Consider the following 72,089-nt stretch of genomic DNA (forward strand, 5'->3'; position numbering starts at 1 on the left):
ACACGATCTTGCCAGCGCTCCCCATGTAATCTGGGCATCCTTCCGGCTCTACCTGACTATCTTTGCCCTCATAAACCCTAAAGCTCCATGTGTAGCCTGTTGCCCTGTCACAGAGCTTATAGAGCTTGACCCTGTATCTGGCACGCTTGCTGGGAAGGAACTGTTTGAAAGACAAGCGGCCAGAAAATTTAATGAGGAACTCATCAACGCATACAACTTGCTGGAGATTAAACAAGGCTGCATAACGTTCGTTGAAATGGTTTATGAGGGGCCGAATTTTGTACAGCCGGTCAAATTCAGGGTCTCCACGTGGACAACAAAGTGCATTGTCACTGAAATGCAGGAACCGCAGGATAGCCTCATATCGATTCCTGGCCATGTGAGCAGAGAATATGGGCATATTGTGAATTGGATGTATGGACCAATACATCCGCAACTTCGGAAATTTGTGTATGCCCATGTTGAGGGTAAGGCCCAGAAAGGTCTTAAATTTGGAAACCGTAATTGGTTTCCATTCTTTGGCAAGGAAAGACTGGGGATTAGCGGCGATGTAGGTACCAGCATATAAATTACTCTGGTCCACAATAGATCCATAGAGATCTTCCGTGAAATACAGCGAATAGAAATCAAGTGACGTAAAATCAACTGTATCCACCTGAATACCGGGTTGGCCAGTGAATGGGGGAAGTACGGGTGCTGCAGAAGTGGTGGGGACCCAATCAGGATAGGCGAATTCTACAGGAAGGGCACTATGGGCACGACGGGCCTGTCTTTGTCTTCTTCTTGGTGGCAGCGGGACACTACTTGTGCTTGCCACCTCGCCAGCTTGAACTGCACTTATGGGACTCGCCACGTCACCACGTGATACTGCGGTGCTGGATGAACGACCAGGGTGTACTAGGCCACTGGTGCTTGCCAGTTCACCAGAAGGAATAGCGGCGCTAGTACTTCTCTGCTCCATACAAGGGTACTGCAGCTTTTTGCTGCTCAACAACATCAGAACGGGGTTGGGTACGCCTGGCCTTAGCAGGGACCACAACTTAGTCGTCAGAGCTATCTGGCATGGAGCCGCTGTCGTAAACGGGTTTGTATTCTGAGCCAGAATCAGATGCGTGACCTCCTCCTCTTCACTATCTGTCATGCTCATGAACTCGTAGGCCTGCTTACTATTGTACATTCGCTTTGCCATTTTGGGCTCTAAATTTAGTGGAACAATAGTAAGGATTCACAGGTAAAAAAAGCACCTGATCTGTAGAAAAGCAAACATGTCCGCGGACCAGTTTCCGCGGACATGTCCGACCGTGTGTTGGGCCGAACGGACAGTTTTCCGGCCTAATGGACAGGTTTCCAGCGAACAAAAGTTTCATGAAACATGTCCGCTGGAAGCCTGTCCGTCGGACATGTCCGATGGTTAGTACGACTCATCGGACATGTCCGCTGGGCCGAAATCCCACGGATGCGTCGAAGTGATTCGACGCATGTGTGGAAGCATTGAACTTCCTGGGTCGCGCACGTCGCCGTGTCATCATCGCTGCCACGTCGCCGTGTTTTCTGTCCGCAGGGATTTTGGTCTGATGGTGTGTACACACATCAGACCAAAATCTGCCAGCAGACATGTCCGATGAAAACGGTCCGCGGATCGTTTTCATTGGACATGTCTGATCGTGTGTACAAGGCCTAAGGGGGGTCTATGCTTTGCGCGTGGGTGTAAGCGTTACTGGCACTAACCTAACACTGCCTGGGGCGACGCAGACTCTGACTGATGCTAAAATTTAATTTATATCACCCGCCGGGCGATCGGGGGGTTAAACCTTTATTGGGTTATATACGGCGGGTGCCCTGATGCTATAAACAGCAAACTAACCAACCAGCGTCAACCGTAAAACTTATATGGTGATCACTGGTGAAAGGGTTAACTAGGGGGCAATCAGGGGGTTAAAACCTTTATTAGGTAATATATGGGGGTACCTGACGCTTTCTAAAAACCTGGCGGCGAACCTAAAAGAACTAACTGGCCAACCAGCTTCACCAGTGACTCTTATATGGTGATCACTGGTGAAAGGGTTAACTCTAGGGGCAATCAGGGGTTAAAACCTTTATTTATGGGGGTACCTAACGCTATAAAAACCTGGTGGTGAACCTCAAAAAAACTAGCTACCTAGCGGCAACAGTGACACTAATACAGCGATCAGAAAACCGATCGCTTAGTGACACTGGCAATAGGGGGTGAAAGGGTTAACTAGGGCGGTGATCAAGGGGTTAAACCTGTATTAGGGGGGCATAGGGGGCTACCCTGGACCTAAAGGGGCCTAAAGCTAACTGCCCTAACACTTTTTTCTGTCACAAATGACACTAAAAGCAGTGATTAGAAAATAAATGATCACTGCAATCAGTGACACTGTGACAGGCAGTGTTGTAAGTAACGGCGTTTAAATAAACGCCGTTACCTAACGCAGCCCCTTTTGAGGGTAACGAGTAATCTACCAGAATACTCTTCCCCTCATGGCAACGCCGTTCCCATTACTTGGGCGGCGTTACCGTAATTACACCTACCTGTCACACAGCCGCCCGTCGCTGTCGGCCATCCATTATTTAAAAAGCACGCCTCCCCCTCTGATTGTTCCGTCCGTGATAGGCGGAACACAAATTTTCCCAGCAGAGCCTCTGTTTAGTGTTCAGCCTATCACGGATGCCTTCTCATCTGAGGCCGAGGCTGAGGAGGAGAAGGCACCCGTGATAGGCTGAACACTAAACAGAGGTTCTGCTGGGAAAATGACTGTTCCGCCTATCACGGAACAGCCTGAGAAGGAGGCGTGGCTTTTGAATCCAATGGATGGCCATATAAATAATTCTCACGCCCCTGTGTATATATAATTTAAAAAAAAGATATATATATATATATATATATATATATATATATATATATATATATATATATATATATCTTTTTTTTAAATTATATATACACAGGGGCGTGAGAATTATTTATATATATATATATATATATATATATATATATATATACATACATACATACATACATACACACACACACATTTTTTTTTCTGTGTAAATTATGTATATATATATATATATATATATATATATATATATATATATATATATATATATATATATATAATGTGTGTGTGTAATGAATAGTGACATTGTACCAGGAACGTGCACGGAGGCGGAGCGTAAGCAGAGGGCTGGAGAGCAGAGGGCTAATGGGCATTCGTGGATATAGTAGAAGGGAGCGTCACAGGGGAGTGGCAATGAAGAGGCGGAGTTCCGAATGGAGCCGAAAGCTAGGGGAAACCGATTCCCACAGGGAACCATTCTCGGTACAACACCGGGTCAAAGCCAGAGAAAAAGCAGGCCAAGGCCAGTAGGAGAAGAAGAAGGTCAGGTTTAAGGCCAGGAAAGAATCCAGGCAAGGTCTGCAGTTGGTGGTCAAGGCAGTGCAAGGACAGGGTCAAGGTCAGGGGAAGAAGCCAGCCAAGACCAGGGGGAGGAGCAGGTCAAGACCCGCAGGAAGGTTGGGTAAATGTCAGAGGAAGAACTGGGTAAAAGTTGTGTATGTATAAATTTTGCCCATCATACATGCCTCACTGTTCTATCATACATGCCTCACTGTGCCATCATACATGCCTCACTGTGCCATCATACATGCCTCACTGTCAGTGAGGCATGTTACAGGCACATTGAGGCATGTTACAGATGGCACAGTGAGGCATGTTACAGATGGCACAGTGAGGCGTGTATGATGGCACAGTGAGGCGTGTATGATGGCACAGTGAGGGGTCGTCTTATACAGTGAGTATATCCCAAAAGCAAAATTTAAGCTGGGAAATTAGGGGGTCGTCATACGCCGGCAAAAAAATCAGTTACTTTGCTGAGTAACTAGTTACTTTGCCAATGAAGTAACTGAGTCACTAACTCAATTACTTCTTCGGACAAGTAACTTGTAACTGTAACTAATTACTTTTTTAAAGGAAGATGAGCAACACTGGTGACAGGGGGGTGATCGGGGGGTTATGTTGTTAGATGCCGGGGGGCAGGGGGAAGAGGTGTGAGAGATACAGAAGACAGAGGACATAGTGGACATATGCCTCTAACACGTGTCATGCGATGTGTCAAAACCTCTCCCTTCTCCAGGCGTTCTCTTGGTTCCAAAATATTCAGACATAGGTTTATTTCATTATACAATGTTTTATTCTTCCAACGATATGACAGCAAACAGACAGTTTATGCTTACATTGATTACAGCTGGTAAGAACATCAATGGCAGAGGCATCTCAGAAAAGTTACAGAAGGAGGAAATAGATGTTAAGATGATTTGATCTTTCTTGGGAGAGGGTCCTCCCTCCCCCCATCTCTACCGCAGAGTCCGATGACCCTGAGGCTTCCGTCGGGCCTGGGTGACCCTGGATTTTTTTAACTCACTATGCTTACCACGTGTACATTTATACAGGTTTAACAGCTAACTAAGCACAAATCTCGTTTCCAAAGAAGGTTGCGATGAGCTTTAACGCCCAGTTATGTATATTTAACTAACATCTCCACCCACCTTCTTGACGTATGACTTTCAAGAATAGATGTGGCCTATGCTATAACAGCTGTTCTGTCGTCATAACTAACCTTGTTTGCCCTCAAAGCTACCATGTCTAAACCAAATGATTCAGAGACCTTTATAACATAATATCAATACATTTAAAATCTAACATATGTGCCTATGTGTACTGTGTCAGTGTGGTGCTTGGTGCAACTCACTGTACTGATGTCTTCTCTCCACTGGATCCGGACGAAAAAGACCGCCAGAGGAGAGATGACATCACTTTCTCCCTGCCTGTGTTTACACTTACACAGGCAGGGCGGGCAGAGGAGGAAGCGGATTCGCTGGGAGCGACCGCGAGGGGGTGGCTAGAAACAAATAGCCGCCCCCTCATCCTGGATCGCCGACTCCGGGAAATGCAGGGACGTACATGTACGCCCATATGCCTGTACATGCCATTCTGTGGAAGTACATATACATGCGGCGGTCGTTAACCGGTTAAAGGAAGCCACAAACTCTGGGTAACTCAAGACGGCAGGGTTTTGCGTCTGCCATAGAGGGTTTGCCCAGGCCAAGGCTCTCTCAGAAAGCAAAGAAATCATGAAGCCTACTCTGCTTCTATCCGTGGGAAATGCCTAGGGCAGCATCTCAATGTATATCCCAACCTGGTTAAAGCGGAAAGTTCCGCTGATTATTTTTTTTTTTTAAAGCCAGCAGCTACAAATACGGAAGCTGCTGACTTTAAAAAAAATGGACACTTACCTGTCCAGCACGCCCGCGATGTGCTTCCGCCGCCATCCTCAGTGAGGGAATCAGGAAGTGAAGCCTTTCGGCTTCACTGCCCGATTCCCTACTGCGCGCCGTCACAGGTCCCCGCTCTCAGGGCCGGATTAACAAGGGGGCTGATGGAGCTGCAGCTCCAGGCCCCTTTCTCAAGATAGGCCCATTTGCCCCCCCAAAAAAAAAAAATCAGAAAAAAAAAAAAAAAGGATCGACTTCGGGGGTTGTAGCTCGACGACCAGAGGTCACAGAAACCCCACATTTGGGGGGTAGGCAGTTGAATACCTAACCCACAACTGGTGAAAATATGGGACAGCTATCATTTATGGTTCCGGAGATACGGGCCTGCTTGCACAGCCTGTCAGAAGCTACATTCAAAGCGGCCAATATAAATACAAACTGACACACTGCAGCAAACTGATAGGATCACAGGGCTTATAATAATTATTTGTATATTACTCATGGTAATTGACCCCTCGCCACCCAGGCCAATTCTGACACTTCACTACTACATGTAAAAATCATCATTTGTTTTTTGCTAGAAAATTACTCTATGGTGGTCTTTGCACTTTTTATGTTGCACGGTGTAGAGCTGCACGATTCTGGCTAAAATGAGAATTGCAATTTTTTTGCTTAGAAGATAGATCACGATTCTCTCACAATTCTTGCGGCGTAACATCATCTTTCACATTAAAACAAAAAAAAAAATGGGCTAACTTTACTGTTTTGTTTTTATGGTTTTTATTATTCATTGAAGTGGGAAAATGCAGTGTGACATAAAATATTGCAGCAATTGCCATTGTATTCCCTAGAGTCTCTGCTAAAATATATATAATGTTTGGCGGTTCCAAGTAATTTTCTAGCAAATAATATTGCTTTTAAACTTAAGAAACAAGTGTTGGACTTTAAGGCCCCGTACTCACGACCAAACATGTCTCCTGAAACTGGTCCGCGGACCAGTTTCAGCAGACATGTTTGGCCGTGTGTAGGCCCGAGCGGACCATTTTCGGGCGGATCGGACAGGTTTCCAGCGGACAACTGTTTCCTGGACTTGCTTTAAAACAGTCCGCTGGAAACCTGTCTGCCCGGACATGTACGGTCGTCTGTACAGACATACCGTACATGTCCTGCCGCCTGCCATCCCTCGCATGCGTCGAATGACTTTGACGCATGCGTGGAAGCATTTTAAAGGCAGGCCGCCCACGTCGCCGCGTCATTGTCGCGTCGACACCGCGTCATCGACGCGGCGACACCGCGGACACTCCCCGCGTATTGTTTACGCGCGGACCTCTGTTCGATGGTGTGTACGGCCATCGAACAGAAGTCCCCGGGCAGTCCCCGGGCAGACATGTCCGATGAAAACGGTCCGCGGACCGGTTTCATCGGACATGTCAGCTCGTGAGTACTCGGCCTAAGTGGTTAAATTTCTCGCATTTACACACAGAAGTTTGATCTAAGAAGGAAGTTAGTTACAATGTTTCATTTTGTTTACAAACTTGGCAGACTGCCCAGATTTTTTCTTTACACACAGAAGTGTATCCCTTTATCTAAGAAGGAAGCGTTAGTTACAATGTTTCCTGTTAAAAACTTGGCAGACTGCCCAGATATTTTCTTTTGACAGCTGAAAGTCTCTCCACTTGTTATATGAAAGAATCGTCAAACTCTGCATTGGAGATCTTCAGGGGGGTTGAATCGAGATCACGATTTTTTTAATGATTAATTGTGCAGCTCTAGCACGGTATTTGCGCAGCAATTTTTCAAACATGTTTTTTTTTTGGAAAAAAAACTGTTTCATTCATTAAAAAAAACACTAGTTAGTTAAGTTAGCACGATTTTTTTTGGTATTCTGGGCGGTGCTTTAATTTTTTTTTTTGGTTACATGTTTAAAGTTACAGAGGAGGTCTAGTACTAGAATTATTGTTCTCGCTCTAACGATCGTGGCGTATGTAACCTGTGTGTATCTGGCTCTGATACTACCAGTGCCTACCCAGCCACTGACTAGTATCTCTCCCCAGCAGTGGCGGCTGGTGCTCAACATTTTTGGGGGGCGCAAAGGAAAAAAAATTGCAGTCTCACTGTGCCCAAACGCAGCCACTGTTACATGCCATCAAATGCAGCCACTGTGCCATCAATTCGCACCACTGTGCCATGCCATTAAACGCAGTCACTGTGCCATGCCATCAAATGCAGTCACTGTGCCATTAATTCGCACCACTGTGCCATCAATTCGCACCACTGTGCCATGCCATTAAACGCAGTCACTGTGCCATGCCATCAAATGCAGTCACTGTGCCATCAATTCGCACCACTGTGCCATCAATTCGCACCACTGTGCCATGCCATTAAACGCAGTCACTGTGCCATCCATTGTCACCACTGTGCCATGCCATTAAACGCAGCCACTGTGCCATACATTGTCACCACTGTGCCATGCCATTAAACGCAGCCACTGTGCCATCCATTGTCACCACTGTGCCATTCATTGTCACCACTGTGCCATGCCATTAAACGCAGCCACTGTGCCATGCCATTGTCACCACTGTGCCATGCCATTAAACGCAGTCACTGTGCCATCCATTGTCACCACTGTGCCATACATTGTCACCACTGTGCCATGCCATTAAACGCAGCCACTGTGCCATCCATTGTCACCACTGTGCCATGCCATTAAACGCAGCCCCTGTGCCGTACATTGTCACCACTGTGCCATGCCATTAAACGCAGCCACTGTGCCATCCATTGTCACCACTGTGCCATCCATTGTCACCACTGTGCCATGCCATTAAACGCAGCCACTGTGCCATACATTGTCACCACTGTGCCATGCCATTAAACGCAGCCACTGTGCCATCCATTGTCACCACTGTGCCATCCATTGTCACCACTGTGCCATGCCATTAAACGCAGCCACTGTGCCATACATTGTCACCACTGTGCCATGCCATTAAACGCAGCCACTGTGCCATCCATTGTCACCACTGTGCCATCCATTGTCACCACTGTGCCATGCCATTAAACGCAGCCACTGTGCCCTTTAATGGTCTCCGCTGTGCCAATTGTCCCCACTGTGCCCTGTAAATTGCGTTCTTCCCCCCCCCGCCCGGCACTTACCTTTACTGGAGTCAGGCATCCACGTCCCACGATGTCTTCTCCCGCCCTCGATGACTGACAGGTGTCTCAGCCAATCAGGTTACAGGTAGCCAGAACCGGCCAACGTGATTGGCTGAGACGCCTGTCATCTTATTCAAGGGGCGTACAGTCTGTGCGCTCCGAGAATAAGCTTCCGGGACCCGAGGGCTGCATTGGGAAAGCCTATCAGAGCTGTTGGCTTTGATAGACATTTCCCTACAGCCAACCAGCTGTCGTTATTCAGATGGCCGGACATTGAGCGCCGACCATCTGAATAACAGCGGCAGCGGCGAAAATAACATAGATTCGTGCAATGCATGAATCTATGTTATTTCACTCAGTGGCGGTGAGAGCCAGAGGGGGCGGCGCTCCAGCGCCCTCTATGGACGAACCGCCACTGCTCCCCAGCCTGTCCCCACACACCCTCTCACCTGCTGACCTGTGGATGGGGGAATCACTCCTGCAGTGTTATTGTGTTCTGCCAGTGAGTACAATGATCAGTGTTGCTAACTATAGCTGGCAGCACTGATTGTTTTGGCAAAAACCTAACAGGCTGGTTGTACTCAAGTCGATTAATAGATTGACTTGTGTAAAACCAGCTAGCCCATACATAGATCGACTATGGCTGGTCTCTGCATAATTGGCGTAATTTCAATCCATGTATGACCCGCTTAACCACTACGCAGTCCCTAAATATCCTTCCACTCCTGTACATAGTGCTCACTGTCATACTCTCCACACTCCTCTCCTGTACATAGTGCCCACTGTCATACTCTCCACACTTCTCTCCTATACATAGTACCCACTGTCATACCCTACACACTCCTCTCCTGTACATAGTGCCCACTGTCATACCCTCCACACTCCTCTCCTTTACATAGAGAAAGTTCCTATAACAGGATGGGATGTGGAATTTTGAATGTTGCAGAATAGATATGTATAACAAATATATGTTTCAGCCTGGTCAAACCCCAAACAAATGGAATATACAAGCACAATTGATTAAGTAAAAAAGGTTTATTACAAAGACATAGAAAAAAATATATATAGAAGTTTGGACATATGTTTAAAATGTTCAGACAAAAAGTAGAAAAAGTACTAGTAGTGCAGAAAAACTGCACACAGTCTTCTTCAGACCCCACGTAGAAAGGTTCTACTAGTTTCGCCGTTCCGGCTTCATCGGGAACCCATGGAGGGTGAGAGTCTATAATAATCAAATAACATATTTACAATAGAATTAGGGACAGGAAAAAATATACAATGACAACATCACATACAACTGTTGCAAAAATAGAGTGATCATTAGTAGATATACAAACAGAGTATATATTGATTAAGGTAGTCATATTGGGCTACAATGTATCAAACATTAAAAATCATATGATGAATGTGGACCGGGATGCCGCCCCTACCTGATAAGAATGAGATGAGGTCACAGAAGACAGCAAACGCGATAAACCCATTAACTGGATGCAGACGCCCCCTATTGGTGGAAGGTAACCCTGAATCACAGAGATATACCTGAGAGATAATGCAAATTCATGAATGAACTTATTCAGATGAAATGAAGGGAAGATAGAAAATATCCAGAAACACAATATAGAATAATATAGGAGATTTAACAGTTAAAAAGCATAGCAGCAAATTGCATCGCAAATTGCTGCATAGAAAAGTGTCACATATCAATAGATAATAGCAAAAAACTTACTGCTATAGTCTACTGAATATTTCAAAGGAAAAATAGCCAAATCAATGTCAAGGAGAGGATGTTTAAAGTGATACGTGGTTCCAAGAGGGTAAGCTGAATGGTCATTCAAAACTGCAAAGACCTCTACTGTGAAGCAGAGATTAGCCTAAAAGTAAATTAGATCAGTTAATTCATAACAGTTTAGAGTATAACAAGAAAAGAGATTATTTGAAAAAAGAAAATAAGATAGAAAAAAGAAAAAAGAAATATTAAAGTTAAACCGGTAATACCTAGTCAGTGTATCCTCCTTAATTGCTTGAAGGCACAAAGGACCTCAGCGCTGAGTATATTCAGAACTCACAAGTGTGAAAACACCAGATGAGTCTGCAAGGGCAAAGATGGAAATTAGCAATACAAAAAATGAAAAAAATAAATTGAAAGAAATAAACAAACTTTTTATAGAAAAAAAAAGAGATAAAAATATTTGCTTCATGCAACAAGAAAGAAAAGAAACAAGGAGTGAATGACCAGCAGCATACCTAATGAAACTGGGAGACCACAGAGATATTTTTCATTGCTATCTTCATCAACACAGCAACACAGCAAGCTCACACTGAAGCTGGTAACTGTGTGAGCTGCATATGTAGTATCCTCAATCAGGCTGAAGCAGCACCACCTGCTGCTTCAGCCTGATGTGGGTGGGCGGAGTAAGGCGGCTGACGTCACTAGGGGATTCCCCGGTGATAACGCCCAACCTGGCCACACGGGAGAATCCTGTGACGCTTAAGGGGGCGGCATCAAACGGGGACCAGCAGCGGGCATAATATAGAATATGACCAGCATGCACAAACCTGTGACAGGAGCCTGTATACGGACCCGTGCTGGCATTCATGCCTCCGCATGAATTCAGTGAGATAGGGAATAACGCTGGCGCGGGCCCCCAGCCGCCCACATAGGCAGTCATGTAACAAAATCGTGAGAGGTGCTGCACGCCATATAAAGGGCTATAATGCGAGTGCTGTGTGCGGCGAACAAGTTCCCATCTGGGAGATAAGGAATATCAAAGAGGGAAAGGAAGAGGAGAAAATATATAAATATAAATGCAGATATAGTATAAATATATATAAAGTATGGGAGATAATAATAAAGAATGATAAAAATAAATAAATAAAAAATAAAACTAAACAAAACTGAATAAAAATAATAAAGAAAAAAATAATAATAATAAAAAAATGATGAAATAAGATAAAATAAATAAATAATAAAAGTAATAACAAATAAAAATAATAATAATAATGAAAGAAAATGAAATAGAATAGAATAAAATAAAGAAGAGTGAAAAACAATACTAACTGTAAATGAGAAGGAAGGGAAAGGGAAAGGGAGGAAGAAAAAACAAAGGAAGAAGTAGGGGCGGCTGTCCAAAAGTCCACAGCTTTCAAAGTTCACTACCTGCATAATGGTCTTACCATGCGAGAAGTCGCACAGATGACATGAGAGAAAATATTCAACTATAATGTATCAAAACATAATACTGTCATGCTGAGGGCGTACTGTCCGGGTATTGCAAGAAAATGGTTTGAGTCCAAGTTCTCCCCTAGTGGCAGCATAGCATACAGACACGACAGAAATGATACCTGATCTCTAAGTCAGAGGGTATAGGGCACTGGATTAGCTAGGAATAAATTCCAGCTTATTGAAGCATAGGACGGGTACATGAAAACAGGGTGTGAGGGTGTTGGGAAAAAAAAAGGGGGGGATCAGGGACATTTAGGAACGGGGAAAATGTCAGTTATTAGATATCAATCCAAAAGGTACACGCAATAATTTAACCAAAAAGCGCAGTCTCCATTGGAGTATATAACAGGCCAGTTCAAAAAATCTAAAGTGCTGATAATTCAAACAACACCAAAACCAAAGCGGGATCCGATAGTCAGAGCCTCACAGTCTCTGCGGTATATTCCCTTGCAGTCCCACCCAACATATCGGGCTAGATGGAACAGTGTAAGCATTAAAGAAATGGTTTATAACTGATATTCTCGTTGAGTCCAGGATGCTGGGTGGCCCGCAACGTGTATATCCATCTGGCTTCTGTCTGTAACAGACGCTTGTCAGCATCCCCACCACGTTCATTCAGTGGTATATGTGCTAGAGCGTAAAAACCTAGCATTTCACGGTTATGATTGTGGAATAATCCTATGTGCCGGCTGATGGGTGTTTCCATTCGTTTTTTGGATACTGATAGGACGTGATCTCTAATCCTACAGAAGAAATTGCGTTTCGTCTTTCCCACATAGAAAGACCCACAATTACACTTCATTAGATATATTATCCCCACTGTTTGACAGGTTGCCCGAAATTTTGGTGACCATGTGTCCCCATTCGGAAGGGTAATGCTAGTACCCCTCAGAATGTAGCGACAAAAGTTGCATTTGCCACAGGGGAAAGTACCCAGCTGGGTAGGTTTGGGGATAGTTTGAACCGCATAGTGGCTTGAGACTGCTTTATCTTTGATCGATAACGAGCGCTTGAAGGTAATTTGAGGTGTGGAATTGATATACTTGCTGATTTTCTCATCAGAGGTGAGTAAGTACCAAAATTTGTTATAGATTTTGCGGATTGAGCCATGTTGGCGATTAAAGCGTGTAATCACTCTGGTGGTGTTGGTTTTGGGTATATCTTTGGATTTGTATATAAGGGAGTTTCTCTGTAAGGCACTTGCCTTGTTGTAAGCCCTACGTAGGCAGGGTTTGTAAGCCCTACGTAGGCAGGCAGCTTCCCTTTTGAAGTCGCTCTCTTGAGAGCAGTTTCGTCTCAGTCGTAGGTACTGACTGTAGGGTATACTATTGATAAGGGACTTAGGGTGTGAACTAGTGGCGTGCAGTAAACTATTGCCGGCCGTGGGCTTCCTATATAGCGTGGAACAGAGAAACCCACCCTCATCTATATACAATTCCACGTCCAGGAAGGTGATGTGTTCCTGGCTGAAATTGTGTGTGAATTTTAAATTGTAATGATTGATTTGAAGACCATCCAAGAAAGACACCAACTCCTCTTTAGACCCCACCCACACCATGAAAACATTGTCAATATAGCGGTGCCATGTAAGCACGCTATCTGACGAGTTACAGTTATGTTCCTCACTGAACAGGTCGCGCTCCCACCCCCCCAGGTACAAGTTAGCATAGGAGGGGGCACAGCCCGCCCCCATAGCCACACCTTGCACCTGGAGGTAGTGGGAGCGCTTGAAAAGAAAAATATTGTTAGTGAGTATAAACTCGAGCATCTCGATTATGAAATTGTTGTACTTGGACGTGTTCTTATCACGTTCATTCAAAAAACTCCTCACCACTTGAGTGCCAAAGGCATGGGGAATAGAATTGTAAAGTACCTCAATATCAATGGCTACTAGCCATGCATTTGGGGGAATGTTAAGTCCATCGACAATTTTGAGGAGCTCTATCGTGTCTTTGACATGAGAAAACAGACTTTGCACGTGTGGGTACAGATATTCGTCAATTATGCGGCTTATATTCTCAGTCAGGGAGCCACAGCCTGATACAATCGGACAGCCTGGAGGTGGTAAAGTACCCTTGTGAATTTTAGGTAAGGCGTAAAATGTGGGGGTTGTAGGGCTTAGAACATTTAAGAATTGAAGTGTGTTATCATCAATGACTCCTGCACGATGGGCCCGATTCAGGATTGAGCGATATTTGGCAATACTTTGTGATAGCATAGAGGCTGGTACAGGTCTATACCATTCTCTATTGCTGAGGATCCTATGGCACATTTCCTCATATCCTGCCCCATCCATAACAACGATGTTGCCCCCTTTGTCAGAGGGTTTGATGACCAAGTCATCATTGTTACGGATGGAATTGAGGGCTGTTCTGAGTTTAGGGCTTAGGTTGGGTGCAGTGCCTATTTTCCAGTTGGTAGCCTCTATGGCCTTAGTAACCTGCAGGACAAACGCCCAAATGTTGGGGTTGCCCTGCAGGACAGGAAATGATCTGGACTTTGGTTTGTAAGATTTTGGTGGTACGTAGACAGGTTTGTTATGTCTGGACTGTACCAGACTGCCCGGCTGGATACCAGGGAGCTGGTATGTCCACCCTTCCTCTTCCGGGTTGCTTTCGTCCCATAAGGACATTAAGTCCTGTAGGGCTTGCAACTCTTGGAGAGAGGCGTTGTCTAAGATGGAATTGTCATTACTAGTGATAATTGGTAAAGCATCTGTTTTATCATATAAAACCTTATACATGAGGCGCCGGGCGAAGAGGTGCAAGTCCTTAACAAGTTCGAACTTGTCAGCCTCGCCGTCCGGGCAAAACGATAGCCCTAGTTGTAGAACGGTCTCTTGTTCTGGAGTGAGTGGGTACGAGGAGAGGTTAATGATGTTTTTGTTATCGGTCTCATTCTGGGTTTCTACTTTGTTTTTCATGTCCCGGTCTACATTGTTGTGTGGGCCGGGACCTGCTCTTTTACTGTCTGCTGGATGTTAGATGCAGAGACATTAGACTTTCTCTCTATAGAAAAAATCGGTGCAGGTCTCAGATCTGTTATTGGGTTGGGGGCTGTCTGGTTGTGACCCTGAGGGGTAGGGGTCATGGGGGGTGCAAGGGTTGAGGTTGTCATTACACTTGGAGGAGGCGTTGGGAGCATAAGGGAGGTGTTACTCACTGAGCTGGTATTACTGGTGGATTGCCTAGCCCGTGATCTCTGAGACCGAGAGCGCTTGTCCTGGGAGCGGGAGATCTCTTGTAGACTTCGATCTAAGTCGCTTTTGCGTTTCTTGTTGTCTACAGCATTCCGCCTTTCTATTGGAATATAGGACGTCGAGGATACAGATGATGTATCTGATCCTCTTCTTGGACTAATGGCTTTTGATTGGCCTTTGTTCTCAAAAGTTTTTTGAGAAATATTGTTTTTACGTTGAAAGTTGCTAGGCCATTTATAGGCCTGCGCACTGTTGTAGGCCCTCTTGTCCCTCTGAAACTTGCTCTCTTTCAATTTAATTAGGTTCGTAGCATATTTGGTCAAGTGGGTCTTGAGTTGGTCATCATAGAGAGTGTAACCTGTAAAGGTACGTATATTTTTATTCAAATCTTGCAAATCTTTGATTTCATTATCTATGTTGGCCATATCAAGAGCATATTGTTCACATAGTATAAGCATCATGTTAATGGAGCAATTTTGTAAGTTAGACTCCCAGGCCTCTTTGACTTTATTTTCTACCTTGTTGATATTGGGGAAGATCTGTACCCTAAGACCCCATGGAATAATTTTGTTTGCAATATACTGTTGAAAGAACTCCCTATGCCAAAAGAGACGAGTTTTGCGCTCCACTAATTTCTGTAGTCCCAAGAAGAAATGATTGGCATCATCTTCAGACGCTTCATCCTTAACCCTTGATTTTCTGACATCCGCCACAAACCCCTCCCATTCCTTACCACAATATCCTGCCATACTGTCAGAGTGGTTTACAACATGTAACCGAAAACTCGAATGCTTCTATCCAGTGAGATGGACAAATATACCTAATGACTATAACAAACAATGAGAGAAAAGGTATACAGTATAGATAAAACAACTAGCATCAGAAATGTCTAAGCGTATTGGACCAAATTATTAGTATTGGTCAAAAAATATCTTGTATTGCATTCAAGAAATAACAAATGAATGGGGTTTGAGAAGGCTACAATTTACAAAAAAATATATATAAGTGTGAGCTCTATCTGAAAGTTTGATGGGTGTTTAAAGCCACCCTTAGTATAGAGATAGATTACATTGTAGAGCGCACACTGATTAATAGTGAAAAGCCATCTGCAACATAGTTCCACTTAAGATGTGGTTTAGAGAAAGTTCCTATAACAGGATGGGATGTGGAATTTTGAATGTTGCAGAATAGATATGTATAACAAATATATGTTTCAGCCTGGTCAAACCCCAAACAAATGGAATATACAAGCACAATTGATTAAGTAAAAAAGGTTTATTACAAAGACATAGAAAAAAATATATATAGAAGTTTGGACATATGTTTAAAATGTTCAGACAAAAAGTAGAAAAAGTACTAGTAGTGCAGAAAAACTGCACATAGTCTTCTTCAGACCCCACGTAGAAAGGTTCTACTAGTTTCGCCGTTACGGCTTCATCGGGAACCCGTGGAGGGTGAGAGTCTATAATAATCAAATAACATATTTACAATAGAATTAGGGACAGGAAAAAATATACAATGACAACATCACATACAACTGTTGCAAAAATAGAGTGATCATTAGTAGATATACAAACAGAGTATATATTGCGTACAAATAACTTAAGGTAGTCATATTGGGCTACAATGTATCAAACATTAAAAATCATATGATGAATGTGGACCGGGATGCCGCCCCTACCTGATAAGAATGAGATGAGGTCACAGAAGACAGCAAACGCGATAAACCCATTAACTGGATGCAGACGCCCCCTATTGGTGGAAGGTAACCCTGAATCACAGAGATATACCTGAGAGATAATGCAAATTCATGAATGAACCTATTCAGATGAAATGAAGGGAAGATAGAAAATATCCAGAAACACAATATAGAATAATATAGGAGATTTAACAGTTAAAAAGCATAGCAGCAAATTGCATCGCAAATTGCTGCATAGAAAAGTGTCACATGTAAATAGATAATAGCAAAAAACTTACTGCTATAGTCTACTAAATATTTCAAAGGAAAAATAGCCAAATCAATGTCAAGGAGAGGATGTTTAAAGTGATACGTGGTTCCAAGAGGGTAAGCTGAATGGTCATTCAAAACTGCAAAGACCTCTACTGTGAAGCAGAGATTAGCCTAAAAGTAAATTAGATCAGTTAATTCATAACAGTTTAGAGTATAACAAGAAAAGAGATTATTTGAAAAAAGAAAATAAGATAGAAAAAAGAAAAAAGAAATATTAAAGTTAAACCGGTAATACCTAGTCTGTGTATCCTCCTTAATTGCTTGAAGGCACAAAGGACCTCAGCGCTGAGTATATTCAGAACTCACAAGCGTGAAAACACCAGAAGAGTCTGCAAGGGCAAAGATGGAAATTAGCAATACAAAAAATTAAAAAAAGAAATTGAAAGAAATAAACAACATTTTTATAGAAAAAAAAAGAGATAAAAATATTTGCTTCATGCAACAAGAAAGAAAAGGAACAAGGAGTAAATGACCAGCAGCATTCCTAATGAAACTGGGAGACCACGGAGATATTTTTCATTGCTATCTTCATCAACACAGCAACACAGCAAGCTCACACTGAAGCTGGTAACTGTGTGAGCTGCATATGTAGTATCCTCAATCAGGCTGAAGCAGCACCACCTGAGTGTGGGCTGTCAGCCTGATGTGGGTGGGCGGAGGAAGGCGGCTGACGTCACTAGGGGATTCCCCGGTGATAACGCCCAACCTGGCCACACAGGAGAATCCTGTGACGCTTAAGGGGGCGGCATCAAACGGGGACCAGCAGCGGGCATAATATAGAATATGACCAGCATGCACGTCAGATAGCGTGCTTACATGGCACCGCTATATCGACGATGTTTTCATGGTGTGGGTGGGGTCTAAAGAGGAGTTGGTGTCTTTCTTGGATGGTCTTCAAATCAATCATTACAATTTAAAATTCACACACAATTTCAGCCAGGAACACATCACCTTCCTGGACGTGGAATTGTATATAGATGAGGGTGGGTTTCTCTGTTCCACGCTATATAGGAAGCCCACGGCCGGCAATAGTTTACTGCACGCCACTAGTTCACACCCTAAGTCCCTTATCAATAGTATACCCTACAGTCAGTACCTACGACTGAGACGAAACTGCTCTCAAGAGAGCGACTTCAAAAGGGAAGCTGCGTTATTGTATTCACGCCTTAAGACCAGAGGCTACAGCAAAACCTGCCTACGTAGGGCTTACAACAAGGCAAGTGCCTTACAGAGAAACTCCCTTATATACAAATCCAAAGATATACCCAAAACCAACACCACCAGAGTGATTACACGCTTTAATCGCCAACATGGCTCAATCCGCAAAATCTATAACAAATTTTGGTACTTACTCACCTCTGATGAGAAAATCAGCAAGTATATCAATTCCACACCTCAAATTACCTTCAAGCGCTCGTTATCGATCAAAGATAAAGCAGTCTCAAGCCACTATGCGGTTCAAACTATCCCCAAACCTACCCAGCTGGGTACTTTCCCCTGTGGCAAATGCAACTTTTGTCGCTACATTCTGAGGGGTACTAGCATTACCCTTCCGAATGGGGACACATGGTCACCAAAATTTCGGGCAACCTGTCAAACAGTGGGGATAATATATCTAATGAAGTGTAATTGTGGGTCTTTCTATGTGGGAAAGACGAAACGCAATTTCTTCTGTAGGATTAGAGATCACGTCCTATCAGTATCCAAAAAACGAATGGAAACACCCATCAGCCGGCACATAGGATTATTCCACAATCATAACCGTGAAATGCTAGGTTTTTACGCTCTAGCACATATACCACTGAATGAACGTGGTGGGGATGCTGACAAGCGTCTGTTACAGACAGAAGCCAGATGGATATACACGTTGCGGGCCACCCAGCATCCTGGACTCAACGAGAATATCAGTTATAAACCATTTCTTTAATGCTTACACTGTTCCATCTAGCCCGATATGTTGGGTGGGACTGCAAGGGAATATACCGCAGAGACTGTGAGGCTCTGACTATCGGATCCCGCTTTGGTTTTGGTGTTGTTTGAATTATCAGCACTTTAGATTTTTTGAACTGGCCTGTTATATACTCCAATGGAGACTGCGCTTTTTGGTTAAATTATTGCGTGTACCTTTTGGATTGATATCTAATAACTGACATTTTCCCCGTTCCTAAATGTCCCTGATCCCCCCCCCCTTTTTTTTTCCCAACACCCTCACACCCTGTTTTCATGTACCCGTCCTATGCTTCAATAAGCTGGAATTTATTCCTAGCTAATCCAGTGCCCTATACCCTCTGACTTAGAGATCAGGTATCGTTTCTGTCGTGTCTGTATGCTATGCTGCCACTAGGGGAGAACTTGGACTCAAACCATTTTCTTGCAATACCCGGACAGTACGCCCTCAGCATGACAGTATTATGTTTTGATACATTATAGTTGAATATTTTCTCTCATGTCATCTGTGCGACTTCTCGCATGGTAAGACCATTATGCAGGTAGTGAACTTTGAAAGCTGTGGACTTTTGGACAGCCGCCCCTACTTCTTCCTTTGTTTTTCTTCCTCCCTTTCCCTTTCCCTTCCTTCTCATTTACAGTTAGTATTGTTTTTCACTCTTCTTTATTTTATTATATTCTATTTCATTTTCTTTCATTATTATTTTTATTTATTATTATTTTTATTATTTATTTATTTTATCTTATTTCATAATTTTTTTATTATTATTATCAGTTTTGTTTAGTTTTATTTTTTATTTTTTATTTATTATTTTTATTTTTATTTCTATTCTATTCTATTCTATTTTATTTTATTTTTTATTTATTTATTTTTATCATTCTTTATTATTATCTCCCATACTTTATATATATTTATACTATATCTGCATTTATATTTATATATTTTCTCCTCTTCCTTTCCCTCTTTGATATTCCTTATCTCCCAGATGGGAACTTGTTCGCCGCACACAGCACTCACATTATAGCCCTTTATATGGCGTGCAGCACCTCTCACGATTTTGTTACATGACTGCCTATGTGGGCGGTTGGGGGCCCGCGCCAGCGTTATTCTCTATCTCACTGAATTCATGCGGAGGCATGAATGCCAGCACGGGTCCGTATACAGGCTCCTGTCACAGGTTTGTGCATGCTGGTCATATTCTATATTATGCCCGCTGCTGGTCCCCATTTGATGCCGCCCCCTTAAGCGTCACAGGATTCTCCTGTGTGGCCAGGTTGGGCGTTATCACCGGGCAATCCCCTAGTGACGTCAGCCGCCTTCCTCCGCCCACCCACATCAGGCTGACAGCCCACACTCAGGTGGTGCTGCTTCAGCCTGATTGAGGATACTACATATGCAGCTCACACAGTTACCAGCTTCAGTGTGAGCTTGCTGTGTTGCTGAAGATAGCAATGAAAAATATCTCCGTGGTCTCCCAGTTTCATTAGGTATGCTGCTGGTCATTCACTCATTATTTCTTTTCTTTCTTGTTGCATGAAGCAAATATTTTTATGTCTTTTTTTTTCTATAAAAAATGTGTTTATTTCTTTCAATTTATTTTTTTCATTTTTTGTATTGCTAATTTCCATCTTTGCCCTTGCAGACTCATCTGGTGTTTTCACACTTGTGAGTTCTGAATATACTCAGCGCTGAGGTCCTTTGTGCCTTCAAGCAATTAAGGAGGATACACTGACTAGGTATTACCGGTTTAACTTTAATATTTATTTTTTCTTTTTTCTATCTTATTTTCTTTTTTCAAATAATCTCTTTTCTTGTTATACTCTAAACTGTTATGAATTAACTGATCTAATTTACTTTTAGGCTAATCTCTGCTTCACAGTAGAGGTCTTTGCAGTTTTGAATGACCATTCAGCTTACCCTCTTGGAACCACGTATCACTTTAAACATCCTCTCCATGACATTGATTTGGCTATTTTTCCTTTGAAATATTCAGTAGACTATAGCAGTAAGTTTTTTGCTATTATCTATTTATATGTGACACTTTTCTATGCAGCAATTTGCGATGCAATTTGCTGCTATGCTTTTTAACTGTTAAATCTCCTATATTATTCTATATTGTGTTTCTGGATATTTTCTATCTTCCCTTCATTTCATCTGAATAGGTTCATTCATGAATTTGCATTATCTCTCAGGTATATCTCTGTGATTCAGTGTTACCTTCCACCAATAGGGGGCGTCTGCATCCAGTTAATGGGTTTATCGCGTTTGCTGTCTTCTGTGACCTCATCTCATTCTTATCAGGTAAGGGCGGCATCCCGGTCCACATTCATCATATGATTTTTAATGTTTGATACATTGTAGCCCAATATGACTACCTTAATCTATTTGTACGCAATATATAATCTGTTTGTATATCTACTAATGATCACTCTATTTTTGCAACAGTTGTATGTGATGTTGTCATTGTATATTTTTTCCTGTCCCTAATTCTATTGTAAATATGTTATTTGATTATTATAGACTCTCACCCTCCACGGGTTCCCGATGAAGCCGTAACAGCGAAACTAGTAGAACCTTTCTACGTGGGGTCTGAAGAAGACTATGTGCAGTTTTTCTGCACTACTAGTACTTTTTCTACTTTTTGTCTGAACATTTTAAACATATGTCCAAACTTCTATATATATTTTTTTCTATGTCTTTGTAATAAACCTTTTTTACTTAATCAATTGTGCTTGTATATTCCATTTGTTTTGGGTTTGACCAGGCTGAAACATATATTTGTTATATTTGTTATACATATCTATTCTGCAACATTCAAAATTCCACATCCCATCCTGTTATAGGAACTTTCTCTAAACCACATCTTAAGTGGAACTATGTTGCAGATGGCTTTTCACTATTAATCAGTGTGCGCTCTACAATCTAATCTATCACACTCCTCTCCTGTACATAGTGCCCACTGTCATACCCTCCACACTCCTCTCCTATACAGAGCGCCCACTGTCATACCCTTCACACTCCTATCCTGTACATAGTGCCTGCTGTCATACACTTCTCTCCTGTACATAGTGCCCACTGTCGCACCCTCCACACTCCTCTCCTGTACAAACTGCTCACTGTCATATCCTCCACACTCCTCTCCTATTCATAGTGCCCACTGTCATATCCTCCACACTCCTTTCCTGTACATACTGCTCACTGTCATAGCCTCCACACTCCTCTCCTATACATAGTGCCCACTGTCATACCCTCCACACTCCTTTTCTATACATAGCGTTCACTGTCATACCCTCCACACTCCTCTCCTATACATAGTGCCCACTATCATACCATCCACATTCCTCTCCTGTACATACTGCCCACTGTCATACCCTCCACACTCCTCTCCTGTGCATACTGCCCCATCATACCCTCCACACTTCTCTCTGGTACGTACTACCCTCTGTCATACCCCCACACTCTTCCTGTACATACTGCCCATTGTCATACCCTTCACACTCCTCTCCTGTACATAGTGCCTTTTGCCGTACCCTTGCACTCCTCTCCTGTACATAGTGCCCACTGTTAGACCCTCCACATTCCTCTCCCTCACCTGCACATACTTCCCACTTATATACCGTCCATACTCCTCCCCTATGTCGCTTACCCACAAAAACAGTTCTTTAAAATTATACTGAATATCCTCAATGTTACCAGCTCTAGAATGGACACACTTTTGTTAGTTCAACTAAAGGAAATCTCAGTTCTCATATTTGTTCTGCCCCATTATTAGTACTCCTTTAATTTTGTGATTACTACTGTGATGTATAGAGGAACATTGGGGATCTCAGCTACTTTAAATATAGCACTTGTAAAAAAAGTGTCCCTGAAAATATTTTTTAAATGTTGGCAACTGTGCACTTAGGCACTGCCCAAGGGCCACTGGGTCAGTAGGGGCCCCATGAGAGGCTCCTGGGATTCTGTGATATTAAAGTGGTAGTAAACTTTCCTGACATTACTACTTTTTAGAGGCCCTGGGGTAGGTTATGCCACAATGTACAAGTATGCACAGCATATTAGCACATTAGGGTACACTTACATTTTCAGACTGAGCCCTCCAGTGCTGCGCTGTGATGAATCAGGCGGGCCTGGGCACTTCCATCTTCACCCGGTCTTCCTTCTGGGTTCTATGCCTTTGGTCACTTGCCTTGGCCGGGCTGCGTTTATGTCATTCCCACGCATTTATTTATCATTTATAAAAGGCCCCACCAAAATCCTCAGCACCAGGCCCATGATGTTCTTAATCTGGCCCTGCCCGCTCTCTCCTGGGAACACTGGGGTAGATTCAGGTAGATTTGCCCATTAATTACACCTGTCCAGCTCAGCTCAATTGCTCTGCGCCGGCGCAATTGGGCAAGATTGCCACCTGATTCAGGATGCCTTTTGTGTGGTAATTTGCGCCTGTGTAAGGCAAAATTGAGGGCGCAAGCCAGCACAAGTGAAAGTGGGTGTGCCCCTATGCAAATGATGGTCTGTCCGCTCAGCAGTGGCTTGCGCCCGGCGCACGCATGCGCAGATCGAACGCTCCCGTGTGCGCATGCGTGCAACTGCGCCTGTCCTACTTTCTGGGCAACGCCGGCCCACCTGCTTGCACTGAGCAAATAAATAAGGGCCGATCTGCGCAGGTTCTGTGGAAAATTACATCCTGTTTCCCCCCCCCCCCCGAGCAAGGTAATTTTGCCCTTTATTTGAGATGGCACCTCCTCGTAGGGAAAAAAAGAGGAAAGCTAACTTCAATTTATCTGAGATGGAGATCATGCTGGCGGCACTCACTCGCCATACTGCTGTGCTGTATGGTGCCCAGCAGAAGAATACCACCACAGCCCAAAGGAGGAAAATCTTTGATGCCATCACCTTAGACGTGAATGAGGAGAGGACCTGGGACGAAATACAGAAGAAGTTAAACGACATGCGGCGTCGGGTCCGGGACAAACTGGTCTTAATACGGAAGCATACCAGGGGCACGGGAGGAGGACCAGCCTGCCCTTTACATTTAAATGCGGAGGAGGAGGTGATTGCGCAAAGTTTTGCCCTGGAGCAGGTGGAAGGAGTCCCAGGTTATGACTCCACTGTTGGGGACTTGGGGACTGGTAAGTTTTTTTTTCTCATATTTGCTGTGTAGCATGGGAGGGGGTATAAGGGAACATGTGAGTGGGTAGAAGGGAACATGTAACAAGTGTTTTTTTTCTCATATTTGCTGTGTATCATGGGAGGGGGTAGAAGGGAACATGTGAGTGGGTAGAAGGGAACATGTAACAAGTGTTTTTTTTCTCATATTTGCTGTGTATCATGGGAGGGGGTAGAAGGGAACATGTAACAACTGTTTTTTTTCTCATATTTGCTGTGTATCATGGGAGGGGGTATAAGGGAACATGTGAGTGGGTAGAAGGGAACATGTAACAAGGGTTTTTTTTCTCATATTTGCTGTGTATCATGGGAGGGGGTAGAAGGGAACATGTGAGTGGGTAGAAGGGAACATGTAACAAGTGTTTTTTTTCTCATATTTGCTGTGTAGCATGGGAGGGGGTAGAAGGGAACACGTGAGTGGGTAGAAGGGAACATGTAACAAGTGTTTTTTTTCATATTTGCTATGTATCGTGGGAGGGGGTAGAAGGGAACATGTGAGTGGGTAGAAGGGAACATGTAACAAGTGTGGGGCTCCAGCAACATGTGTTTTTTTGTGTCATCCACAGATGTTGAGGATGAAGCTGGGCTGTCGTCGGCTGCAGGGCGACCCACGCCATCCCCACATCATCATGGGGTCCAGTCAACCCCCATGCAAGTCCTTGGTATGTTGGTGGAGGAGGAGACCACCCATAGGCCATCTATGGAGGAGGAAGTGGTGGAGGAGTCTATTGAACTCCACCAGGAGGACTCTGTCTACCTCCAGGAGGATCCCACCATCCCTGACCTCCCCACCACCCCCCGACCATAATGTCATCCCCCTCCAGGGCAAGCCCCTCCAGTGTCCCTCCCACCATTGTCCCTCCCACCATTGTCGCCCTCTCCAGTGTCCCTCCCACCAGTGTGACCCCCTCCCCTTCTTCTCCCTCAGGACGTGCCCCAGCCTCTCCTCCCAGGAAGGCTCTTTCCAAAACGAGGGGTGTACCCTCCGGCCTCCGAGAAGGGCTGCAGCAGGAACGGGCCCGGCAGACCCGCCATATAGGGGCCATGGTGGGTGATTTGAGGCGGGTGGCGGACAGCCTGGCATCCTCCTCCTCCTCAGTGCAGCAGGCCCTCACCCTGCATGCTGATCTGGGGAAAAGAGACACAGTGAGCCTGGAGGAAGTCAGCACCAACTGTGTAGCCATGGCCACCTGTATGGTAGAGCAGCAGGACGCCACCGCTTTGCTCACAGCGGAGGTGAGCAGGTTGGCAGGGGCGGTGGAGGCCAACACTGATGCTGTGCGGGAGGAGGGTAGACAAAACCGGCGGCAACAAAGGAACACTACCACCCGGCAGCTGCGGATGTTGGCACAAACCAACATTGTGCTCACCCGCCTGGCCAACGCCACGGAGGGCAGGCAGGCACCACCTGCCAGGAGTGAGGAAGTAGGGGATGCTGCTCCTCCCCCCCCTTCATCCCCACCCCATGCTCCATCCCCACCCCAGGCTCAACCACGCCGACTGAGGAGCCAGAGCCGGGGCACCCTTGGCACGAGGATGTCGAAAAAAAGAAAATAATTATTTTCCTGTGCCTTTTATTATTTTTTAACATATTCCTTGGTGCTCAGATAAGGAGCTTTTTCTATTTATTTTGATTATGCTCATCTTTTTTTTTTATGGATAATTTTTTTTGGCTCAGATTATGAGCTTTTCTCTATTTATTTTATGCTCAGATTATGAGCTTTTCTCTATTTATTTTATGCTCAAAGTTTGAGTTTTTATTTTATTTTCTAGTCCCTACACACGGCGAGGAGTGTATACTACAGTGTGACTGGTGTGTGAATGGGGGGGGGGGTGTCACTCCTGCTGGAAAAGGGGTGTCACCCTCTGCCATGTGAAAGGTGTATGAATGGACAGCAACATAATTGGAGCCTTGACGCGGCGTTGCTGCTCCCTAATACCATGGGGTATCCTTGGGTCTAATCCAATTTTGGGTGCATGTGGGGTGTGTGTGCTAGGGACCACAGTGGTGTGCACGCGTGCATTCTACTTGTGACATGATTAATGTGTGTTTAACGTGAAAAGAGACGTTCCACGAGACCACTCCTGACTGCTCTTCCCTCAGTAGACTGGGTAGAGTTTCTTGGGGGGGGTTGTGTGGTTGGGGGGTCAGGTCATCACATATGTCAATCTCCAGGCCCCTTCTCATGGCGTAGTTGTGCAGAATACAACATGCCCCGATGATCTGGCACACAAAGTTTGGGGAATACAACAGGGTACCCCCAGACTTATCCAGGCATCTGAAACGTGACTTCAGGAGGCCAAATGTGCGCTCCACCACTGCACGGGTACGTGCGTGTGCTTCGTTATATCTTTCCTTGTGATGGAACAAGCTTCTCCTTATAAAGCCATTATATGTTTTATCCTTTAAAAACACTCTACAATAGCAAGAGCCAGACTGCTTAAGGGTACATGCCAAATATTGTAGAAGGTGAAAACTAAAGCTGAACATAGGTCAAAGCATTGATGGTAACATTTCATGTGAAATAAAATGAATATTTTTGTGTTATGATTAGAGCCACTGAAATGAAGTGTATATTGTGATTTTTTTAAAGTTATGAGGCCAGCATTATACAAGAACAGAAGCAACTCCATCCCCTCACTCACTCCGTGTCCCCCCTCCCTCCTACATTCCTAATTTCAAAGAACAAATACGGACTTGGTTGTAAGAGGAAATCGCTCCTAATGTTACAGATGTGCTCAAGCCTTCCCCTTCTACACACTTTGAGGCTTGTGAGGACTTTTTCGAGAGGAAGTTCTACCCTTCCCCCCCCCCCTCATCCTGTCTTTACAAATCACTGAAGGAATTTGTGTCTCGTGACTTTGGAAGGAACTTTTATGTAACGAAAACTGTTTTGTAGTATGAAGAAGAGCTGAAATGGACGTGTAATAGGAAACCATCCTTTCTATGAACTGGCCAATGACAGCCTCACAAGGGGGCGTGTATGTATGTTGTGTGATATTCTGTGTTTTAAATAAAGAACCAGCAGGTTTTGTTCTTCCTGTTGGGATTGGAGACGAGAGAGGTGAGATGTGTTCTGTTCATAGATTACATTGTCTAATTTTATAATTTGAATCTTCCGGCAGAAAATGGTTAGCCCTGAGTTTGTCAGGATATCAATTATGTAATTAGTCTCTATCAGTTGGCCACCCAACGTTTGTTTTGCTCTATTGGGGAGATACAGCACCCCGGGATGTGGTGGGGTGCGTCTGTGCGGATGGTGACTGATCACCTCCATGGCTGCGTTTTGCAGCGGTCTGCTTCCGTGCAGACGCACTTCATTCTCGGTCGTGCTGTGCCTTACCCAATCTAAGATGGGGGAAAGATTTCTTGAGCAAAAATAGATAACCCATCTATGTCCCTTTCTGCCGGGTTGATATCTGTGTTTTTATGTTTAAGTGTTGTGTTAGTTTGAATGTGACTGTTTCATGGGTCTATGTCTGTAGGCGGTGGGTGGACAGTATTATTTGGGATTTTCCTTGACTAAGGTAGTTTAAGGCGACAGGGTGTGTCAGTCACTAAGACAAGCGTTGACTGAGGGGGGGACTGGAATTGACTTGGGGGGTTGCTTTGGCCTAAGTGAGTAGCGCTGGCTTTTGGCTTGACTCGGTATAGTTAGACTTAATGCTTGGCTAAGACGAGCTAAGAAAATGGGGGGTTGCTAGTTTTTTTTTTTGGGGGATTCTAAATTGGGTTGTATCATTTACTAAGACGAGCGTTGACTGAGGGGGTGTTGTAACAGTCACTAAGATGAGTGGGCTGGGTTTCCTTGACTAGGGCAGTTCAAGGTGGAGTTTTTTTAAGGGATTTATTAAGGGGTACAGGGTGTTGTATCTGGGGAAGGGATATATTAAGGGGTACAGGGTGTTGTAGCAGTCGCTAAGAAGAGAAGTTGACTGGGAAAGATGGGTTGCCCTGGCTGAGAGAGCTAGGATCCTTATTTTGGGGGCTCTGAGGGTTTTCTTTTTTTTTTCATTTGTTATGTCTTCTGTTGCTTTGAATGGGGCTGTTTCAGCGATTGTCTGTGTGGGAAGGTGGTGGCACGGCTCCCTTGTCTGGAAGCGGGGTGCAGTAGTGAGGGGGACCCGGATGTGTCCCAGATGCCAACCCACTCTGTGTGTAACGGTACAAAAAAAAAGTATAGAGTTAATTCACACCCAGATTTATAGAAGGTGCGCAAAATATTGTAGATGCAAGCATGTCTCTTTGCAGATGCCTTGTCGTTTTGTGTGAGCAAAGCGAATGCATGCTTGCGTGAATAATATTTCCCTCCACACTGAAGAAAAGGAACATGGCATGGTTAAAGAGGGTGTATTAAACACTGGTGCCTTATCAATCTTGTGTTCCATATCGCTGAAAGAGTCGTATTCTGTGTATTTTGTGTTTTGTTTTGTTTGTTTGTCCGTATCTTAAAGTGCCATGCATTTTTCTTTTTTTTACATACATTCTTGCTCTGAGGGCTAGCCCACTATAAAGGGGAGACAAGCACACGCTCTGCAGACAGTTTTTTTTTCTTTTTCCCTCCCACCCTTCCCCCCCCCCCCCCCCCTTAGCTTAGATCAGATTTCTCTCCTGTCCGAGTTTTACAGTTAGCTTGTGAGTTTTTTTTTTCTTCTCAAAGAACTGCTGTGCTTCTGGCTCCCCCTTACAGCGTAGTTAACCCTAGAACGAGCTAGTTCAGAGCCATAGTACTTTTAAGCATAGCTAAAAGTTCCCGGTCTATTTAAAACACAGGAATTTCCCCCCCTCTCCTTGCTGCCAGTCTGAGAGGAACACTGTGAGATATGTGTGTATATATGTCGTGGTTTTTCTGTTTCGAAATCTCAGCAACTGCTGGTGTATCTTTTTGATTCACAGAAATCTGAGGTTTTGGGACAGCCCAGGATATTTGTATATCAGTTACTTTGTCACAATTACATAACAGTAATCGAAAAATAATGGGATATTTCTCCTGAGGTTTCACAAATATGGAAAAGACATTTGATGCACATAATAAGCAATTGTTAAGTCTTTATTTTGCAGTTAAAGTAACAGAAAAGATTGTGAGATCTAGTAACTTCTTCTACAGAGAATTAATTCAGGAGAATTATATGCCTCATGATGCTGGGCTTAGATTGAATGCGTGTTCTGTGGGGACCTGTCCCATCTGGGTTGCCCACTTACCCTGACGATGCATTGCATAGCCTTATACATAGAGGGCTTTTTGCCAGTTTGGTTGTTGTAATGTGATACCCAGGGCCTGTTATTGTCTTTTCATTTCCCTCATGTTCTGCCCACGATGCTCCGACATGGGCCACTCCAGGATGCTCTTCCCTGCTGAAGGCTTTGCCCCATCTTGAATGCAGATGGTATCACCTCCTGCCCGCTGCCCATACTGGATTCTGTGCCCTCCGGCCCACGGGCCTTCTTCTTCATGCCCTCCTTAGTCTGTCCAGGGGGGGGGGTAACTACAATGGCACTTCGCTGGACAGACAAGTAAGGGAGGAGAATTATGTAGATGGGAGTGGCAGACCTACCTGAAGGTAGAATCCGTTCATATGCTGTCCTGGATGCCTTGACCCCATGGGGTGCCCAAAAGGTGGTTGAGAGTGTGTAAATCCCTGTGTTCCTGGCTACAGCCCTGGTGTTCACAAGTCACAAATGAGGGATGAGGAGATTCTGGGTATCACATTGGAACAGTAGAACAGTACATTTAAATGGTTTTATTCCACATGCCATGCCACCCTCAGGGTTAAGTGGGTTAGTGGCCCCAAGGGGGAGCATTCAATATATTATCCCTTTTTGAAATCTTGTGTGAGACAGTCTCTAGATTAGATTGTTATAAGCTATGATTATGTGACCTCTTTTGAAAATAATTAACTAATATTCGTGTACAAGTTTTTTCTCGCATTTCTGATGTAGGTACCGATAATTACCAATATCCCCTGGGTGATGATTAAGAGGTTCCTTCGAAAATATTCTCTGGAGATGAGATATTATGGATTGTGCCGCCCACATTTGAATGAAATGATATATCTTTTTTCAAATACATGGGATTGTGACCACTGGGGTTTGTGGGTTGGAATATCTCAAAGGGGGGTCCCGGTTACATGGGGTAATTAGTTAATTAATGTCAGAGTGTAAAGAAGTTATTTAATGAGATAATTAAGTTTAATTCTGCCTGTAAATGTTTATGAATATGTTTACCCCAACAACTGAAAATATATTATGACATGTCAAAGCATAACCATAGGATTAGAACAAAGGTTTAATGGGAAAATTGTTGATTGAGATCGTGTGAAGAATTGTATACAATTCAGTTAATGGTGAACTACATGGTATTTTGTATTTAACTGAAATCCTACAGATCTGGTGGTAAGAATTAATAAGTTGAGGTTTGAGCAATGTTTACAACAGATTCTAAACTTGGGTTTGGTTTATTATAAGGTTCCCCAGAGAAAAATATTAAAATATGAAAGTTATGTTCAATCTAAAAAACTTTATAAAAAAAAATATTATTACAAAAATTGTAAAAATAAAATAAAAAAATAAACAAGTGTTAAAAGTTATTATAAAGTGACATTTCGGATAAAATATAGATTATGAGTGACATTATCGGAAGAAAACAATGGTCGGTTCATGCGCAGGGACTGGTCAGTGGATTTCATGAGATTTGTCCTCTAAGCGATCTTTTGTCGCTATTGGAGTTGGGAAATGTCGTGTTATAATGTGATGTACATGATTTTTGGCAGATGTACAAACCAAATATGTTTTAAATTTTTTGAAAAGGAGTTAAAAATGAGAAAAACAATACAATTCGATTGTATTGTATATGGTATAAAATTTGTACAATCTGTTCAGTGGGGGGGGGGACAGATGTTTTCCCTTAGAGGTCATTAACAGCAGATCAGGTTACACGCTGTGGTGAATTACCCTTCTATCTGGAGTGCTAGTGTTGAAACCAGACACCCACACATTCTCACCAGATGTGCTTTAAAATGGCTCTTTGCGATGTTTGAATAAACAAATATCAGAGTTTATGTTAAGTAGACTATAAAGTTTTTTTTTATAGGGTGAATCTTTCTTTAATAAGAGGTAATTTGTACACAATCATTTAAAGTAAGGAAAGCCCTTATTAATATAATAGATTTTGTTTGAAATAGATATTTCCTTCTTCCTCTCTTTCTCTCCATCTCTCTTTCTTTTTCTTTCTTTCTCTCTCTTTCTCTCTCTCTCTCTCTTTCTTTCTCTCTCTCTTTCTTTCTCTCTCTCTCTCTTTATTTCTCTCTCTTTCTTTCTCTTTCTCTCTTACTCTCTCTCTTTCTCTCTCTCACACCACACACACACACACTTTCTCACACCCACACTCTCACACCCACACTTGCACACGCGCACTCGCACACACGCACACACACGCACTCGCACACACGCTCACGCACACACTCTCTCACACACACACACGCACACACACTCACACTCTCTCTCTCTCTCTCTCTCGTGTTAATCTGCAAAGCTAAGGAAAAGGTCAGTTAAAATAGTTTAAAAATAAAGATACAACATGGATAGATGATGCGGTATGATACAGCCATATTTATGGATTAAAGGGTCATCTTCCAGGTTTTGGAGTGACGTGTGAAGGTGTTCAGTTAGAAAGGGGAGTTGTGTTTTTGTAGAAGGATCCCTATGAGACACAATGAATCTTTAAGTCTAAACCAAAGGCTGCTATGTTTGTTTAAACAACCATATTTACAAGAATATTCATGCTGTGTGATCAGTCCTGAAAATTAGTGTAATGTAATAAATAAAGTTCCTTTAGGAAATAAAATATTTAGGACATAGCCCAATATAAAATAGGTTTGTTAATTGTAAGCAAGGATGCATTCTAGTATATTACTGAACACCTAGATGCCACTTCACAAATGACTTTGTATAAAATTATGGCCTTATACAGGATATTAGGTGAACAAGGGGGGTGCATTTAGAATGTCACCTGCGGACAATATTTTGGGTGATAACACATTTGTGCTCAGGTATTGCAATTTTGTTTGTATTGGTTATGATAATGTTTTGTTATATTGACCGTGTCCTCTGTAACGGACATATGCATGCTGCCGAGACAGTTCTAAGCTTCATGCAGGAAGGACTACAAGGAACTGCATGGCTTGTCACAATTGGATGTACCACATTGTATTCTGAGCTCAAAGGGTTAACTGGACAAAGGGTCTCTTTCACTGCTGAATGCTAATGTACCCTTCGCATAGCTAATGAGAACTCTCTTGTGGAGGTAACAGCCTCCTGTGAGATGTAGGCTGAGGGGGATTATGTGTGAGTGATAATTGTTTTAAAGGTTAATTGAATTCTATTGTCTGATCAAGTTAAGGAGCCAAAACGGCTAGCGGCTGATTGGCTTAAGGGAGTGTCATTGTTTCAAAGTGTGTGTATTGAAGTCCCCCCTGGGGGGGGGGGTGTCATTTGTTTCTGTACAGTTGTAACCAGATATAAGGAGGAAAAATGTGGCAAATAAAGTCAGTCTGCTTGACTCTGCAAACGTAGCACGTCTCGTTTCTTGGAAGGGCGTTCGATGGGATATACCGGCGGTACCTGCATATCGCAGCTTGCCAGGGAAAAGGACGTCTCCAACGGCTGAGACCCTCACACTACTTGGGTAGCCGTTACATTGGTTGGCAGCGGTGGGATGGTCCTTTTATCCAAAGAGCAAGTGCTGAATGGAGTCGCAGTATGCCAGGCTGAAAAGATCCACACTAAAAGATCTATTGGAGAGTCGTGGTAGGAGCGCCAGCAACAGACCACGGAGGGAGCTGATAGCTGAACTGCTGGAGCTGGACGATATGGATGGATCCATGGAAGGAACGGAGCCCCTTGCACCGGTCAGCAAAGAAGATGTAATTACTGGGATTGTACAGCGGAGATTATCCTTGTATCCAGAAACGTCCGTGGAACTAATCAACCAGCTGTTCCGGGAAGCAAGGGAAGAGATACAAACGAAGAGGGGACAAGAACTGGAACTGGTAAGAGCGAGACAGCCCATTACACCTGCAGTTCCTACCCCCCCCACCTGCTGCTACAGGAAAGAAAATACCGTTCACTGCATTTAAAGCTTTTGTAGAAAGTGAGGAGGAAATCGATGGATATTTGGCGGACTTTGAGAGGCAGTGCTCACTACACCAGGTACCACCAGACTAATGGGTCACTATTTTGTCGGGGAAATTGTCGGGCAAAGCCAATGAAGCCTTTCGGGCTCTTGCTCCAGAGGATATTTTACAATACCAGCAAGTTAAAAAGGCGCTGCTAACCCGATACGCCGTAACTCCAGAAGCCTACCGCCGGCGCTTCCGGGAGTCCAAGAAGATGGCTGTGGACTCCCACATGGAATGGGCCAACCAGTTACAAAGGGTGGCATCCCTTTGGGTCCAAGGGTGCAAGGCCAACACCGGGGAGGAAGTATTGCAGCTGTTCCTAATGGAACATTTCTTTCAAGACCTGGCCGCAGACATACAAGACTGGGTACGAGATCGCCGTCCCGCTAACTTAAACGAGGCGGCTCGGCTAGCAGATGAGTACGCGGAGACAAGGAAAGTAAGCCAGGGTACTATGCGGCTGGCTCAGAAGGTAGAACCGCGTACTCCAACCGTCACCCCACGCCCAGAGTTTCGGGCTCCAGTCCCACCACGTCCTCAGGGGCCTAGCAACTACCCCCGGGATTCGCCTAGGGTGACGTGCCATCACTGCAGCGACACGGGACATATTGCTCGTTATTGCCCTTTGAGAGCTACAAATAACAATTGGAGACGCACAGAACCTAACACAGAGGTCACTCCATCACGTCCCTCTGCGGCCCACTGCCTGGAGACCGAGGGGGGCCCTGAGGAATGTCTGGGAATTTGGTATGAGGCAGACCCAATACAAGCGGCCTCTCCGGATAACCGTCAGCATCACCGTCAGGAGGTACGAGTGAATGGACAAGTAGCACAAGGCCTAAGAGATTCCGGGACTACTATCACTCTGATTCAAAAACATCTGGTAAAGCCAGAGAACGTGTCCACTCGCACAGTTGCCGTCCGGGTCGCAGGGGGTGCTGTATTTCGCGTACCCACCACCCGGGTGCACTTAGACTGGGGAGCCGGGTCAGGAAAGACCACAGTTGGTATCATGGACAACCTACCTGCCGAGGTGGTGCTGGGCAACGACATTGGCCCTCTGACTTCGGCTTATTTACCTACACCTGCTGCTGCTTGTCCCGGGACCACCCGCGTTGCTGGAATCAACCCGCTTGCTGCTGAGAACCGGGTAAGACTACCTTCCCCGACATGTACTGTAGATCCGGCACAATATCACAGTCTAAAATGGGAATGTGACAAGTTGGCCAGTGAGAAATCAGAGATGCAACGACACTATGTCATGTATTATGAGATGTCCCGTGGCTTGAACATTGAAATGCACAAACAGGCGGAAATTGTCAAAAGATTAAATGGGATTTGCATCCAGGTGGTGCCGTATCTGTCCCAAGAGCATCAGCAACAGGTTTTGGGAGCCATTGAGAGAGTAAAGCAAGTGACTGTTCCAGAATTGAATTCTATTCTTCACCGTCACCATCAGCTATCGACCTGGTAAGCCAATGGGTAGGCCGATGGACTGTTCAGGCAAACGGAACTTTTACCCTAACAGCAGACCGGACATCCCCAAGTTGATCCGAAAAGGATCAATCCGGGTCTGCCGGAGTGTTCCACAAAAGGGGAGTAGTGTAACGGACATATGCATGCTGCCGAGACAGTTATAAGCTTCATGCAGGAAGGACTACAAGGAACTGCATGGCTTGTCACAATTGGATGTAGCACATTGTATTCTGAGCTCAAAGGGTTAACTGGACAACGGGTCTCTTTCACTGCTGAATGCTAATGTACCCTTCGCATAGCTAATGAGAACTCTCTTGTGGAGGTAACAGCCTCCTGTGAGATGTAGGCTGAGGGGGATTATGTGTGAGTGATAATTGTTTTAAAGGTTAATTGAATTCTATTGTCTGATCAAGTTAAGGAGCCAAAACGGCTAGCGGCTGATTGGCTCAAGGGAGTGTCATTGTTTCAAAGTGTGTGTATTGAAGTCCCCCCTGGGGGGGGGGGAGTGTCATTTGTTTCTGTACAGTAGTAACCAGATATAAGGAGGAAAAATGTGGCAAATAAAGTCAGTCTGCTTGACTCTGCAAGCGTAGCACGTCTCGTTTCTTGGAAGGGCGTTCGATGGGATATACCGGCGGTACCTGCATATCGCAGCTTGCCAGGGAAAAGGACGTCTCCAGCGGCTGAGACCCTCACACTACTTGGGTAGCCGTTACATCCTCCATTACCGTCCTTGTCTGTTAAGAATAACAAAGAGAATGTAGGGACAGTACTGATAAAATATTCATTTTAAGGGGGGGCTGTGATGGAACAAGCTTCTCCTTATAAAGCCATTATATGTTTTATCCTTTAAAAACACTCTACAATAGCAAGAGCCAGACTGCTTCAGGGTACATGCCAAATATTGTAGAAGGTGAAAACTAAAGCTGAACATAGGTCAAAGCATTGATGGTAACATTTCATGTGAAATAAAATGAATATTTTTGTTTTATGATTAGAGCCACTGAAATGAAGTGTATATTGTGATTTTTTTAAAGTTATGAGGCCAGCATTATACAAGAACAGAAGCAACTCCATCCCCTCACTCACTCCGTGTCCCCCCTCCCTCCTACATTCCTAATTTCAAAGAACAAATACGGACTTGGTTGTAAGAGGAAATCGCTCCTAATGTTACAGATGTGCTCAAGCCTTCCCCTTCTACACACTTTGAGGCTTGTGAGGACTTTTTCGAGAGGAAGTTCTACCCTTCCCCCCCCTCATCCTGTCTTTACAAATCACAGAAGGAATTTGTGTCTCGTGACTTTGGAAGGAACTTTTATGTAACGAAAACTGTTTTGTAGTATGAAGAAGAGCTGAAATGGACGTGTAATAGGAAACCATCCTTTCTATGAACTGGCCAATGACAGCCTCACAAGGGGGCATATATGTATGTTGTGTGATATTCTGTGTTTTAAATAAAGAACCAGCAGGTTTTGTTCTTCCTGTTGGGATTGGAGACGAGAGAGGTGAGATGTGTTCTGTTCATAGATTACATTGTCTCATTTTATAATTTGAATCTTCCGGCAGAAAATGGTTAGCCCTGAGTTTGTCAGGATATCAATTAAGTAATTAGTCTCTATCATCCTCTCCTGGGGTTTGGGGGTTCCGGAATGGGGTCATCAGATGGGGTCCCAGTGCATATGCCGCGTCACCTGGAAGGGAAAAGACAGGAGAATGTTAGTCATGCATGTGCCCCTCGTGATGTCTGCATCATGGGGGGGGACAGTCATACCTGACACCCATGTCACTCACCAACCAGCCAGCTGTCCCCATACATGTTCTGTTCAAATTCTGTTGGGATGCTGCTCTGACGGAATATAAAGCTGTCATGACAGGACACGGGGTGTTTGGCACGTACGTGCCATATGAGGCCATGGGCATCCACTATGACCTGGACATTGATGGAATGCCAATGCTTCCGATTACAATATATGTGCTCGGTCTCACGGGGGGGCTGTAGTGCCACATGGGTACAATCAATGGCCCCCACAGTGCATGGGAATCTTGCAATCTGATAGAAATCTGTCACTGCCCTCTGCCGCTGGACCTCCTGGGTGGGTTTGAATTGATTCGCCATGCGTCTCAGGATTGCAGGAATAACCTGGTGACCACATCTGCTCATGGAGGATTGTGACATCCCAGCCACCATTCCACCTGTGCGCTGAAAAGAGCCAGTGGCCAGGAAATGCAGGGTTGCCACTACCTTGACCAGTGGCTCCACTGCATGTCCACGATGTGTCTGGCTGGTGATGTCATCATGCAGGATTGTGGCTAAATCCAGGATGACTTCAGGGCTGAATCTAAACATGCGATACACCTCCGAATACCCCATGTCAAAGATGTTCCTGCGCACTCAGGATATCCTCTCCCGTGCCCTCCTACGAGTCGGTTCACTCAGTAGTATTGCTAGAACCATAGCTGCCCCTGGCATGTTGGCACACAGATGTGAGGTCCAGAAAGTGTGGGTGCTCTGCTTGCTCAGCTCGTCCGTAACGGTGCTGCTTTAGTGGCTCTCCAGCTGACCTGTGGACGTCTGTTGCCAAGTTGCCCCTGCTTTTATGAGGAGCAATTTTGCCCTGGCCAAGCAGGTTGCGCGCTTGGTGTGCAAACTGTGCCTCACACGCGCAGGTTTTTGAATCAGCGTTAGTTCCTCATTTGCATATTTGCTGAGGGAAAACAATGAGAGCGCAAGTTGCACCCTGCGCAAAAATGCACATTACATGCGCCGGGGCAGAGAAACCGCGTCCGTGGAAAAATGCCTAATTTCAGGCTTAGCTTGTTTTCTGGGTCATCCGCATAATCAGTACTTGCGCGGCGCATATCACAATTGCGCCCGCGCAAGTCGTACCTGAATCCGGGCCAGTGTCTCCCAGAAGACCGCAGGGGGTGACGTCACAGGCTGTATTCTCCGCAGGGATCCGAACCCAGAAGTGGTGCAAATACCTGTCTCAGACAGGTATCTGCACCCCCCTCCCCCCTGAAATGTGCCAAATGTGACAACGGAGGGGGGGAGGGATCCCAAAAAGCGGAGGTTCACTTTTTGTGTGAACCTCCGCTTTAAGAAGCTCTCTGCATTGAACGCTGGGGAAGTATAATTGCCATCATGATCTTAGTTAAGGCATGCTTTCATACACTATGCTTGTTACGTTCATTTGTTCTGTAAATTATGTTGAACATTATTTAGAAAATATTAAAGGTATATTTTTTGTTACATAATGCATGTTAGATGTTTATAGAACTGTACAGCTTTCAAATATTAATAGCTCTTTTAAAGAGAAAATAGGCTTCATTGACATTGACTGTACTGTATATTTATTATAACTTATTATAGCACAGGCAATTATAATGCACGTACCGGTAATAAAAAGTGATATTGTTTCAGAAAGATTCCAAGAACATAAGGTTAAAAATAATCATTGAAATGAGGTTTGAGTGCTGTCCATAACAGTGAACCAAATTACAATATCCTATTAATTTGTACTGCCTCTGGCTTTTTGTATGTCAGTTGACTGTCCTAAAAAGAGTTTCTATTTCTGCATCCTCTTCTTGTCATTATTTTTGTTTTCTTTATTCTTCCTCATTTTTTTTTTTTTTTTACTGATTCACTGCACAAAATATTCCTGAACACCTAATTATCAAGCCAGCTCACAGCTGTCTGCTTGGAGATCCTATTAGATGCAGCAGTTGAAGCCTCCATAATTTCCCAAACTTCCCTGGTTGTGAATATTAAGAAAAGATTTTTGCATGTCATATGCAATTTGAAGTTGATGTGAATGGCATTGAAAATGACGAGCTCTGAATGCTTGTCCATCACTCTATTCACTGGTTAGAGGTGGTCTCATTTTCCACCTTCTGATATCGGCTAGCTATGACAGCAGGCCCTTAATTTGCATGTTCAACAGACAACAAACGGCCCTGTGCATGTCAAAATAGGTGGCAGTGCGTGACAGCTTCTACACAATACTGTCTCCGCTTTGCTTGACCCCTGACCTGGTTTCTCAAAACCAAAACATACATAGGTGTATGTCATATTTATTTGCAAACCACAAAATTCTAAAGTAATTTTTTTTAACACACACGCACATGTGTGTGTGTGTGTGTGTGTGTATATATATATATGTGTATATATATAATATCTAAAGTATAGTAGGCACTCAAAGATCACATGGGTGCTTTATCATTGCAGCAACATTTCTGTGTTTAACCACTTCTGCTTCTCCATCTCCATTACTCCTTTATGCATTAACAATAGTTTTGTTAGCCAGAGCACCCCACAATACACATCACGTGAGTCACACAAATTGCAAGCATGGATAAAAACAAATAACAACGTAGAGTATCTTACAAATATGAGTACACCCCTCACATTTTTGTAAATATTTTATTATATCTTTTCATGTGACGACACTGAAGAAATTACCCTTTGCTACAATGTAAAGTAGTGAGTGTACAGCTTGTATAACAGTGTAAATTTGCTGTCCCCTCAAAATAACTCAACAAACACACAGCCATTAATGTCTAAACTGGTGTCAACAAAAGTGAGTACACCTCTAATTAAAAATGTAAAAATGGAAAACAGTGCAGCGCTAATATTAATAATTAAATACTTAAATACAATTGAGTAAAAGTGCAAAAAAGATGTGTAGACAAAAGTCCTTGATGGAAAAGAGTCAGAAAAAAATAGGATAATAATAAGTGTATAAAAGACAGCAAAGTCCGTTTGAAAGCCCAAAATTAAAGAGTGTCTCAATCCGGTGTTATTTCCTCTATAAAAAAATTCCTTGAATAACAAAATGTGATGAATTCTTGATTGCTGTGAAATGGTGTTCACCCATGCAATTCGTGAAATAGGATTAACCGCTTACCAGAGGTAAAGACTGTTTTCCACCAGTCTTATAGAGCCTATGGGAAGTCAGGTCTCCCAATACCTTTTCAATACTAATGAAACTCAGCATTCAATCCGGGTGTCATAAAATGGAACAAAAGAAACTTCTCATAGTGCATAACGTTTAAACCAAAGAGTTACGTTTAATTAGGTAATGCACTTACAGTTAAGTTGCCAAAAACTGCATAACGGTGGACAAGGATAAAAAAGAGCGCCTCAGCTGTAGTGTTCCGATGCTCCTCGCTACTCAGTCGGCACCCAACAATCGTTTTGTCGCAAAGGGACTTCTACGGGGGATTAGCCGGATATGGACGTCAGCGCGCTTGGTTGTTTTAAATAGCCCAGGAATCCATTGATGAAGCTGGAAATCTGGATCAGGTTCACATATAAACTGAGGGCAAACCATTTAATAAAGGTAGCAAGAGGAGCGGAAGTCCGGTTAAGTAGTTATAAACACGGACCACCCGGAACGAAAAAATAATAAAAAATATTGTAATAAGAACGTGGCGGTGTTTAATTTCTGGCAGCGGAGCAACGAATCACTACTTGGAGGAGTAAATAACAATTTAGCTATATACATCATAGATGTCCACTAATTAATGAAATATATCTGGATATGATTACAGCTTAAATTACATTAAATATTCAATGAATTTATTTACAAAACTGGAAATATAAATTGGGATTGTATTTAAAACCCAAGATATGTTAAAAAATTATGATTTGAAAATCATAATATATATAAAAAAATGTATTTATAAAAGATAAAAAATAGATTAAAAATATTAAAAACAATATGCATCACCTCTAAAATTAATTAAGAATTATTTAAAAAACAGTTAACATCCCAGTCGACATTAAGCCCGAAAGGGATGAACTATTTCAAACAAAAGATCCAGCGAGTTTCGAGCCTAGAGATAGCACGTACCATGTTAGTGCCTCGCCAGTGTGGACGGACATTGTCTATAGCAAAGAAACTGGTACCTTTCAGTTGCCTCCCATGATATTTATCATAATGTTTTGAGAGATTGTGTTTCGGAAAACCACTTTTAATTCTCCCAACATGCTCACTGAGGCGAATATGTAATTCTCTTTTTGTGCGGCCTATGTACTGTTTGGAGCAAGGGCATTGTATCATGTATACAACATACTTGGTAGAGCAGGTAATAAATGAATCTATGTCATAAGAAGTCCCAGTGACTGAGGATTGGAAATTGGTACATTTGCGTTGATTAAAAAAAGTGATTTTGCAAATGTTGCACCGGCGACATGGAAAGAAACCTTTAAGTGAGTGAAAAAATGATATTTCCTTTGGGGGGTCAACAGCATTAGGTGCTACACTATGTCTCAAAGCAGGTGCGCCCTTAAAAATTTAGACAGGGTTCTCGGGGATGTGGGCCCCGAGGATCCTGTCGCTTCTCAGAACATCCCAATGTTTCTTTAGGATTTTTTTAATTGAGAAATGTTGATTGGAATATTTGGTTGTTAAGGACCAGCTGAATTTGTCTGGAGGGATGAGATTCCTTTTAGTGGTGTTTTTGGTTAGCAAAGATTCTCTCTCCATCATTTCCACATTATTAATGGTTTCGTCAATCAGATTTACTTGATATCCTTTATTGATGAATCTTTGCCTAAGCACACTTGCCTGGTTGCGGTAGTCTTCAATCTCTGTACAGTTACGCCTTAGGCGCTGGAATTGACCTTTTGGTACTGCAGCAAGCCAAGAGCTGTGATGACAGCTAGAAATCGGAATGAAAGAGTTCCGATCTGTATCTTTAGGCGGTCTGTTTCTCAGATTGAAAAACCTCCTAATATCAGAACTTCATACCATCTGGGATATTGCATATTTGGAACATTATGTAGAGAAACAAATGGTACCCCGAAGCCTCAGGTGGGAAGTAGCCCCCCAGAAAGGGGAGACTGATCTAGATGGCTGGTACACCTACTTTAATGAAATAGGGGTCAAGTTCCTCAAATTTCTTTTAGATAAGAAACACGCCAAAATCAAATCCCTAAAATCGTGACTTGTCAGACTACTCAAATAAGGTGGTTTTTAAGTGGCAGACCACTTTGGAGAATATTGAATCTAGAAAATCAGACAACACCGCATCCCTCCCGCAACCATCTGGTGGCAACCGGGCTCCCTCACATGGACCACCACAGGTTCCAGTGACTAATAAGAATCAAAATATCAGCAACATCTCTATGCCTCCCAAACCTCAAAAATTTCAGAAAAAGACTTATACACAAGCCCCCTCAGGTGGAACTCGTCCCAAGGGAGCGTATACAGGAAAAGACCCCAATTTTCGGGAGAATGTACATAATGGCTACTATATCCCAAGAGACTCTCAGCCATTTATGAACTCTTCTGACCATAGAGGAGAAGTTAAAGGCACATGGCACTTTAGACCGTATACTCAGAATTCCACCAATTAAATTAACGAACCAAGGGATAATCATTTAGACCCTCGTGATCGCTGGAATCTCAAACCTGTTACACAGAGACAGATGGGATACAGAGTCGAAGGAAGGAATCACAGCCCGGGACATATCCCTCTTGAAAATCGTTTTGCAGGACTCTCTGACCATCAAATGGACACATATGAAGAAAACTATGCCATTACACAGCATCCAGGCTATCAACAGAATCCTCCAGTCCAGAGAGACTATTATGTAGAATCACCATGCGATTTTGAAGATAATAGTACACCACGTTTTTTTCCTATGACACGGAGCCAAAGCAAAAAAGATTACGACGAGAGAGGGGCCTCAGAGGGGGAGGCGAATTCGGGCCAAAGAGAGGAAAACCACGGACATAGCGGGTATTTTCAATCTTAGCTCAGCTACCTTAACCGTCGGTGAACAAAATCTTTTAAGCTATGGACTCAAATATGCCCCCCCACGCCAACTTAATAAATTTGAGACTTTCATCGATGTCAACAAGTTTATACGAAAGATGAATATAAAGAGGCATTTCATTCTAAACCCAATTGGAAATGGTAGTCAAATAATACACAGAATCCCTCCATCCTCTATTCGCCGATCTGGAGTCAATCCAGACGATACTTCATCTTTAAATATTGCACCCATTCAGCACACCAGCCTTAAGAATGCCTCACTATTTAGTCCTCCCGGGTTTGTAGCACCAGCCATACAAGTATTCAAAGAATTAGTGATCAAGGACCTTCTATCTCTGAATATTACCAAACCTAAAGGTCTTTTCCCCATTCAGACTAATATTAAAAACATCTGCCAGCGGAACGAAATAATAATCAGACCTGCAGATAAAGGAGGGGGGATTGTTATCTTGGACAAAATAAAATATGTGGAAGAAATGAACCGTCAATTATCCGATAGCTCCACATACACCCCTTTACCTTCAAATCCAACAGCTAAGTATAGAAAGCTTCTATCTACCCTCGTTGATCAGGGTTTACAGAAAGGTATACTCAATGAAAAGGAACATGCCTATCTCATTCCGATCACACCCAGAGTACCAGTCATCTATTATTTACCCAAACTCCACAAAAGCTTGGTCAATCCCCCTGGCCGCCCAATCATAAGCGGAATTGATTCCGTTACGGCCAGGATGGAGGGCTACATTCTTGCCACCGCAGATGTGGCCTCCTTATATACAGTTATTTCACACCAGCATGGCCTACAAGCAGTTGATTTTTACCTACAGCATGAATCTACTTTACCTCCCCTTCAAAAGGAATTTATTTTGGAATTATTAAAATTTGCGACAACGCATAATTATTTTTGGTTTGGAAGTGGGTTTTTTCTTCAGATCTGTGGCGTGGCGATGGGGGCTAAATTTGCCCCCAGCCTCGCCAATTTATTCATGGCTTTCTGGGAACGAGAAGCCATTGATAACCAACCACTACCACAACTGCGACTTTGGAAACGCTACATCGATGATGTGCTAGTTATATGGGAAGGAGATGTCTCATCACTTGAATTATTCTTTTCTAATTTAAATTCCAACACAAAAGGCATTACTTTGCAATATGTTATCAGTACTTCGCATATACAATTTTTAGATCTAAATATTTTTGTCAAGGAAGGCCAATTGATTACTAACACATTTTTTAAAGATACAGATCGGAACTCCTTCATTCCGATTTCTAGCTGTCATCACAGCTCTTGGCTTGCTGCAGTACCAAAAGGTCAATTCCAGCGCCTAAGGCGTAACTGTACAGAGATTGAAGACTACCGCAACCAAGCAAGTGTGCTTAGGCAAAGATTCATCAATAAAGGATATCAAGTAAATCTGATTGACGAAACCATTAATAATGTGGAAATGATGGAGAGAGAATCTTTGCTAACCAAAAACACCACTAAAAGGAATCTCATCCCTCCAGACAAATTCAGCTGGTCCTTAACAACCAAATTTTCCAATCAACATTTCTCAATTAAAAAAATCCTAAAGAAACATTGGGATGTTCTGAGAAGCGACAGGATCCTCGGGGCCCACATCCCCGAGAACCCTGTCTTAATTTTTAAGGGCGCACCTGCTTTGAGACATAGTGTAGCACCTAATGCTGTTGACCCCCAAAAGGAAATATCATTTTTTCACTCACTTAAAGGTTTCTTTCCATGTCGCCGGTGCAACATTTGCAAAATCAATTTTTTTAAGGAACGCAAATGTACCAATTTCCAATCCTCAGTCACTGGGACTTCTTATGACATAGATTCATTTATTACCTGCTCTACCAAGTATGTTGTATACATGATACAATGCCCTTGCTCCAAACAGTACATAGGCCGCACAAAAAGAGAATTACATATTCGCCTCAGTGAGCATGTTGGGAGAATTAAAAGTGGTTTTCCGAAACACAATCTCTCAAAACATTATGATAAATATCATGGGAGGCAACTGAAAGGTACCAGTTTCTTTGCTATAGACAATGTCCGTCCACACTGGCGAGGCACTAACATGGTACGTGCTATCTCTAGGCTCGAAACTCGCTGGATCTTTTGTTTGAAATCGTTCATCCCTTTCGGGCTTAATGTCGACTGGGATGTTAACTGTTTTTTAAATAATTCTTAATTAATTTTAGAGGTGATGCATATTGTTTTTAATATTTTTTAATCTATTTTTTATCTTTTATAAATACATTTTTTTATATATATTATGATTTTCAAATCATAATTTTTTAACATATCTTGGGTTTTAAATACAATCCCAATTTATATTTCCAGTTTTGTAAATAAATTCATTGAATATTTAATGTAATTTAAGCTGTAATCATATCCAGATATATTTCATTAATTAGTGGACATCTATGATGTATATAGCTAAATTGTTATTTACTCCTCCAAGTAGTGATTCGTTGCTCCGCTGCCAGAAACTAAACACCGCCACGTTCTTATTACAATATTTTTTATTATTTTTTCGTTCCGGGTGGTCCGTGTTTATAACTACTTAACCGGACTTCCGCTCCTCTTGCTACCTTTATTAAATGGTTTGCCCTCAGTTTATATGTGAACCTGATCCAGATTTCCAGCTTCATCAATGGATTCCTGGGCTATTTAAAACAACCAAGCGCGCTGACGTCCATATCCGGCTAATCCCCCGTAGAAGTCCCTTTGCGACAAAACGATTGTTGGGTGCCGTGACGTCATCACGTTCCATCCTGAACGCTGGCCGTGGTTGCAGACTGAGTAGCGAGGAGCATCGGAACACTACAGCTGAGGCGCTCTTTTTTATCCTTGTCCACCGTTATGCAGTTTTTGGCAACTTAACTGTAAGTGCATTACCTAATTAAACGTAACTCTTTGGTTTAAACGTTATGCACTATGAGAAGTTTCTTTTGTTCCATTTTATGACACCCGGATTGAATGCTGAGTTTCATTAGTATTGAAAAGGTATTGGGAGACCTGACTTCCCATAGGCTCTATAAGACTGGTGGAAAACAGTCTTTACCTCTGGTAAGCGGTTAATCCTATTTCACGAATTGCATGGGTGAACACCATTTCACAGCAATCAAGAATTCATCACATTTTGTTATTCAAGGAATTTTTTTATAGAGGAAATAACACCGGATTGAGACACTCTTTAATTTTGGCCTTTCAAACGGACTTTGCTGTCTTTTATACACTTATTATTATCCTATTTTTTTCTGACTCTTTTCCATCAAGGACTTTTGTCTACACATCTTTTTTGCACTTTTACTCAATTGTATTTAAGTATTTAATTATTAATATTAGCGCTGCACTGTTTTCCATTTTTATGTCTTTTAATTTGTTGTACACATTTTAGTGCTAGCAGCTATCTGTCTTTTGTTTGTTCACAGCAACATTTATCACTTTTTATCACCAATTAACTAGCGCAGCGTCAACCTTTTGGGTTTTCTTCTTTTTCTAATTAAAAATGTCCAAATTGGGCCCAAAGTGTCAATATTTTGTGTGGCCACCATTATTTTCCAGAACTTCCTTAGCCCACTTGAGCATTGAGTTCACCAGAGCTTCACCGGTTGCCACTTGAGTCCTCTTCCACTCTTCCATGATGACATTGCAGAGCTGATGGATGTTAGAGACGTTGCTCTCCTCCACCATCCATTTGAGGAAGCCCCACAGATGCTCAATAGGGTTTACATCTGGAGACATGCTTGGCTAGTCCATCACCTTTACCCTTAGCTTCTTTAGCAAGGCAGTGGTTATTTTGGAGGTGTGTTTGGGGTCATAATCATGTTGGAATACTGCCCTGCGGCCCAATCTCTGATGGGTGGGGAATCATGCTCAGTATGTCACAGTACATGGTTCCCTCAATGGACTGTAGCTCCCAGTGCCAGCAGCACTAATGCAGCCCCAGACCATGACACTCCCACCGCCATACTTGACTGTAGGCAGGACAGACTTGTCTTTGTACTCCTCAAATGCTTGCCACCACACACGCTTGACACCATCTGAACCAAATAAGTTTATCTTGGTCTTATCAGACAAGAGGACATGGTTCCAGTAATCCATGTCCTTAGTCTGCTTGTCTTCAACAAACTGTTTTCAGGCTTTCTTGTGCATCATCTTTAGAAGATGCTTCTTCTGGGATAACAGCTATGCATACCAATTTTTATACAGTGTGTGGCATATGGTCTGAGCACTGACAGGTTGACCCCTCACCCCTTCAACCTCTGCAACAATGCTGGCAGCACACATATGTCTTTTTCCTCAAAGAAAATCAAATCTCTGGATATAATGCTGAGCAAATGCACTCAACTTCTTTGGTCAACCATGGCAAGGCCTGTTCTGAATGGAACTTGTCCTGTTAAACCACTGTATGGTCTTGGCCACCGTGCTGCAGCTCAGTTTCAGGGTCTTGGCAATCTTCTTATAGCCTAAGCCATTGTTATGTAGAGCAACAATTCTATATCTACTATATATATATTGGGGCAGATCCACAAAGCACTTACGCCGGCGTATCTCGAGATGCGCGGCGTAAGTCTAAATATGCGCCGTCGTATCTATGCGCCGTATCCCCAAAACGAGTTATGCCTGAAAAATAGTTTTTTCCGACCGACGTAATTTTTCTACACCGGCGCATCGTGGGCGCAAAAATACGCTGAACGCACCATTGGCCTCCTGAAGTCCCGTTTCCGATGATTGGATAAGTCTGGGGGTACCCTGTTGTATTCTCCAAACTTTGTGTGCCAGATCATCGCTGCATGTTGCATGCTGCACAACTTTGCCGTGAGAAAGGGCCTGGAGATTGACATACGTGATGACCTGACCCCCGAACCAGACAAACCCCCCACAACCGAGGCTACCCCATCTTCTGAGGGAGCAGCAGTCAGGAGATGCCTCGCAGTAGGCATCTTTGCACATTAAACACACACATTAATCATGGCACAAGGAGAATGCACGCATGCACACCACAGTGGTCCCTAGCACACACACCCCACATCCTCATCAAATTGGATTAGCCCAAGTCCACCATTCAGGACTTGTGAGCAGCAACGCCACGCCAAGGCTCCAATTATGTTGCTGGACATTCATACACCATTCACACGAACCTGGGGATCACTTCTCCCTGGTCCTGGGGATCCCTTCTCCACCACAACCAAGGGTGACACCCCTTTTCCGGCAGGAATGTCACCCCCACATTCAAACATCATTCACACTGTAGCCTGCCTGGGCTACCAAAAAATAAAACAACTCATCACCTGAGTAAAATAACAAAGAAACATAAAACACTCATCACCTGAGTAAAATAACAAAGAAGCATAAAACACTCATCACCTGAGTAAAAATACAAAAAAAACAAAAAAAACTACCTGGGCTGCCTTGCCCCACGCCTGCGGCGGCCATGGCCCCGGCCCCGGCTAGTCAGGGGAGACTCATGGGGGGGGAATCAGGAGAAGGAGGAGCATCCCCTGGTCTCTGCCCACCTGGCGGCCTGCCCTCCAACGCCAGGGCGATGCGGGGTGAGGACCACTTTGGTGTCCTCCTGCAGCCTCACCCCCGCCTGGATGGCTGCCGTGTTGGCCCGGACAGCCTCGGTCAGGGCGCACACCTCCTGACCCACACCTGCTGTGGAGGTCTGCAGGTCATTCATGCAGGTTATCACAGCCAAGGAGTTGCATGCAACATCCTGCACAGACTCCTTTATGGAGGCCATGCTGTCTGCCATGCGCTCCATACTCTGGGCAACCTGACCCAGATGGTGGGTCTGGCGGGCCTGGTCCCTTTGCAGGTTTTCAGGGAGAACGTCTGCCACCCCCCTTGTCTTCCGGGTCGCCTTCCTGGGTCCAGATGTGGCTTGGGGCCTAGGAGTAGGGGAGACCCTTGGGGGGAAGCCCTGTTGGGGGAGGAGGGGGAAGGGCTACCCCTGATGGAGGCCTGACTGGTGCCAGCCATAGGGGAAGACTCCTTCAAATGGAGAAGTACCTCATTGCCACTCAGCACCTTCTCCTCCTCATGAGGAGAGATGTGGCCACTCCCCTCTACAGATGACTCCTGACTTGCCTGGGGGTCTGCCTCAGACTCATGTCCGGGGGAGGTTGTGGACTGGCCAGATGGCCCAGCACCCTCATGCACATCTGTGGATGGCACAAAACATTCACAGGTTGGAGGATCCACACACTTGTCACATATTCCCTTCCCCCCACACATGCTACACACCATATAGGAAATAAAACGCACTTACCTGTCCTCAAGGCCTCCTCAACTGAGTCAAATCCTGGATCTCCCTCCACTTGATGCCTGGGCAACCACCCGCTCCTCAGCAGTGAGCCTGAGAGTAGTTGCTGGTCCCCCTCCAGTGCCCCTGGCATGAGTGGTAATCTTAGCCAGCTTACCTCGGATGACGCGCCTGAGATCATTTATCTTCTTTAAGATCTCATTGGGGGTCCTGGTCTCACTCCCCAATGCATTGACATCGTCTGCTATCTGTTGCAGGATCTCCCTCCTCCTGGCCGAGGTGGTATTGACACTCTCAGGCCCATGGAGAAACCTATCATACAGGGTCATGGCCCTGACAATGATGGCCTTCTCCTGTGGGGAGTAATTGTGCTTCCTCTTCTTCGGAGCTGCTGACATGGCTCCAAAAAACACACACGGACAAACACCTACAAACACCTACAAACAACAGAACAAAAGTACCTTGCTTCAGGGGGGGGAACAAGAGGATGTACTTTTGCACTGGACGGGCGCATGTTTGGGCGTATTTATGCACTGGGCGTATCTCACTAATTACGCCGGGCCTAGTTCATATCTCACTGATAACGCCGGGCCGAGTTCTGAGCATGCGCAGAGAGGCGCTGAACATAGTCAGCGTCATTGCGCATGCGCCGTCCGGTCGGCCCTTGATTTGCATGGGCTCACGGCTCATTTCAATGGAACACGCCCACTTCCTTCCCACTTTCAATTACGCCGGCTTACGCCTCGGAATTTACGTTGCGCCGGCGCAAAGTGGTGCGCAAATACTATGAGGATACGGTACTTGCCTCTCTAAGTTGAGCTGGCGTAACGTAAATGAGATGCGCTACGCCGGTCTATATATGCGCTGATGTACGTGGATCTACCCCATTGTATGTTACATAGTCTGGTTGAAAAAAGACACAAGTCCATCCAGTTCAATTCACATTTGCTCCAGTGGGTGAAAAATTCCCTCCTAAGGCAATTGGATATTTCCTGGATCAACCTTACCTATAAATATTAGTATCCAGTTATAACTGAGGTTGATTTACTAAAGCACCTAATCGGTGAATGGGCTCATTCTCGTGCATTATCGACTACTTTTAGGCTGAGAAAATATTTACTATAGCACTTTGTCATCAATTAAACACAAATTCGAATTTGGTCACAAACTTAACCGTCTAAATTAGTTTATCTCCTAGAACCAGGTGCACAACAGAGAAAAATCTTGTTTAAAACATGATCTCAAGCAATTTATACTTCCTATACATATATTTTGAATATTTTAAAGAATAACTGCTTTAAAAGAATTCTAAATGTGTCTGTATAAAGTGATATATTTAAAAAAATCCAAATAGGCCTTGACTTCACCTAGCTCAAACATCTCAGTAGTGACCCAACTGAGCTTGCCCAGACTTGGAAACCTAAAAAGTGCCTTGTTTTTTGGGACATGCTATAATAAATGCCTTTGTTCCAGGGTTGCCAACCGCTAGTAAATTTACTGACAGTTTGTAAAAATCTGTGATTTCTTTTACAAATGCCAGTAAATATCAGTGGCTGATAATTTCTTGCTGTGTTGACTTTTGAAGTGTAAATCAAGCAAATTACCTTGTTATAGGTATTGTGTCAGTGTTTCCATATCATGTTTATACTGTTGTAGCGCAGGCATTTTTGCCTTTTAATATTATATTAATGTTGTGCAGTGTTATTCCATGACTAATGCTATCAATTGGTATTTGGCACCATCTAGTGGCTAAAACATGAAATGGACTTCATTTATTTTTGTTTTTCAAGAACATGGTGAAATATTATGCAAATGACCTACCCATGAACACTCGGGGCTAAAGTGCATGCTGGGTAGGAGATAAAAGGCCCTGTGGTGGCCATCTTGGATCTCTTGTTCCTGGGACGCATGGCCTGCCAGCAGAGCTCTGTATGTGTGTGGGTTCCATAGAGCTCTGGCCTACATCGTGCGGAGCAGAACAGCAGCCTTTGATTCTGCTTTACACCACAGCATGCTGGAGCAGCAGTGTGGTCGAACTAGAGACCCTTGAAGGAGGTAACTGAGGACTCCCGGTCGTCTGTGAACAGAACAGCGTGACAGTGTGGTCGCAGCAAACAGACTGAGATCCTGTGGAGCGGAGGCATCCATCTTTCTGGACCTCGTGTGGTGAGAGGGCTGATGCCCAGAACTTTGTACTGCTTTTCACACACCTAGACTGATTGCATAGTGTTGCTGGGACCGGTAGTTCCACGGAACAGTTCAGTTCAATAGAGTCACCTGTGCATAGGCCTCAAGCCTGATTTAATTATTTAGTGACTACTTCTGGAGGTACATTTCTAAGAAGGAGTACACAGATAGGCCTGGATTCACATACAGTGGCGCATATTTATGCCGACATAGCGTATCTAATATGCTCTACGCCGACGTAGCGCAGAGAGGCAAGCACTGGATTCACAAAGCACTCGCTCCCACTCGCTGTTAAAGATACGCTGGGTTTCCTCGGTGTAAGCCAATGTAGGTGGTAGTGGGCGTGAGCCATGCTAATGAGGCGTGACCCCATGCGAATAATGGGCCAAGCGTCATAGAAGTACTTAAAACGACCGGCGCATGCGCCGTCCCGTGGACGCAACCCAGTGCGCATGCTCAGAATCACGTCGAAACTACTCCCTAAGATACGACGGATCACTGCCTACGACGTGAACGTAACCTACGCCTAGCCATATTCACGTACTACGTAAACGACGCAAAATACGATGGCTGTGTTCCCTGGTCCATACGTTTGCATGAGTTGCGCCTCATATATGGGGAATAACTTTACGCCGGGCGTATGACTTACATAAACCGCGTATATTATGCGCCGGGCGCATGTACATTCGTGAATCGACGTATCTCCCTCATTGGCATATGTTAACCTCCCTGGCGGTATGATTCTGTCTGGAATTACGTACCAAAAGCGGTACAATTATTTGCAAGGAAATTTGGCGTTTTATACTGTAGGCCTGTAATTCTTAGGAATAACTCACTTAAATCTGACCAAACAAGAATCTAATAGGCATCCCGGGTATGACATTTTTTAAAAAACAAAATTATAAATTATAATATAATAAATAATTATAAATAATTATAACAAATAATAATATAATTCTAATAAAAATTATTCAATAATGTAATCAAATCAAAATCACTGAAATTTTCTCAGTTGCAAAATTGTCGCTATCATTATTATTATTTTTTTATGACAAATTTCCCCACAAATCGCTATCGCACAATTCTGCAAGTGATTATAATTTATTATCGCTGTTTTTTAGCTGATCTAAAACCATTTTTGACATAAAGGGACACTTTTGGTTGCTATGGACAATCTACAGTTTGCAGGGAGAAAGAAAGGTTTTTATTATATAAAATGACATGTAGGGCACTGGGCAGACCACTAGGGACAAGGGGGGGTGTTTTTTTTACATACAGTACTGTAATCTATAAAATTACAGTATACTGTATGTATAGTGTTTGTTTACGTTTTTGAATTTGGCGCTGTTCTCCGCTCCCGTGCATCGTAACGTCGCAGGGAACGGAGATCGGCGGCACAGGAGGACGCTGTGTGAATCGAGCGAGGTCCCGCTCGCTCACACAGCGCGGTGGCATCGCTGGATCCAGGACAAGGTAAGCCAGCGCACGCTGCAGGCTCTGCATAGCTTACCCCGAGCGTGACTCGGGGATACCGATCGCAACATGAAAAACCCACCCCGAGTCACGCTCGGGGATACCGCCAGGCAGGTTAATAGGAAATCAATGGGAGCGCCACTTGTGGCCAGCATAAATATGCGCCCAAGATACGCCCGCGTAGGAAAGTTACGTTGGTCGGATGAAGCCTATTTTCAGGCGTATCTGGTTCTGTGGGCACGACGCACAGATACGACGGCGCATATTTACACTTACGCGGCGTATATCGAGATACGTCGGCGTAAGTGCTTTTTGAATCCGGGCCATACTTTTCACAATTTAAGCTACTGTTCTATATTGCTTTATTGATCAGAGAACCCTTTGGATTACAATCTTTGTCTCACAATAGCTAGCAGAAGACAGAAGAAAGAAGACCAGAGACTATACTGTATTCTTACCGCAAGGCCTTGCAGTGCTGTTACCACTTACTAGAGACTGTAGGGGGAATATTGAGTTATACTGTGATATATCATTTTTGCCAAATATTGTGTGCCACATAGTGGGTTTCATAGGGCCAGATTCACCAAAGAGATACGACGGCATATCTCCTGATACGCCGTCGTATCTCTGTTTCTATCTATGCGACTGATTCATAGAATCAGTTACGCATAGATATCCATAAGATCCGACAGGTGTAATTGTTTTACACTGTTGGATCTTAGGATGCAGTACCGCGGCCGCCGCTGGGGGGAGTTTGCGTCGTAAACCAGCATCGAGTATGCAAATTAGGAGTTACGGCGATTCCCGACGGATTTTCGCGTTCGCTACGTCGCTGCTAGTCTAGTTTCCCGTTGCAAAGTTAGTCGTCGTTTGACCTGCCCTAACTTTACTCAGCAATCATATTGCTGTTTAAAGTATGGCCGATGTTCCCGCGTCGAAATTTAAAATTTAACGTCGTTTGCGTAACACGTCCGGGAATACGGAAGTACGCTACGCGCGTCGCCGTTCGAAAAAATGACGTCACGGCGCGCAAAGCACGACGGGAATTTGCGAAACTGAGCGCGCCTAATTTAAATGGCACACGCCCATTTGAATTGACACGCCTTGCGCCGGAGGCTGACAGCGTAGTTTTCATCGCAAGTGCTTTGTGAATCAGGCACTTGCGATGAAAACTTGCGGCGGTGTAACGTATCTACGATACGTTACGCCGCCGCAGTTCTATGTGAATCTGGCCCATAGTGTCTACATGGTGTGCTGGAAGTGGGAAGGTGCCCAGTGCTGAGGTTGTTGCCTGAGCATTAGTCCCACTTGGAGACACTCCTGCGGAAGCAATACAGGCGGCTCTCAGGCGATTGCCACTTCCCACTTCTTGTCTCATTATTGTATACCAATTGTGGTTCCATGTTAATGATAAAACCTGTTCTAGTAAATTTACCTTTTGCTTTAACACAATTTGTTGTGAGGCTTGTTAATTCTCCAAACAGGTGTAGCAGTGCATGCCCGGGTAACAACACAGGTAAAGTGAATATAATCTGTGTCTATTCACCTGTCTTTTATGATTGAGCTTCACATCAGCACTGCACCACAGCTGTGTCAAGGGGAGTAAAACCAAATTATTGGGGGTGTTAGAGCAGAGTACAGGCCCAATCAATCACCAGCGGCTCCTTCGGGGGTAAGCGCTACACTGTTAAAATACTCACTGTGTTAGTTTTCAATAGGAGTTCTGTAATTTCTTAGGTTGTCAGTAAAAAAATGTGTTCCGCCAGTAAATTTTCCATGTTTTGTCAGTAAAAAAATGATGCGGGGGGGGGGGGTTGGCAACCCTGCTTTGTTTCGCAAGTCTAGAAAAGTTGTTCGAAAAGCTTGAACCTGTTTTTGCGAAAGCCAATTAATAAAAAGGCTAACATTTATATTTAACAGTATACATCAAAACTTGTAACAATAGAACTGTTACTATGCACAGAAACACCAAAAAGAGATAGTCTTAGAACTTTTTTATTTCCCTAGTAATTGTATTTAGTTGTGTTTTTTTTCTCCTTGTACAACATTTATCTTTTCTTGTTTTTTAAATAATGCTAGTACCGGGATTACATTTTTTTTGGAGCATATATTCTCTGCAGTATATATACTTACTGTATTTATGCAGGGCAGTTTCGCTCTCAACCTGCTCTGAGACATACAATAAATAGCAGCTAGACTCAAAATCTGTTTACTGAATCAGATCAGGCAGGGATTGCGATTGGTTGCCAGAGGTTACAGTGTATCATTACCACTCACTGACTGGTTGCTAGAGGTTACAGCACACATTACAGCTCACTGATTAGTTACGAGAGGTTACAGCACATGATATGTGCTTGTTAATTGGTTACTGTACATCAATATTCCTCAATGGTTGGTTGCTAGAAGTTACTGCACATCATTACTTATTTGTTGCTAAAGGTTACAGTACATCACCTCCTTATTGTCTGCACACCATGGACTGGGGTGGTGAGAGGACCCATAAGTAGACAAAAAGACAAAAAAGGTAGCCATGGGACTTTGAATAAGGTGAGAGAGGTTTAGCCAATGTTCACAGCGAACAATGAGACAAAATCAATTTATTTCTTCAAGTTGTTATATAACGGAGCAGCAACAATGATTGTGAGTTACCCGGCATAATAGCCAATGTACACAAAACAGATGAAAATAAATATATAAAGATTTATTACAAAATGTTATACATCAATTAGCAACAATAAAACTTGTAAGTTGCTGGATACACATAGACAATAAGAAAATAAATTGTGCATACATATAAACAGGGAAATATGTAAACATAATGCAGACATCAATAATACCCAGAATGTACCAGCATAAAACAAGCATCAATAAAGCCCTACATGTTTCGCAAGATCCTGCTTGCTTCTTCAAGGGCGGATGCATGAATGTTGTATCTGCAATGTAAGTGATAAAATCAATAGATGTATGTTATTGATAAATGGGGGCAAGCAGGATGATTGGTAAGAGAGGTCTGAAACAGAGACCTCATACTTACCGATGGGCTGAAATAGATTGCCAAATGCTGGATATTAAGATGGTGGCCATATAGTTCATCCAGCTCAGGAGCTGAGGAGACGGAGCAAACAAAAGCCACAAAAGGGGAACATCCGGAGAATCAGCATGGTCTGGATAGGGGTATTTCTCACTGTGGTCTCCACTTAGCCCCTTAAAATCATGTCTAGAAAATATCTGCAAGGATGCATATGTATCAGAAGGCATCATAATTGCAAAATAAGCTTAATGTGTAAGGTTCTAATAGGTAAAATGTAATTTATATATAAAGATGTAAATAAATTAATTAAGCTTACTGAAGTACAGTATTTTGGTGTGAAGGACTATCTAAGATATGGGATATGATATATACATGAATGCAAACCAACATGGTTACAAAGTTGGTATGGGCAGGGAGACTACAGGACAATTTAGAAATGATAGAAGTATTACATGTGTAAAAGAACAATGTAACAGACCCAATAGGTGTCAAGAAAGTGAAAAAGTTGTACCTCAGTGGAGTGAAAAATATCCAAAGGTTGCCAGTTTGTTCTTAGAGATGTAACCGCTCTATCCAACCATCAAATTGTGAATCAGAGTCCCAGCCGTACTGAACGTCCAGATTTACCCACAAGGGCCCGAAGGCTCCGCCCCCAGCGTCATGTACGGGCAGTGATGCATAGGCGTCAGTAAGCCGTCCGCCGTCAGATGAGGTGTGCAAATGCAGCAACCGCCCAGCCGTCCAGGATGACCCACACAGCCCACACCTCTGTGATATCAGGGAGACGTCCGTGTGTGGGCGTGGAAAACATGGAGCTGATGTGCAGGTGGCCACCCCTGTCTACAGATGGGGGGGACAGCAAGAGATCAGGAAAATAACTCCCCTATGCACATCCCAGCCCCCGAGCTGGATGGAAACCACTGTCATCAAAGACAAACAGCGAAAGAGGAACAGATCAGCCCAGAAAGGCCCCCTGGGAGCAATATGCAAATGTAACTGGCCAAAGGGTGATAATACACTAGATGTAATGATGGACAATGGCTAATGGTAACAACAGACCAGTTTGTGGGCTAAGTGGGTGTCTTCCACCCGGGTTCAATCAGAAAAAGAAAATAAAGATCTGGTGTGACCCCTCTGACACCTCCATCCCTAGTAGTACACAAAAAGACAAAAGAGGTAGCCCTGGGACTTTGAATGAGGTGAGAGAGGTTTAGCCAATGTTCACAGCGAACAATGAGACAAAATCAATTGTACTTGGAGTCTCCACATGGACTGTGGATGCGAACATGGAAAGATAACCTAGACAAGACCTGAGAGTGTGCCGAATGGTCACGTGGTCAGTACGCCTAAAAGGGGGCATACCCAAGCATGAAATGAATAAATGAATAAAAAAGGGGGAATGGGAGGGTGGGGAAAACCAAAAGGTCCGGCCGTGGGAGAAAGGAGAAGGAGGGTGGGTTTATGAACCCCCCGACTCCTCCTACAAACTCAGGCCAGCCTACGGCCGGCCTTCCCATTTGTACTTGGAGTCTCCACATGGACTGTGGATGCGAACATGGAAAGATAACCTAGACAAGACCTGAGAGTGTGCCGAATGGTCACGTGGTCAGTACGCCAAAAAGGGGCCAAAAAAGCAAAGGACACAGGGGTACATGATGAATATGTTTAATGCAAGAAAACGACAACCTAATCAGTTAGGTGCATGAAAGCACGAGCCATCTCAACCTGTGGATCTGGAATATATCTAGCATAGCAAGCCGAATTCCACCTCCCCAACTTTCTGATGATGTGGGCCGGGATCCCCTGACGGGATGCCGCCGAGGCTGTCCCAATCCTGAATGAGTGACCCGACCGGTTTGCTGGGTTCAACCACAACCTAGCCCACAACGTGCGGCAGTGGCTGGAGAACTGGGCCGCCGTGAGGGGAGCCACCGGGAAAGGGAGCAAGGGACTGTCCATGGGTTTGTTGCAGATCAACGCCCTGAGCTGATCTAGCACCATCACGGGGCACCACGACCAGCCAGTCTCGAAATACGTCACATTGGTGCCAGCCCCCACCTGCTGGGTCTTGCAAGCTGTCACATGTAAATTATAACAGTGTGGATGTCTGCCCAACTGACTGACCGTAAGGATCCGGGAACCAGGACCGGAACGGCAAAATTCACCTGGCCTAAGGAACCCAAAAAAAGCTAAGTAAATGGCTGCTTTCAGCACCCCACTGAGGAACCTCCCGAACGGCAGCCCATCCAGTAACCCAGACATGCCACGGAAAATGTGCCCTGTGACTGGGAGATGGCAAGTGGTAACTGGAGGACACCTCCTCTGGACACCCCTTAATGCAGCCTTGATGATATGGGCTGAAAAAGGGGAAGGACGATTGGGATCCTGCAGGGACAGGTGGTGCTGCACCCCGGCGAGGTATGTCCTGATGGTGCCGTGAGACAACCTCAGCCGAGTGTGGCAGTGAGTGACAAACGCCAACAAATAGCTGACATCGATGCCGTTGTCACAGGGGTGCAAAGACTGAAAGACCAGGAAGGCCTTCCAGGCCGTGTGGTAAGCCTTCTTGGTGTTGCTCGCCAGAGACGCCCCAACTAACACTGCCGCTTCGCGCAAGAGGGTGTTTAGTCCAGCATTAGCAGAGATGCCCGTGGGGATGGTGTGGCCTGTGCATTGGCATGCGGGACCTGTAGAAAGAAAGATGGGAAATTGAGCCGAGAAAGGGCATCAGCCGCACCATTCTCCACCCCACTGATAAATTTGCATAGGAAATGGAATTTGTGATGCAGGGACAACCAGATTAACCTGCGTACCAAGAACATGATGACCAAGGACCGAGACCTTCCCTTGGTGATGATTTCCACGGCCGCCTGGTTGTCCGTGGAGAAGACCACTGTCTGCCCTGCCCATGAACTGCCCCACACCCAGGCTGCGGCCACTATGGGGTAGATTTCAAACAAGGCAGATGATTCCGTGAACCCCGGGATGGCCAAAACCTCCTCCGGCCAGGGACCTGCCAACCAATGGGTGCCAAAAATAGAAGCGTAACCCACCGTGGCTGCCGCATCAGTTCCTACCTGGGGAGAGGAGCAAGACTCCCCAGGAATGAACATAGCGACCACATTCCAACATTGGAGGAATTCGTCCCACATGCGGAGGTCTGCCAACGCGGCCGCGTCCAGTTTGACCCGTGAGTCCGAATCTGGTGCTGATGGCAAAAAGGCTAACAACCTGGAAATAAAAGATCTACCCTGCGGGATTATACGCATGGCGAAATTTAACATGCCCAGGAGAGACAACAACTCCACCCTGGTACAAACCCGGGAGACCGAGAAGATGTGAATGCACTCTCTGATCCTGGCGAGTTTGTCAGCCGGGAGCCTGGCTTTCATGGCTTTGGTGTCCAAAATGACCCCCAAAAAGGTGAGAGTCCACGCCGGGCCCTCAAGCTTTTTGGTTGCCAGGGGCACATTGAGTGCAGAAAAAAACGCCAGCAGCTTCTGCAAATCCAAGGGGGTGCGCCGGGGACTCTCGATGAGGAGGAAGTCATCCAGGTAGTGGATGACCGCATGACATCGCTCCTCATTGACGAGAATCCACTCAAGCGCTTGAGCAAACACATTGAAAAGCCATGGACTGCTTTTGGACCCGAAGGTGAGTCTGGTGGCAAAATAGTACAACTCTCTCCACTTGATCCCGTGCCACTGCCAGAGTGACGGCGTGATCGGGAGGAGTTTGAAGGCGTCCGCTATGTCTGCCTTGGACAGCCAGGCGCCCTGCCCTACCTCGATGACTCGCTGGATAGCCTGATCTATTGACGCATATTTAAGGGAAAACTCTTCCGATGGAATTAATGAATTGAGGCTGGGTACAGTGGAGCAATGAGGGGCGGACAAGTCATAGATTAATCTTATTTGAGAACTTTCCCTTGACCAGACCCAACGGGTTGACCCTCCAAGCCTGGAAAGGAGACACAGCGAAAGGGCTGATGACAAAACCCTTATCCAGTTCGGACTGTAGTAAGGTGTCCACCACCCTCAAGTCCCCGCAACATGACCTAAGATTGGGACATTCAAAGGTCTGCAGTGGCAATGTAATGAACCCGGTGTGGAAGCCATGAGTAAAACCCTTCACCAAAAAGGGGCCTAGCTCTGCGGATGGGTGGGAGGACAGCCAGTCCTGCAGCAACCCAATGTTGATGCGGCTCAGTCAACTATTTTTGGTCAGTCTCAGTGAACAGGTAGACTTCGGATGGGCCCTGAAGCATCCTGAACAGATATGTAGCAACCGGCACTGACCGTAGTTGCAGACCTCATGGTTGAAATTGTTGCAAATAGGGGATTTCCCCAAATACTGGATAGGCCGGCCCAATTTGTCAACAGTGGGTGCCTGAGCAGGTGCTGGGAGAGACCAGGGGAATGCTCTGGAAGTGCCCGGGAGGGCCGAAGCTTCTGAGTTGGGGCACCAATAGGCCGTGTGGGATGACGACTGGCAGGTGGCGCAAACCGGTGACCTCAACCCTGCAAAATGGCGGCAGAACAGTTCCGTGTCTACACGGCTCCAAACTGCCACCACCTGGTACTGGGCCCACAAAGCGGCAGCCTTGGCGGAAAATGAACGGTGGTAGTCATAGACGACCCTTATGATCCATGAAAAGATGTCTAGCATCCTCCACGACTCCCATGCTAAATTCCTTAAGGTTTGGGCCCCATGGTGGTCCTATACACTCCCTAGTTTGCATCCGTCTAGTCTAGGGCTCTAAATTTAATTTGTCCTCACTTCCAGCCTGAGGCTCCTTCCTTTCTCCTTCTTTGCTTCTGGGCTTTTTGCTCGTTGTTCTGCTCTATTCCTCCCCTCTTTCTCCCTCTGTTGTGCGTGTTTTTATGTTACTTTGTTTTGTTTTTTGTTTCTTCTTTGATTATTTTTTTTTCTCTCCCCTATTTTGCGGATAACGTCCCCCTTTACCTACCTTGGCCCCTGGGTCTCAAGGCTCAGGCATAACGCACTGCCCCCCGGCCCTGGCTGGAGAGACGGTGGTAATTTATAATTAGTTCCCTTATAGTATATATTCTATTATGTGCTTTCATGTGTATTTATGTTTTATATCCATATCCCCTGCGTGGGAACTTGTTGTCTGTTTCCCCTTTTTTTATATTTCAGTAAAAATATTGTACCAGAAAGAATGTGCCGAGACATTGGCACCCGTGGTCTCGCACCTTATAAACCAATCATTTAAGGAAGGCATGGTGCCGACCTCCCTAAAACAAGGTGTAATAAAACCCATTTTAAAAAAAACTAACCTCGACCCGAAGGACCCAAACCACCGTCGACCTATAACCGGTCTCAGCGTCTTCTCCAAGGTCATGGAGAAAGCTGTAGTACAACAGCTACAACATCATTTAGACACCCACAAACTACTGGACCCACTACAATCGGGTTTCCGGCCAGGTCACGGCACGGAAACAGCACTTCTCAAAATATGGGATGACGCTGTCGAAGCAGCAGATGAAGGAGAATCTTGTCTTCTGATACTGCTGGACATTAGTGCGGCGTTTGATACAGTAGATCACAAAATGTTGCTGACTCAGCTCACAGAAGTAGCCAGAGTCACAGACTCAGATCTACCCTGGTTCTCATAATTTCTGGGAAATCGATCCCAGACAGTGAAACTAGGACCCTTCACTTCCGAAGCACGTACTCTGACATGTGGAATCCCGCAAGAGTCCCCACTGTCGCCCGTGTTATTCAATATTTATCTTCTCCCACTCCTTAAAATTATCAGTAACCAGGATCTTCTCTACCATGCCTATGCCAATGATACTTAGCTCTACTTTTGTATAAACAACAAAAGGACCATTACCTTGGGCTAGAAAAATCCCTCACTTTGATAGACAACTGGATGACGGAGAGTCACCTCAAACTCAATGGATCAAAAACAGAACTCCTTCTGGTCCATGCAAACACAAAGATCGGCCAGGACGACATGGTCGCCCCCGCCCATATTTGGACAGACCATTACCCCCAGCACCAAAGTCAAAAATCTAGGAGTCATTTTTGACTCCGACATGACAATGGATGCTCAAATTGGGTCAGTAGTCAGCGGGTCTCACCATCTCCTGCGTCTACTAAGAAAACTTGTGCCCTTCATTCCGGAAAAAGATACCACAGTAGTGGTGGCAACACTAATAAACTCCAAGCTCAATTATGCTAACTCCCTGTACCTAGGTCTCCCAAAATACCAGATTGCCCATTTACAAGTCGTCCAGAATACGGCAGCGCGACTGGTGACAGGGAAAAAACCCTGGGAATCAATTTCCCCCTCCCTGAGGTCCCTCCATTGGCTGCCCTTCAAGGACCGAATCACATTCAAGGCCCTCTGCCTGACGCACAAATGTGTGCAAGGCATCGCCCCCCAATATCTATGTGAGAAAATAAAATACCACAACCCCAATCGCGTTCTCCGCTCAACTAACCAAAATCTACTACACATCCCCAAGGCCCGCTACAAGACCAAAGGAGAACGAAGATTTGCAGTCCAAGGACCTCGACTGTGGAACTCATTACCAACTCATATCCGAATGGAAGAGAATCACCAGGCCTTCAGAAAAAAACTCAAGACCCATCTTTTCTGAAGGCTAAATAGAAGTAAAAATGGATGCCAAGCGCCTTGAGGCGATTCAGTTTGCATTTGTAGCGCTATATAAGTTATTCACTCACTCACTCACTCACTTCCCTTCTCCCCCACCTTCCACCTCTTCCACCTCCAGTGCTATGACTAAGCACTGATTGTTTGTGCGAAACACTTCAGCTTTTTTACCCCACTGCTTGCTGTGCTGTGTTTTGTAGTGCTTTTTATCCTTTTTACACCAATAAAGGCTACCTTTTTAGGTTCATTTTGGTGTGCGGCTGTCTATGAATTATTTTCATTGATTTTTTGCCTTGTGCATTGCCAGCACCCACGGTCTTTGAGGAGGACATTGATTGCTTATTGCATTTGCCTGGAGCGGCGGTCTCTTTTTCTTCACTCTTCTAACCACTTGAAGACAAAGCCCTTTCTGACACTTTTTGTTTACATAAAAACATATATTTTTTTTGCAAGAAAATTAAATTGAACCCCCAAACATTATATATTTTTTTAAAGCAAAGGCCCTACAGATTAAAATGGTGAGTGTTGCATTTTTTTTCTCAAACGCATTTTTTTTGGAAAAAATACACCATTTTTCATTTTAATGCACTAAAACACACTATATTGCCCAAATTATTGATGAAGTAAAAAAGATGATCTTAGGCAGAGTAGATGGATACCAAACACGACATGCTTTAAAATTGCACACAAACGCGCAGTGGTGACAAACTACATACATTTTTAAAAGCCTTTACAGGTTACCACATTAGATTTACAGAGGAGGTATACTGCTAAAATTACTGCCCTCGATCTGACCTTCGCAGTGATACATCATATGCATGGTGCAATTGCTGTTTACATATGACTCCGCCTTTGCGCAAGAGCAGGGGGGGACAGGGGTGCTTTTTTTTATTTATTTTTTAATTTTGCTTTTTTATTATATTTGCAAACTGTTCCTTCCATTTTTTTTTCTATTTTTTTTTACCATTTTTATTGTTATCTCAGGGAATGTATATTTCCCTTTTGATAGCAATAGTTAGTGACAGGTACTCTTTCTTTGAAAAAATTGGGGTCTATTAGACCCTAGATCTTTCCTCTGCACTCAAAGCATCTGACCACACCAATAAAATGTAATAAAATGCTTTCCCAATTTCCCAATGGCGCTGTTTATATCCGGGGGGGGGGGGGGACATACCCTCCCACTGCTTGTAAAAGCAGTCTAGAGGCCAAGGATTGCTTTTACACGAAAGCCGACCGCTGGCTCAAAAGAACGATACCAAGATGATACCTAAACCCACAGGCATCATTCTGATATAACCATTCAAAGTCCAGCAATATACCAGTATGTTTATGGTTCTTGTTGGACATGTATTGTAATCTTTTTTTTCATGCAGCCTGTTGGCTGAACGAAAAAAAGAGTTTGATCGGGGGGTATGCCCACCATTAGAATACCTCCCTTCATCCACCCACTTCTAATGATGGGCATAAATGCACCATTAATATATGCCGAAGCATGGGGGCATCCTCCCGCAAAAAAGTTATGCCGTGCACACACGGTCTGACTTTTCCACGGGCAAGCCTTTTTCGACCGTATGTACGCAGCATTAGGAGCAAAATCGCTCCTCTGTCCCTAATGCCCCCATGCTTCGGCATATATGCTCTTTTTTTTAACTGTGGTGGTGAAATCACCTCCTTCAGCACTGGAGTCACGGCTTTACGTATCGTGGGAGCAAACGATGATAAATAAATCTGCACTGCAACTGAATGGCATACCTTCTAAGCAAATGATGGATACATTAAAACAAAGTAACATTACAGTATATCAGTAAGATCATACCAACAGCTGAATGGCGTACCTGAAAACAGTAAAGTAAATTGCATACCTGAAAAGCAAGCATGATAAAACATAATAACAATAAAACATTGCAGAATAGAATACAGTAAAAGAGAGCAGAACAATAGAGAGAGAATAGAGAGGGGGAGAACAATAAAACGACAACTATTTTTATTGAATTTTTTTGTGTTTTTTTTTTTTTTATTTATTTTTGTGCATGTACTCGAGAGAGGAGCCGGACTGCAGGAGTTGGGAGTAGGCAGGCCTCCCCCAGAGGCAATCTGCCACCTTTCTCCATGCCCCGGGTGGCAATGGCGGGTGTGTGAGGGGGTCCTCCCACACAGCCCGCCCTACCTGCTCCGCTTTGAAGCCCAACGGGGCAGAGGGACTCCCTATAAGGGAATGAGAGGATTAGCCCGCTCAACCAGCCCCGTTAGTCCTTCGCCTCTCTTTTAGAGACCGCGTGGTCAAAGTGCGTGTGTGTTAACCCAATTTCGAGTGCGTGTGTAGGTGTGGTGGTTTTTGTGGGAGGGGGGTGGGCTTACTAAGCGCAGGCTTACCTCGCATAGCACACCCACCGGGAGCCGTGCTGAGACCACCAAACTCAATTCACATGTAGCCGAGACCGGGAACCGAACCCCTAGCTGCAGAGGTGAATGGCTTGTCAGCGCAGTGCCAAAAAAAAAGCCGGACGCAAACGACGTAAAAAAAATGCGCCGGCCGGACGTACGTTCGTAAATCGCCGTAACTAGCTAATTTGCATACTCAACGCGGATTTCGACGGAGACGCCACCTAGCGGTCGCCGAAAAATTGCAGCTTAGATCCGACGGCGTACTAAGACGTACACCTGTCGGATCTAGCCGAGATGCCGTCGTATCTTGTTTTGAAGATTTGAAATTACGCGGCGTATCAAGAGATACGCCGGCGTAATACTTTTGTGGATCTGCCCCTATAGCTTGATTATATGTCTTAGTCTAAATCTTAAAGGGACATTAAATCCTAAACCGTTTACTCACCAGTTGCCTCTCTCCAGCATATGTTATCCTAATACAGTATTTTCTTATGCTACATGCATGACATTTGTTAACTATAGAAAACATGCTTCTGGCCTGTATATGAAACATGTTCGCATATACCTTTTAAATTAGGGACTGAAGGTATGTAGTAATACCTGCACCCTTAGTACCTCAACGCATTCCTTTCTGTGTGACATATAATGTATAACCCCAAACTCTTTTGCCTATGATTAGAGTGACGCCTGGGGTCCAGTACTGAATGTCATATTACATTAAGAAATGCATTGACCCCTTTAAAATAATCTAACTGCAGTTGTGGATCACTCTCGTTCACCGTAGTTTGTGACAGGTGATCACTGGTGAAAGGGTTAACTCTAGGGGCAATCAGGGGGTTAAAACCTTTATTAGAAAATATATGGGGGTACCTAATGCTATAAAAACCTGGCCGCAAACCTAAAAAAATAACTGGCTACCTAGCGGCACCAGCGACACTAATACAGCGATCAGAAAAACGATCGCTTAGTGACACTGGCGATAGGGGTGAAAGGGTTAACTGGAGGGCGATCAAGGGGTTAAAACTTTATTGGGGGGTAGGGGGCTACCCTGGACCTAAAGAGGCCTAAGGCTAACTGCCCTGACACTTTTTACAGTCACAAATGACACTAAATGCAGTGATCAGTAAATAAATGATCACTGCAATCAGTGACACTGTGACTGGGGGTACTGGGGGTGATCTGGGGGTGACTGTGGGGTGAAAGTGTGCCTATGTTTACTGTGTCAGTGTGTGGTTGGTGCAACTCACTTGTGATGTCTTTTCTCCACTAGCTCCGGTCAAAAAGACCGCCTTGTTGAGCGTGACATCACTTCCTCCTGCCTGTGTTTACATTACACAGGCAGAGGAAGCAGATGATTCACTGGGAGCGATCGTGAGGGGGTGGCCAGAAACCAATGGCCGTCCCCTCATCCCGGATGACTCCCACAGCCGAACGGACCGCCGCCAGTACCGGGGGGGGGGGTCCGATCGGACCCCCCACCCGCGGAAAGGCAGGGACATACAGGTACATGGATGTGCCTGTACGTGTCATTCTGCTGATGTATATCTACTGGCGGTGGTCCTTAAGTGGTTAAAGGGCAAACATTTACAAACCTATTACAGGACAATTTTATGGTCCAGTTTATTGAGGCCCCAACTAGGAATGATGCTCTGTTGGGCTCATATTTACGCTGGACGCCTCATTGCAAATATGCAAATGAGGGAGATACGTCGATTCACGAACGTAGTTGCGCCCTGCGCATAATATACGCGTTTGCGTAAGGCTTACGTCCAGTGTAAAGTTATTATCTATGAGGTGCAACTCATGCAAAGATATGGACCAGGGAACAGCTGTCTATTTTACGTTGTTTATGTAGTAGTACGTGAATAGGGCTGGGCTTAGGTTAGGTTCACGTTGTAGGCAGTGATCCGACGTATCTTAGGGAGTAGTTCCGACATGATTCTGAGCATGCGCACTGGGTTGCGTCCACTGGATGGCGCATGCGCCGTTTATTTTAAGTACTTGTCTGTCACTCAGGCCATCATTAGCATGGGGTCACGCCTCATTAGCATGGCTCACGCCCACTTCCACCTATGCTGGCTTACACTGAGGAAGCCCAGCGTATCTTTAACAGCGAGTGGGAGCAAGTGCTTTGTGAATACTGTGCTCGCCGCTCTGCGCTACGTCGGCGTAGCGTATATTCGACAGAATAAAGGTGGATAAAGCACCTGGACCAGGTGGCATCCACCCACGAATCCTAAAAGAATTGGGCTCTGTAATTTCAAAGCCATTGTATCTAATTTTTTGGGACTCATTAATGACGGGAATAGAACCACTGGATTGGCGCAGGGCCAATGTGGTTCCTATATTTAAAAAGGGAACAAAGGGCCAGATTCACAAATAATTGCGGCCGTGTAACGTAACCCGTTTACGTTACACCGCCGCAAGTTTTCAGTGTAAGTGCCTGATCCTCAATGCACTTACCTGGAAACTTGCGGCGGTGTAACGTAAAGTCGTCCAGCGCAAGCCCGCCCAATTCAAATGGGGCGGGCACCATTTAAATTAGGCACGCTCCCGCGCCGGACGTTCTGCGCATGCTCCATTAGCAATTTTCCCGACGTGCTTTGCGCGAACTTACGGCGGCCCAACGTGTTTGTGAATCGTAACGTACTTACGCCGGAAAAAAAAAAATCAAAAGTGACGCGGGAACGACGGCCATACTTTAACATGGTGGAGTCATTTTACACCATGTTAATAGCACACCTAACTTTGCGACAGGAAAAAAAGACTTGCGCCGACGTAACGACGGGAAAAACCTTTGTGGATCGCCGTAAATCCTCATTTGCATACCCGACGCTGGAATACGACGCAAACTCCCCCCAGCGGCGGCCGAGGTACTGCATCCTAAGATCCGACGTTGTAAGTCAATTACACCAGTCGGATCTTAGGGCTATCTATGCCTAACTGATTCTATGAATCAGTCGCATAGATACTCTGAGAGATACGACGGCGTATCAGAGATACGCCGTCGTATCTCTTCTGTGAATCTGGCCCAAAGTCTTTACCAAGCAACTATAGACCTGTTAGTTTAACGTCTATAGTTGTGAAGATAATGGAGAGATTAATAAAAGACCACATAGATGAGTTGCTGGAAAAAAAAATTTTTAAAACCGACAGCATGGATTCATGAAAGACAGAAGTTGTCAGACAAACCTGATTTATTTTTATGAAGAGGTAAGTAAAACCTTGGACAGAGGGGTGGACGTGGTATACTTGGATACAAAGCGTTCATCACAGTTCTCCACCCACGGCTCATGTGTAAGGTAAAGTCTACAGGATTGGAAATATCAGTTTGTAAATGGATAGAAAACTGGCTGAAAGACAGAATTCAGAGAGTAGTGGTTAATGATTCTTACTGAATGGTCTAAGGTTATCAGTGGTGTACCCCAAGGTTCAGTGCTGGGACCATAGGCGTGCACACAGGGTGTGCCAGGTGTGCCTGGGCACACCCTAATCACCTTGTATGCTGCAGACGCACCCCTGTTTAGACCCACGATATTTCACCAAAGCCCCCTAATGGGGCTCCCAAAAAAAATTGTAAATAATAAAATTGTAAATAATAATAAATACATTTGAAAAAAAATAGATGCCCCCCTGTTTAGACCCATGATAGTTCACCAAAAAATTGTAAAAAAAAAAAATGTAAATAATATTATTATTATTATTATTATTATTATTATTATTAATAATAATAATAATAATAATAATAATACAAAAATATTTTTTTTTATTTAATTGTAAAAAATAATAAAATAGTAAAAATAAAAACTACTGACACTGTCCTCTGCCCCACTGACACCAAACTCTGCCCTGCTGACATTGTCCACTGCTCTACTGACACCGACAGTATATAGTATACTATATACAGTACTATAGTATATATATATACTATAGTATATATACTCTATACTGTATACACATGCACACGCATATGCGTTTGAGCTTTGGGGTGCACACCCTAATGCAATAGGCTGTGCACACCTATGGCTGGGACCCTTAATTTTTAATATCTTTATAAATGATATTGGGTCTGGGATCAAAAGTAACATTTCTGTCTTTGCAGATGACACCAAGCTATGCAGTGGAATAACGTCCTTACAGGATATCGCCAATTTACAAGCCGACCTCAATGCTCTGTCTAATTGGGCGACTATGTGGCAGATGAGCTTTAATGTTGATAAATGTTATGCACTTGGGGGCTAAGAATATGCAAGCATTATACATACTAGGGGGATTGCAACTGGGGTGATCCATAGTGGAGAAGGATCTGGGGGGTTTGGTAGATCATAAGCTCAATAATGGCATGCAATGCCAAGCTGCGGTTTCCAAAGTGAGCAAAGTATTTACTTGCATTAAGAGAGGTACAGTATGGACTCCAGAGAGAGAGAGAGAGAGAGAGATAATTTTTCCCTTGTTCAAATCATTAGTAAGACCTCATCTGGAATATGCAGTTCAGTTATGGGCCCCAGTTCTCAAAAAGGATATCAGAGAACTGGAGAAAGTGCAGAGAAGGGCAACCAAACTGATAAGAGGAATGGAGGAGCTCAGCTATGAGAAAAGATTAGAGGAACTGAATGTATTCACTCTTGAGAAGAGTAGAATAAGGGGGGATATGATCAACATGTACACATATATAAGGGGTCCATATAGTGAACTTGGTGTTGAGTTATTCACTTTATAGTCAAAGCGAAAGACAAGGGGGCACTCTTTACGTCTAGAGGAAAAGAGATTTCATCTCCAAATACGGAAAGGTTTCCTCACAGAAAGAGCTGTGAAAATGTGGAACAGACTCCCCCCAGATGTGGTTCTGGCCAGCTCAGTAGATTGCTTTAAGAAAGGCCTGGATTCTTTCCTAAATGTACAGAATATAACTGGGTACTGACATTTATAGGTAAAGTTGATCCAGGGTAAATCCAAATATAAAGCGAAAAACGCACTGAGTAGGGTAAATCCAATTGCCTCTCGGGGGATCAGGAATGAATTTCTTCCCCTGCTGTAGAAAATTGGATCATGCTCTGCTGTTTTTTTTTTTTGCCTTCCTCTGGATCAACTGTGGGTATAGAATTGGCAAAAACAAAAAGAAAAAATGCGCCTACTAAGTGCATTATGTCTAACTCACTAAAAAGTAGTACAAAATGCGCTCATAAGAAGTGTAGTGTAGTCACTGAATCATCAGCCGATGATGGTGGCTTCTCTGGTGAAGATAAGGGATGAGCTTTGTGTTCGAATCAAACGTATGTTCGACTCGAACAATCGTATGTTCGACCGTTCATCGAAATACGAACAAAACGGGTCGTTCGCACCAAATTTGAGTGATGCGCCACGGCCCATAATTCACTGCGGCATTGCACGCTGATGATTGGCCAAGCATGCTGTATGTCCTGCATGCTTGGCCAATCACAGCGCCGTCAGTAAAGAGAGCCGTAATTGGCCAAAGCCAGGGTGGCTTTGGTCAATTATGGCTCAGGGCTTTAGCACACGCCCCACACTATAAAAGGCCGCCTACAGGGCGGCCTCGTGTAGTGTGTTCCGGGCTTGTTCCAGCTCAGACAGAGAGAGAGATATAGGGCCATATTCTCGTAGATCGGCGCATATTTACTCAGGTGTAGCGCATCATAGTTGCGCTACGCCGGCTTAACTTGGAGAGAGCTCTCCCATATTCCCGTACCACATGCGTCCTACGTTGCGCTCGCGGAGCTGAAATGTGTCGGCGTAAGTAGGCGCAAGTGACGGTAGGAGGGATGTGGGCGTGAAGAATGCTAATGAACCGTGACCCCATGCAAATGATGTCCAGACCGAACGGAGCATGCGCCGGACGTGCCCCGCCCTCTGCGCATGCGCAAAACAACAGTAGTCGTAAATCCCTGCTGAGTTGGGCCGGCCCAGTGCATAAAAGCGTCACCACATGCGCCCAACGAGTGCAAAGTGACTCCATTTATTCTGTTGGTGGTGTCCGTGAGATTTTGCTCTTTAGCTTTGCAATGCCTGGACCCAGGAAGGAAAGGAGAAAAAAAAATTTCAGCCAAGATGAGAGGGCCATCATAGTCTCTGCCATGGAGAGATACGATTCAAGACTCCATGGTGCTGACAGTGGCAGCACAAGTAAAACCAAAAAGGAGGAGATCCTTAGGAAAGTGACTGCCCAGGTCAATGCCTTAGGCCATGAGGCAAGGACCCCCCAGGAAATTCTTAAAAAAATGAATGACCTGCGTGGTGTGGTCAGGAACAAGATGGCCATCATTGCAAAGCATGCCAGGGGCACAGGAGGGGGGCCACCCTGTTCTACCCGGCTCACTCAAGAGGAGGAAGTGATTGCCCACTGCCTTCGGAGGGAGCAGGTGGAGGGCCTGGAGGGCCATGACTCAAGTGAGCCACCCATGAGGACAGGTAAGTGTGTTTTATCTTCTATCTGGTGTGTTGCATGTGTGGTGGGGGTGGTGGGTTATGTGACAAATGTGTGGGTCCACCAACATGTGAATGTTTTGTGTCATCCACAGGTGAGCAGGATGAAGCGGGGCCATCCAATGCTGCCAGTGGCCGTCACAGACCATCATCCACTGAGCAGTCTGCTTCTGTGACTGACCTCCTGGGAAGCCAACAGGCCTTGGTGGAGGGGAGTGGTCAGTCCTCCGCGCAGGAGGTTGTTGAGGAGGAGGTCCATGAAGAGGTGGTCCAGGAAGAGGTGGTCCAGGAAGAGGTGGTCCAGGAAGAGGTGGTCCACAGCGAGCAGGAGGTCTTCCTTTTTTTGGAGGAGTCACATGTGGTGGCAGGACCATCACAAAGCCCCCGCATCTCCAGCCCCTCAGGGTCCTCCAACACCCTCTCCAGTCCCTCCCGTCCCATCCCCCTCATCTCCAGCCCCTCAAGGTCCTCACTCTATGCAAGGGGCCCAGCCACTCCTGTCCCCAGGAGGGCTACCCACAGGACAAGGGGTGCGGCAGAAATGCTGCATGAGAATCTGGCCAGGCAGCAGGACCAGCAAAGCCGCCATATGGGGGAAATGGTGGTGGAGTTGAGGCGCCTGTCCGACAGCCTGGCCTCCTCGGGAGCAGTACCAGATGCTCTCCAAGATGTGGCTGGAAACAGCGCAGCCACAATCACCAGCCTGGGTGAGCTGCAGACTACAACTGCCGAACTTGTGGGGGAGGTCAGGTGCCTGCGAAGGGCTGTTCAGGCCCAGACAGCTACCCAGGAGTCATTGCTCACCCGCATAGCACTAGCTTTGGAGGGCAGACAGGCAGGCAGGGAGGCACCTGGGAATGTTCCTCCACCTGTAGATGTTCCTCCACCTGATGCCCCAGCTCCCCCCAGGCAAGTGAGGGCCAGGAGCCTGGGCACCAGGCGTAGCCCGCGCCGGGGCAAGTGATTATTTATTCTTCATTTGCTCTGGTTAAGAGCTTATTTTATTATTTGCTCTGGTTAAGAGCTTATTTTATTATTTGCTCTGGTTAAGAGCTTATTTTTTTAATTTTGGGTGCTGCACACAGGCAGTGTTGCAGAGTACAGTGTGAATGGTGTGTGAATGTGGGGTGGTGACATTCCTGCAAGTAAGGGGGGTCACCCTCGGGCGCTGGTGATAAGTTCTCCCCAGGTCCGTATGAATGACGTATGAATGGACA

This window comes from Rana temporaria, chromosome 5 (assembly GCF_905171775.1).
Source record: "Rana temporaria chromosome 5, aRanTem1.1, whole genome shotgun sequence".
Lineage (NCBI taxonomy): Eukaryota > Metazoa > Chordata > Amphibia > Anura > Ranidae > Rana > Rana temporaria.